This window comes from Pyrus communis, chromosome 10 (genome assembly GCF_041283825.1).
Source record: "Pyrus communis isolate YQ-2024b chromosome 10, ASM4128382v1, whole genome shotgun sequence".
Classification (NCBI taxonomy): domain Eukaryota; kingdom Viridiplantae; phylum Streptophyta; class Magnoliopsida; order Rosales; family Rosaceae; genus Pyrus; species Pyrus communis.
This window is the reverse complement of record NC_142574.1, coordinates 1,023,114-1,094,423: the sequence shown is the minus strand read 5'-3', so window position 1 is coordinate 1,094,423 and position 71,310 is coordinate 1,023,114. Positions and strand designations below refer to the sequence as shown.

At 36.8% G+C, this 71,310-nt stretch overlaps 7 protein-coding genes, 1 non-coding gene and 1 pseudogene across 11 annotated transcripts in view; 4 read left to right on the top strand and 5 right to left on the bottom strand.

Moving 5' to 3' along the window:
- Positions 1–2,213, bottom strand: part of LOC137727859 (TMV resistance protein N-like) — a 6,868-nt gene extending 4,655 nt beyond the window's left edge. The window contains exons 1-5 of one of the 3 annotated variants that reach the window (XM_088677735.1): positions 2,093–2,213; positions 1,393–1,738; positions 1,192–1,257; positions 559–699; positions 1–33 (exon numbers count right to left, since the gene is read on the bottom strand). The exon at positions 1–33 is cut by the window's left edge and continues 655 nt beyond it. The gene's annotated coding sequence lies outside the window, so the exon portion shown is untranslated. The remainder of the gene's footprint in view (positions 34–558; positions 700–1,191; positions 1,258–1,392; positions 1,739–2,092) is intronic. The other 2 variants (XM_088677737.1, XM_088677736.1) reach the window with 2 other exon arrangements.
- Positions 2,214–18,515: 16,302 nt separating this feature from the next.
- On the top strand, positions 18,516–22,242 carry LOC137729885 (protein trichome berefringence-like 7; annotated as a pseudogene). The gene is made up of 4 exons (XR_015952178.1): positions 18,516–18,589; positions 19,036–19,550; positions 20,816–20,974; positions 21,259–22,242. The product of XR_015952178.1 is annotated as a protein trichome berefringence-like 7 (transcript).
- On the top strand, positions 18,677–18,888 carry LOC148693320 (small nucleolar RNA U3). Its single transcript, XR_015952812.1, has one exon. It is a non-coding gene; the product is annotated as a small nucleolar RNA U3 (small nucleolar RNA).
- Positions 22,243–23,717: 1,475 nt separating the features above from the next.
- LOC148693319 (uncharacterized) lies at positions 23,718–24,422 on the top strand. The gene is made up of 2 exons (XM_088677565.1): positions 23,718–23,852; positions 23,970–24,422. Exons 1-2 carry the CDS (start codon positions 23,718–23,720, stop codon positions 24,420–24,422), a joined length of 588 nt encoding a protein of 195 aa, XP_088533691.1.
- Positions 24,423–39,432: 15,010 nt separating this feature from the next.
- LOC137727542 (uncharacterized) lies at positions 39,433–40,620 on the top strand. Its single transcript, XM_068466390.2, has one exon. It carries the CDS (start codon positions 39,501–39,503, stop codon positions 40,452–40,454), a length of 954 nt encoding a protein of 317 aa, XP_068322491.2. The 5' UTR covers positions 39,433–39,500; the 3' UTR covers positions 40,455–40,620.
- Positions 40,621–46,437: 5,817 nt separating this feature from the next.
- On the bottom strand, positions 46,438–47,936 carry FTM1 (Plant stearoyl-acyl-carrier-protein desaturase family protein). The gene is made up of 2 exons (XM_068468941.2): positions 47,288–47,936; positions 46,438–47,076 (listed from the first exon to the last, which is right to left on the bottom strand). Exons 1-2 carry the CDS (start codon positions 47,906–47,908, stop codon positions 46,510–46,512), a joined length of 1,188 nt encoding a protein of 395 aa, XP_068325042.2. The 5' UTR covers positions 47,909–47,936; the 3' UTR covers positions 46,438–46,509.
- A 5,677-nt stretch (positions 47,937–53,613) lies between these two features.
- On the bottom strand, positions 53,614–55,789 carry LOC137729659 (uncharacterized). Its single transcript, XM_068468659.2, has 3 exons — positions 55,234–55,789; positions 54,517–54,610; positions 53,614–53,982 (listed from the first exon to the last, which is right to left on the bottom strand). The coding sequence occupies exons 1-3, from the start codon at positions 55,482–55,484 to the stop codon at positions 53,926–53,928; spliced, it is 402 nt and encodes a 133-aa protein (XP_068324760.1). The 5' UTR covers positions 55,485–55,789; the 3' UTR covers positions 53,614–53,925.
- A 3,194-nt stretch (positions 55,790–58,983) lies between these two features.
- Positions 58,984–62,286, bottom strand: ADH1 (alcohol dehydrogenase 1). The gene is made up of 10 exons (XM_068466467.2): positions 62,126–62,286; positions 61,412–61,548; positions 61,130–61,176; positions 60,685–61,010; positions 60,489–60,571; positions 60,323–60,398; positions 60,154–60,215; positions 59,901–59,996; positions 59,632–59,793; positions 58,984–59,450 (listed from the first exon to the last, which is right to left on the bottom strand). Exons 1-10 carry the CDS (start codon positions 62,157–62,159, stop codon positions 59,334–59,336), a joined length of 1,140 nt encoding a protein of 379 aa, XP_068322568.2. The 5' UTR covers positions 62,160–62,286; the 3' UTR covers positions 58,984–59,333.
- A 7,339-nt stretch (positions 62,287–69,625) lies between these two features.
- PIN6 (Auxin efflux carrier family protein) overlaps positions 69,626–71,310 on the bottom strand; it is a 7,072-nt gene continuing 5,387 nt past the window's right edge. Inside the window, exons 6-7 of the mRNA XM_068469024.2 lie at positions 70,992–71,068; positions 69,626–70,056 (exon numbers count right to left, since the gene is read on the bottom strand). Coding sequence (XP_068325125.1) covers positions 69,987–70,056; positions 70,992–71,068 — 147 coding nt within the window. The 3' untranslated portion in view covers positions 69,626–69,986. The remainder of the gene's footprint in view (positions 70,057–70,991; positions 71,069–71,310) is intronic.

Sequence of the window (71,310 nt, the reverse complement as noted above, 5' to 3'; positions counted from 1 at the left end):
AACCCAACAACCATTTGCAGATATAAAGGTCCCCTGTTATACCAACACAAATTCGATTAATAAATTGGACTAATCTATATCTTAGAGTTTGTCAATGTGTGTTAGTCTTCTGTGTCTAAATTTATAGCATCACTATTTCGATTAATAAATTGTCTGCATAGTGAGTCTGATAAAATGATATATTAAACATGTCACCTAATTAAGTAGCTATATTAAACTTTGAGTAAAGAAAAATGTTCAAGCAAACCATTATCTGTAAAAACAGTTCAAAAGCCAGGAATCGATAACCCATTAAGGAAAAATGATAAGGAAAGCGATTGGGAATAAAAACTTGTTTCATTTGTAACTGATCAGACCTTATACATTTAGTGTATTAGTATTATGTAACTGAAAACACAATCGAAATTCATCAACGTTCAAACTTAAACAATCATAACCTCAAACAACCAAAGTCTAAGGAACAAAATCTGATCCTCATAGTACATAATTCATCTCTCTCTATGCGTAAAACATTTAGAAAAATAAAATGCCAGTTATTAGAATGGAAAGTTGAAGTACCCGGGCAAGTTTTTCTTTTTATCCGAAGATCATCTCCACTTTCCCGCATTCAAAATATCACCACCAGTGCACTTATATAAGGGAAAAAAACAAGTGCATCCAATCATCAAAGTTTACATAAATTTGTCACAAATCCATGCACTGATGTTCAAAATCAAAGCAGTTAAGAGTCAGTGTACACATCAACAATTGAATGTTACAGATGGAATGCAAAATCACGTGGAATGAAATCATCAAATCCCAGAGGAAAAAACTTTTCAAAGCATTCTTGTGAAATCAAAATCCAACAACCATTTGATTATTAGTTCAACGCAAATCATCCGACTTTTTCTTAATTTTTTGAATTTCTTGACAATGTTTCCTTCTTGATTATATATCTCTATCAATAGAAAAATGAAAAACAAACAAACAGTTAGGGGTTCAGAAATTTAACATATATCACTAATCAGTCCCACAATCTTTTCTGTGAACCCTTGCATTGCTCTCTGCATTTCCAGAAGTTACATTATGAAATTTTACTGAATAGTAAATAGTTAATACCTCTCAGAAAGCTCCATAAATTCTCCTTGAACAAATTATGCAATATGAGTAAAAGATAAAAATAAAAAATAAAAAAAAGTAAAGAAAATTAACCTTGGAAGACTCCTTGCTTGTTCCGAAGCTGATTCCTGGAACGTATTTGAACCATCAGAAAAAACCCTGCAAACCACACAATGGAAAAAATGAAGTACTTTTTTTTTTTTTCCTAAGATTAGGAGAGAAAAAGGCTGATAGTGGAAAATCCTAAAAAATTAGAAAAATAAAAAGCCAAAATTATAAATCTGGAAAGAGTACCCAAAGATAAGATTTTCTGGGATTAAGATTATCTTCGAATGTACACCAGATTCGCGGTTTTTCAGTGAGAGGACGTTCTCGTTAGTAATTTCTTAAAGTTCTGGGGAAAAATAGAGATGAAAAAAATACCCAGGAGAAGGGGCGGAGGAGATGCTGTCGAACGGAGGAGGAGGAAGGAGGAGGAGCCTGGATGGGGAGATGAGAGCCAGTGTCTTAATGAAATCCAAATTTGTTTTTTTTAAGGAAAAATGGCAATTGCGGAAATAAATTCAAATTATCTAATGAAATTGCACTCTAGCTAAAGCCACAGTGCGGCCGCTACCCAGTTTTAGAACAGGGTAATGTTCTAAAATTTAAGAAAAGAATTTGAAACTATAAATCTTCTCTTGGTAATTACAAGATGCAATTTTTATTCGTAACTGTCATCAGATATTTGGCTTAGTATCAACACATATTTAACAAATCGATTTGATTTTACAGTCTTTGATAACTTAGTTTAAGTTGTTGAATCATATGCAATTATTGAAAAATGAGTTATGCTAACAAAATAAGTATTCAATGAACGAGTGAACAAAAATGAGCAGGAAAAAGAAAATATAAACTTTAAATCTTGTTTTGGTAATTGAAAATGTATATTAAGCAAAAGAGATCAAGGACTTGGAGAATTATCAAACAAAATACAGAATCAACACAAACTTACACAAGTAGAGAGAAGTGACAAATGGCAAGGCAAGAAGCAGATAAATCACACTGAAAATTCTCGCAACGAAGTTGTAGGAATATAAGAAATTCAGATAGGTAGGATACGAAATAAATGGGAGGGAGATGGGTACTTATACTAGTAGTGAAGGTGGTGGGGACCACACGGTTCAGTGTCGGTGATAATGTTGAGTGAATTATTTCTTTGACGAAAAAACGTTAGTATTGTTGAAAAGTCTGAAGGCAATGAATGCCCACACAATATGTTAGCAGAATTCTTCAGCATGGGCAGAAGTTTTCAATGCCCATGCAAAGTGAAAGTTGAATACATAGAGATTGTATAGTCAGACGAAGTGTCGTAAATTTCAAAATGCATTAACTGCATCAGTTTGGAGTTGCTCTATAAATAGAGCACTCCGCATGTTTTCATGTAACAGAAAATATAAGAAGAAGCAAAACAAGAGAAAAATATCAGTAACATCATCTATTCATCTGCCTTTTATTTGTTATCCTCTTGTGCTATAGTTTTAGTGTGGCATTTTACATCTACCTTGCACTTACCATTAAAAAGGTTATTCCTCTAACTTTGACCTTTTTATAACACGTTATCAGCACGAGTCTCTAAATATAATTATTCTCTCATCTCTCTTCGCCGAACGAACGAAAGAAAGAAAAAATGTTTCCTTTAAGGTTTTTACTGTTCATCTTCTTCCTCTGCCTCAACTGTGCCGTATACCCTCGCGACGAACTGTTTGCTCCATGCCTGCTCTTAGTTCTCAATTTAACGGTTACATACATCTTTGATTACTTGTTTGGTGTAGAGATTGATTACTAACCCAGTATTTATTTATGTTAATTTTACTGCAATCCAAGATGGTGCGGTACAATCGCCCATCTTGAACTGCAAATTTATTCTTACTGCAATCCAAGACGGTGCGGTATCATCGCCTATCTTGGACTGCAGATTTAATTTTACTGCAAATTTTAGGTGGAGCGGTATAATCGCCCACCCTACCCTGCATATATAAATTTACCTGTTGTTTAATTTCATTGCAATTTTAGGTGGTGCGGTATAATTGCTCACACTGCTCTGCATATTTAATTTTCCTGTTACTTGAGTGGTGCGAAATAATCGCTCATTCTATATTACATTATTTCAATGAGAATGGTGCGGTACAATCGCCCTCCTCATTCATCCTGAAAATCTCGAGCCAGAAGTTTCGAGTGCTTATCATTTTGGCCTGAAGATCAAAATGAAAAATTTGTAAGAACCAGAAGTTCTAACATCATATTCCTCCAGGAATACATATTATTGCAAGTTCTTACACATCTCATTTTTTTTCAGAAAAGAAAATGGCGAACTTGGCGAAGCTTGAATTTGCTGCCCTGGATATTACCGGGAAGAATTACCTGACCTGGGTACTGGATACCAAGATCCATCTGGAAGCAGGGAATCTTGGAGATACCATCAGGGAAAAGAGCAACTCATCCTCTCAAGATCAAGCAAAGGCCATGATTTTCATTCGCCGCCATCTTGATGAGGCGTTAAAGAGCGAGTACTTAACGGTTGAAGATCTGTTAGCTCTCTGGAATGCCTTGAGAAACAGATACAATCACCAGACAACGGTGATTCTTCCAAGGGCCCGCTATGAGTGGACTCATCTGAGGATCCAAGACTTCAAGTCAGTGGCAGAATACAATTCTGGATTGTTCAGAATTACCTTTCAGATGAAGCTCTATGGGGATATTATTACTGAGGAGCATATGCTGGAAAAGACTCTCAGCATATTTCATGCCTCCAACGTGCTCCTGCAGCAGCAGTATAGAGCGCGAGACTACACTGAGTACAACCAGCTGATATCTGTGCTCTTAGTAGCTGAACAGAATGATGAGCTCCTGATGAAAAACCATCATTCCCGACCTACTGGATCTGCACCATTCCCATAAGTGAATGCTGCTTCCCTCGAAGTGAACGCCACATCCTCTGGTGGTGATAATCATAAACGAGGACGTGGCCACAAGCGAGATCGATGGAATAGGAAAGGCAAGAACCATGGAGTTCAGTTTCACAACCAGGTTCCGAGGCATAATTCAGGCCCGAGCTTCAAAAATGCGAATCGCCACAAAGGCAAAGCTCATATGAACAATGCTCCTAGAAACTCTGAAGGAGCCTGCCATAGGTGTGGTGGCAATGGGCATTGGACGCGTATTTGTCGTACCCCAAAACATCTAGTTGATCTGTATCAAGCCTCCCTCAAGAAGAAGGGTGTCGAGACCAATTTTCTCGACCAGGCTAGACCAATGGATATACCTGATCTAGTGTTTGACTTATCAGGGCAGTTGAACACAACATATCTAGATGTTCCAGACTTTATTGTGGAAAGGGGAAATGAAGTATACCGGTCCGATTGAATCATTGATGTACTTTTATTATGCTGAACTTGTAGTATTTCAGATTCAATAAAAGTGGCATGTAAATTTCTTGTTATAACTTGCTTTTAACTCTGATTCTTACTCAGAGAGCATGGATAAAAACTGTGGTTATTCTCAGAACATGAGAAATGGCGAAGATATTAGTATTGCAGATAGTGGAACCACACATACAATACTTCGTGATCGAAAGTATTTCTCAAGTTTAATACTTACAAGAGTAGGGATAACAACAATATCAGGACCTTCAGATGTAATTGAAGGTTCAGGGCAAGCCCAGATTATGTTACCAAATGGAACAATATTGTCCATACAGAATGCATTGTATGCTACTCGATCTACTTGAAATTTGTTGAGTTTCAAAGACATACGTTTAAATGGATACCACATTGAAACAAAAAAATGCAGAAAATATGGAGTATCTATGCATTACCTCCAATGATACCCAGAAGCGTATATTAGAGAAGTTGCATGGTATGTCGAGTGGATTGTATTATACATACATAAGGACAATTGAATCACATACTGTCATGAACCAGAAGTTCATTGATTCAAAAGTTTACATGCTTTGGCATGACCGTCTGGGTCATCCAGGATCTACCATGATGCGTATGATCATTACCAACTCTAATGGACATCAATTAATGAGCAAACACATTGCTGCCTTAAATGATAACCCTTGTAAAGCTTGTTCTCAAGGGAAGTTGGTAATTAGACCATCTCAACTAAAGGTTGATGCTGAATCCCCATCATTTCTGCAAAGAATTCAAGGGGATATTTGTGGGCCTATTCAACCATCATGTGGACCATTTCAATATTTTATGGTTTTGGTTGATGCATCTACTCGATGGTCACATGTTTGTCTCTTGTCTACTCGGAATGTAGCCTTTGCGAGACTCCTTACTCAGATAATTAAGTTACGAGCACAATTCCTAGATTATCCCATTAAGTCAATCCGACTTGATGATGCTGGTGAATTTACGTCTCAAACCTTTGATGATTATTGCATGACATTGGGCATTGATATTGAACACCCTGTTCCTCATGTCCATACTCAAAATGGTTTAGCAGAAGCATTGATCAAGCGACTTCAGTTAATAGCTCGCACTCTGCTTATGAAAACCAAATTACCAGTCTCTGCATGGGGACATGTCATCTTACATGCTGCATCATTGGTTCGATTGAGACATATAGCCAACCATGAATACTCTTCAATACAACTCGTGTTTGGACATCAGCCAAACATTTCTCATTTACGAGTTTTTGGTTGTGCTGTTTATGTGCCTATTGCACCGCCACAACGCACTAAAATGGGACCTCAGCGTAGACTGGGAATTTACGTGGGTTTTGATTCACCATCTATCATTAGATATTTGGAACCCTTGACAGGTGATATGTTTACAGCTCGTTTTGCTGATTGTCACTTTGATGAGACAATTTTCCCGTTGTTAGGGGGAGAAAAGACCGTTCCAAAAGAACGGAAAGAGTTAACATGGGTTGTTCCCACCTTGTCTCATTTTGATCCTCGCAGCATTCAATGTGAAAATGAAGTGAGAAGGATCGTTCATCTTCAAAGCATTGCCAATCAAATGCCAGATGCATTTAATGATGCTATGAAAGTGACAAAATCACATATACCAGCTGCAAATGCACCTGCAAGAATTGATGTCCCTGTTGGACAAAATAAAGTGGCAGCGAATGATTCATCTGGTGCACGCCTGAAGCGTGGTAGACCCCCAGGTTCAAAAGATTCAGCCCCTCGAAAGAGAAAGTCGAGGGTACAACTGAAAATCATTCAGGAAGAGAAAATGAATGATACATCCACAATTCATGATTTTGGACTTCCAGAAAAAAAAAAATGTCCTTGATGAAATATATGTCGCTGAAGAGACAGAAGTACATGAAAGCAAAGAAATCTCTATAAACTATGCATGTACAAATGAATTATGGGATCGGAATGAAATAATCATCGATGATATGTTTGCATTCGCAATAGCCACTGAAATCATCTTAAGTGATGATATTGAGCCCCGCTCTGTTGATGAATGCAAACAGAGACAGGATTGGCCTAAGTGGAAAGATGTCATCCAGGCAGAATTAAATTCCTTGGAAAGGCGGAATGTTTTTGGACCAGTAGTCCAAACTCGCCTAGTGTAAACCCCGTGGGTTACAAATGGGTATTCATAAGGAAACGCAATGAGAAAAACGAGATCGCAAGATACAAAGCACGACTCGTTGCACAAGGTTTTTCTCAAAGACCTGGAATTGATTATGAGGAGACATACTCTCCTGTAATGGACGCAATTACGTTCCGTTACTTAATAAGTTTAGTAGTTTCAGAAAGACTTGACATGCGACTTATGGATGTCATCACTGCGTATTTATATGGAGAATTAGATACTGACATCTATATGAAAGTCCCAAAAGGACTTAAGTTGCCTGAAACAAGTAACAAACCACGAGGTATGCTCTCGATCAAATTAAGGCGATCATTGTATGGGCTGAAACAATCTGGACGAATGTGGTATAATCGTCTCAGTGAGTATTTGATCAAAGAAGGGTATATCAACAATGTTATTTGCCCTTGTGTGTTCATTAAGAAATCCAATTCTGGATTTGCTATAGTGGCAGTATATGTTGATGATATGAATTTAGTTGGAACTCCTGAAGAGCTCAATAAAACTGCTGAATATCTGAAAAGCGAATTTGAAATGAAAGACCTTGGAAAAACGAAATATTGTCTCGGCCTGCAGATTGAGCATTGTGCTAGTGGAATTTTGGTCCACCAATCAGCTTACATTGAAAAAATTCTGAAGCGATTTGGTATGGACAAGGCTTATCCACTAAGCACGCCAATGGTCGTTCGTTCTTTGGACATTAAGAAAGATCCATTTCGTCCAAAAGAAAATGATGAACTGGTCCTTGGTCCAGAAGTACCATATCTGAGTGCAGTAGGTGCTTTGTTGTATTTAGCAGAATGTACTAGACCAGATATAGCTTTTTCAGTTAACTTGTTAGCAAGGTATAGCTCTGCTCCAACAATTCGCCATTGGAAGGGTATCAAAGATGTATTGCGATACCTTCGTGGGACAACAGATATGGGTTTCTTCTACTCAAAGAACTCCACAGATGACCAGGTCCTTGTTGGATATGCAGATGCTGGTTTCCTCTCTGATCCGCATAAAGCCCGTTCACAAACTGGATATGTCTTTAAGAATGGAGATACAGCAATCTCATGGCGCTCAACCAAGCAAACATTAGTTGCTACATCTTCAAATCATTCAGAAATACTTGCTTTACATGAAACAAGTCGTGAATGTTCTTGGTTAAGATCAATGATCCATCATATTCGGAATTCATGCAGTCTAGCTTCGAAGACAGACAACCCAACTGTCATCCATGAAGATAATGCAGCCTGTGTTGCCCAAATGAAGGAAGGATTCATCAAGGGCGATAAGACTAAACACATATCTCCAACGTTTTTCAGTGCTCATGAGCTTCAGAAGGCTAAAGTTATTGAAGTCAGACAAATCCGTTCAAATGAAAATCTGGCAGACTTGTTCACCAAATCTCTACCAAAGTGCACATTTCAGAAGTTAGTGCAAGGCATCAGATTACGTCGACTTACCAAACAGCTAAATTTGGAGAATGCAGAATCAGGGGGAGAAACATATCTGGGGGAGTATCCATGATACATGCTTGTTGTACTCTTTTTCCTTCGCTATGGTTTTTTCCCACTGGGTTTTTCCAAGCAAGGTTTTAACGAGGCAACTCATGTTGATATGTGGGCATCCAAGGGGGAGTGTTGAAAAGTCTGAAGGCAATGAATGCCCACACAGTATGTTAGCAGAATTCTTCAGCATGGGCAGAAGTTTTCAATGCCCATGCAAAGTGAAAGTTGAATACATAGAGATTGTATAGTCACACGAAGTGTCGTAAATTTCAAAATGCATTAACTGCATCAGTTTGGAGTTGCTCTATAAATAGAGCACTCCGCATGTTTTCATGTAACAGAAAATATAAGAAGAAACAAAACAAGAGAGAAATATCAGTAACATCATCTATTCATCTGCCTTTTATTTGTTATCCTCTTGTGCAATAGTTTTAGTGTGGCATTTTACATCTACCTTGCACCTACCATTAAAAAGGTTATTCCTCTAACTTTGACCTTTTTATAACAAGTATGATTACTTATCTAAATAGGAGTAAAATAACTAAAATTTTAGGATGATCTATGGTGAACTATTTAACAGTTAAGATATGTTAAATATCTCATACTCTCCGTTAAAATTCCAAACAATTAATCGTCATGGCCTGTTGAGTTTTGTGGCTCATTTCGATTGAACCGTTTACCTTGAGAGAAGCCAATGTTTTTTTCGATAAATAAAAATGGTTTCAATCACGTGATGACTATGTTAAAGGCAGCAAAGAGCCAGTATTATAAGGCATTGGATACTGAAAGAAGAACAATACTTGACTGCTGAAAACTTGACAGTCATTTCTACTTTCACCGAATTAGAGTTAGATCCATGTCTAATTTATGCTTATAATTTTAATTATTTGGACATTTGTTCAAATTTAATTAGATAAAAGTAGGAATGGCCATTGAAAATTCAGCAGCCAAGTATTGTTAGGAAAAGAAAGGCAACCTATGTCCTTCGGTTCCTAAAAAAGATAGGCAAAAAAATGGAGCAGCATTATAAGGCATTGGATGCTTTTCTTTTGGCTCCCATTAGCAAAGAGAAAAATAAAGGTTTTGGGCAATTAAACATTCAAGATATTGGTGCTAATTTTTTGACTTTTGGGAGAGACGAAATTATGTATTTTCATCTCTTTCATTTTTTTTATTTTTATTTTTAGTGAGAATTATTAGGTGTGTCTAGGATTTGGGGTTTGAGAGTTAAACCTGTATTTGTGATCTCCATTAGCTATTAGTGAAATTTCTTTACCATCTCTGTACTGGATGTAAACTTATGCCAAATCAGTATAAATCTTTGTATCACTTTGAATTGTTTGCTTTGTCCAATTTTTCCGAATTAATTTGTAATTTCACATTTGACGCTTTCAAACAACACTTACTATTAAAAGAATGAGCTAAACCATTTAATCAAATGTGAGAACATCAGCAATTAAACATTGGCATCTAGTATCGAGCCAAAGATAAGTTGGAAGGACCTAACAAGCAGCTCCATCAGCCAACATTTCTACCCAACACCATCACACAAATTAATCTCTCAACAGAAGAAGTTATATATGAGAAAGAATGAATGAATTACATGAAATGAGAATGTCAAAATAATGGTGTAATCAACCTATTACATATTATCATATTATAAAATTTAAATTTTCTTGAAAGAAACAACAAGGAAATCTCCATGTAAGAGCTATTTACTTTTCAATACTCGTTGAAGAGGAAAATGAAGAAAACAAGCTAACACATGGACTTCTAAAGTGAAAGGACAAGTATTTTCCACACAAACGACTCTGATTTCCAATACTCGTTCCAAAGAGAAGGGACACTGGTTTTCAAACAAAAAAAAAAATTGGAAGACTAATCACCGTGAGAAATTTCCAAGAAGCTTCCCGGTTGGGACCTGTTATCTTTCTTGACCTTTTCTCTGCTCACCAAAGTGATTGGATGCAAGACTTGTGACTTCTCTGCAACTTCCCAGCTTTCCCATTTTTCAAGATGAAAATAATTATGTCACCCACTATGAAACCTGAATCTAGGTTTTTTCACACAGGAGCAGTAGAGGGGTAATCCAACACGTAAGGTCATCTCTAACCGAAGGCTGGTCAAATGATTCGTTTTAACCATCTGGCCCTTCAAGATTCTCCAAGATATTAATATTTTAATGAACAGTACAGGCCCATATTTCCCTCCGTCTCCCACCGGAGGCCAGAGGGCCAGATGTCTAGTTTTAGCCCTGTCACAAAAAACCGTTTCCACCCCTACTTATTACATATGCACAATTTAAAAATAAAGAGAATTTTAACGAAAAGTTATCGGTACTGTTTTTTTTAACAAAAAATCATATTTTTACACAAACAATCCTGATACTATTCATTTTACTCTTTATTTTGTCTTTATCGTTAAAACTCGAAATTTTAAAATTATTTTTATTTGTTTTCCTAAAAATGAATTCTAGTTTCCACTTGTCGTACCAACACCTTGGGTTTGCGGTTCAATAGCTGCAATATAAAGGGATGAGCGAAATCACAGTTAAGTAAGAACATAATCAAATTAAACTACAAGTTTACCTGACAAGATTGCTCGTATTGGTTTCATTTGACTGATTTGAATATTTCATCACATAGTGTAAAGATAAAACCCGATTAGAAGGAAGAACAAATACTAATTAATTGAGAACGTCATCAATTAAACATTGACATCCAAAATCGAGCCAAAACTAAGTTGGAAGGAGTTAGCAAGCAGTTCCATCAACCAACATTTCAAATCAACACCATTACACAAGCCATCAAGTAACAAAACAAATTAAACTCTCAACAAAAAACGTTATATGTAAGAAAGAAATAATGAATTACATAAAACGAGAATATCAAAATAACGGTGTAATCAATTTATTAAGTACTGTCGCATCACAAAATTAAGATCTTCATGAAAGAAGCAACAAGAAAATCCTCGTGCAAGAGCTCTCCACTTTCCAACAGGGAAAGCTAAAGGGGACACGTTAACACATGTACTCCCAAATTGAAAGGGCCAAGTCTTTTCCACAAAAAAAAAGTTGAAGATTGACCGCGAGAAATTGTCAGAAAGGTTCCCCGTCAGGACATGTTATCTTTCTTCACCTTCACCTTTGTCTCTTCTCACCAAAGTAATTGGATGCAAGGCTTGTGACTACCATGTAAGTTCCCAACTTTTCCATTTTTTCAAGAGGAAAATAATTATGTCACCCAATGTGGAACTTTTTCTTAGCAAATAATTGTATCTACATTAAAGAAATGGGAAATAAGTAAATCTTACAATGAGTTTATCATAATAATGTAATTCAATTTCGTTTTTTACCATAATTGAATCTAAAACATCTCACTTACAAATGAAAAAAAATACTACTTAACCGTAATACTAAGTAATCACCACTATGAAACTTGAATCTAGGTGTGAAAGTAAAAGGGCTAATCCAACACATAAGGTATTTCGGCAATTGAACAATACTAGGTCAAAAATCAACAAATCAGTTTCCAACCAAAAAGCGCTGAGCAGTGCCAGAAGGGCGATAAGTGTCAGACACCAGGCACCGTATCACGGCCCAACCCGAGATAATAATTTAATTTTTTTTCTCACTCTAAGAGCAACTTTAATTAGGGATGTCAATTCTAATCGTTAAATCTGATAATCGTGGATAACCGCGCGAATGTATTGGATTTGGATATGAAAATTCGGGTATGGTATGGATATGGAAAAACCGTAAACTTTATTCGGGTATGGTTTTGGATATGGTTATAGGGGTCTCCAATCCGTATCCGTCCCCGAATCCGACCCGAATATATATATATATTTGATATATAATATAATTTTATTTAATTTACCGTATTCTCCCTATACTAATTCATTATACATGCATCGAACCCTATACTATTTTTATTATGCACCAAACATCATGCATGAAGCATACCAACAACCTCATCAATTCAATACTCTTATTGTTATACTCAACCAAATTAATTCATTGAATCATTTTATATATCAATTATCAAATATTACAAGTTTATCAGATTCATCTCTCTTCAAGAGTCTCACTGTCAAGAAATTGGTGCATGTTATCATTAACAACTTCAAATATATTGTTAGTTTTTTGTAATTGGATGTTGCTATTTAATGACAGAATTAATATCTACTAAAATTTATAATGCGTCAATTGGATAAATATAATTTTTGTTTTTTTTTTGTTTTTTGACGAAGATGGATATAACCGATAACCGATTGAAAATCCATTACCCAGTGAATATGGTTATGGATAATCCCCGATGGTTAATTTGCGGTTATGCATATGGTTAATTTTCGTGGTTATGGGGATGAATGTAGCATTTCCGTCCCCAAACCGAACCGTTGCCATCCCTAACTCTAATGGTGGGCTAAAAGCCAAATTACCCCCCCAAAATTTCCCCCCAAATCCAATCCAACCAAAGGAGAAAATTTGGGCTAAATGCTAAATGCTAAACCAAGGCCGAATTCCCTCCAAAATTTAGCCCAAAAATCGGAGTGGACTCTACCCAATATTTATCGAAATTTAAATTTTTTTAGATTAAAATATTCATAAAATTAATTTACGATAGTCTACATATTTATTTATTTTTTAAAATTTAATTTAATAAAAAAAATAGCCTAAGTTCATTCTTTAATAATCCTGGGCTAAAACTTTAGGCTAGAACGGTTGGAGCAGAAAAATTATTTTTGGACTAAAAACTAAATTTTCCGGGCTAAAATATTTGGTTTTTAGCCCAACCATTGGAGACGGTCTAATCGCATCACAATTATAGAATAACAAACTTTTATAATCAAAATGCAATAAATAAAATAAAAATGAATTCAGAGCATTTATATAACATTAAAATTTTGAAGAGGAAATCTAGTGATACTAATTATTAACATAAAAATTTACAACTCACAGGCTATACAATAAAAGATTCCTTATTCTTTTATGTAAAACTTGATTATTACATATGAACAGTATAAGAGCATTTTAAATAATACATCAAATTTAAATTTGATGGTAGACATGACAATTTGACATATTATTAATTTTTTTTTTCCATCCGGTATGTCAAAATTTATTGTTTTATTTATTTTTTTTTTAACAAAAAGAGTAAAAGTTGGGTTGTTATTGGTTTAAAAATAATAAAATAATGCTTAAATATACTAGCATTCAAGCTAAGGCTTCAAATTTGACATCTCTTTGTCCATATCAGCTTAGTTTTATTTTCCATGTCATCTTTGACATCTCTGTTAGAGTAAATGGTACGTCATTTGTTACCATTATATGTCTATGTGACATTTTTGACATCTCATTTAGAGATGGTCTGACAATAACTTCTAGTTTCCAATTGGTGTACCAAGACCTTGGGTTTTGTGAGATCCCACATCGACCAACGGAAAAGTGGTGATGTGCCTTATATGTACATACTCCCCTCCCTATAACACTAGACCTTTTGGGAACTCACTGACTCCACATCCCACAAGAACTTCGAAGTTAAGCGAGTTTGGGCGAGATCAGTCCTAGGATGGGTGACCCACTAGAAAGTTGCTCGTGAGTTCCCAGAAACAAAACCGTGAGGGAATGGTGAGCCCAAAGCGGACAATATAGTGCTACGGTAGAGTCGAGACTGGGATGTGACAGAAGGGTATCAGAGCCACTCTGCCGTGTGGTGCGAGTGTGCCGATGAGGACGTCGGGCCCCTAAGAGGGGTGGATTGTGAGATCCCACATCGACCAATGGAGAGGGGTTGATATGCATTATATGTACATACTCCCCTCCCTATAGCTCGAGGCCTTTTGGGAACTCACTGGCTCTATATCCCATAAGAACTCCGAAGTTAAGTGAGTTTGGGCGAGAGCAGTCCTAGGATGGGTGACCCACTGAGAAGTTTCTCGTGAGTTCCTAGAAACAAAACCGTAAGGAAATGGTGAGCTCAAAACGGACAATATCATGCTACAACATAATCGAGACTGGGATGTAACATGTTTGTGGTTCAATACCTACAAGATATATAATAGGGTGAACGAAACTATAGTTCAATAGGAACATAAACCTCATCATGATTAACCAAACTAAATTAAGTAACACATAATCATAGATTTCAAGCATAAGAAATTCAAAACAATGGTTCCATGCATGAATGTTCCCTTATTCCCAAGGAAATCCGTTACCCATGTAATACCATTATCAAAATGAAAGGACAAGGATTTTCCACAATAAAAGTGACTGGTTGCAAGACTTTGGATTAAGTTTCCAACTTTTATTAACAGAAAAGATATTCATGTCTCTTTGTTTTTTTCTTTTTTCTTTTTTCTTTTTTTTTTCTAAAAAGGAAAAGAAAATATGGTTGACATATTCTCAGCATAATGCATTATGATTTATGAGTTTTTTTTCCCTTTCGAGTCTGCGTTTACTTCTCTCCCTCCAATACCATAAAAATAAGTTTCAAATAAAAGTCGTTCCTTATGACAACCTTCATGAGGCTTAGGCCTGGTTTTGTACTGAGGTGATTCTGAAAAAAACTGGTACAAAAAAAAGCTGGGAGCTGTTTTTGTGTTTGGTAAACATTCAGCTTCAGCTTTTTTTCACAGTTTTGGGTGAAAAAAGCCAAAAACAAAAAGCTGCAAAACCCAGCTTTGAAAAACCGGCTTTTTTTCACATATATTTTACATAAAAGTTTACCAAACACTATAATACTGTTTTTTTTTTTTCAAAAGCACTTTTATAAAAAAGTTTACCAAACACTCTGCTACTTTATTTCACAGCTGCTTATTCTCATAGCACAGCAGAAGCAATTTTTTTTCAAAGTACATCAATACCAAACCAGCCCTTAGAATCTTCACGAGGCAAATAAAATATTCAAAAATGTTCTGACACGTGAGATCTATTTTCGGGTTTTAAATTTCAAAGAAATCTATTTTGACAACTACTTTCAGTTTTTGGTTTTTTTTTTTTTTTTAAATGAAAACTAAAAACTAAAAACTAGTTTCTTGAGCTTTCAAAATTTGTATTTTCAGTTTTTATTTTAAGTGAAAACCATCAAGGAACACCATGACACAAGCCATCAAGGAACAAAACCAATAAAATTTCAACTGAAAACGTCATATGTGGAAAAGAACAATTAATTACATGAAACGAGTGTGATATCTCGTCCCCAAAATTAGTATTTTATTTTATTTTTGACGTATTACGGAGATTTAATTGAAGTTAGTTCGTTAATTCTTCGATTTTGAGAAAAACGAAGTGAGGGGTACTTTAGTCATTATTCATTTTTCGACCTTTTAGGTTAACTCTTGAGTTTTTTAAGTAGAGCTTGATTCCACGAGCGCATGGGCGTAAACGGATCTTAATTCCGAATTAGAACAGAAAAGTTACGAGCCTCAGAAGTTGTGAGGTCTTTTAGACATGTGGACCCAAAAGCCCAGAAAACCCACCTAATTGACCTTCGCGACCCACGACTTTCTGATGCTGATTCTGGCCAACTCCGATGGCATTTTTTAACGCCACCACCATCATCATGAAGCTCTCACACTTCCCTCTACAAAACCCAACCAAGAACCACCTTGATAAACCATCATATGTGGTGGAGTGAAGCCACGAAATCCGACGAGTCAAAATCATGTCCGCCCATCCTTTTCATTTTTCCGGTGAATCAGCAAAGCTGTGGCCGATGCCACAACTTAAAACTTGTAGCCCATCATCCTAGGAGTAAATCCAGACTAAACTTGACCCCGTTGGACCACCGTAGGCGACGAATCGACTCCGGGAAGCTTTAGGCACCCGTCGGCTTTATTGGAAATATTGATCCTCTTCCATCCACTTTCGAGCCATTTTCCCACCAAACCATGGCGAGTTAGCTGCTGAAAAAGGTACCATTCTCTTTTTCTCATCGAAAAGTATGATTTTCGTTTTTGAATCACTTGCTTTAGTTGAGTATTGAAGAAGTTATGAACGTTTAAAGTTTGCCTAGTTTTCGAAGAGTTTTCCAGTTTTCCCTCAGACCAGTCAATTTTGAGGCTATTTTCTGACCATCTTCGGCAACCATTGGGCTTCCAAATAGGTATAATCTTATTCTACACTTTCCTATCTTCATTTTGATATATTATGGGTTGAATTTGGTTAAGAAACAATTGAGTTACGAAGCTTTGAAAATTGCCCAAACTTCCGGCCAAGAGCTTTGGGACACTTAAGGGAGTTTTTAACGGAATGACCAAAATGATGGATGGTGGACAATCTCAGGGACCACTTCTATTCATTTGAAATCTCAGGGACCAAAGTGAGGAGTTAAGCAAATTTCAGGGACCATTTTGGCTAAAAAGCCTTAGGTAAATCCGATAAACCATCAATCTCTGAAATCTTCACTCTTCATCCATACAAGTGCTTATGGAGACATTATATGATTTTCTTCTATATATTACTAAAGCTATAAAATTGTGATTCTCAAACACTCGTAAATATAATGCATGTTATGCAGTTTAACTGGGGAATGTACAAATACTAAAAGTGATATATTAGAACCACTAAAGTACATGCAGGTATATTGTAATCCGATTAACCATCATTCTCCAAAATCTTCACTCTCCATGCATACAAGTGCTGCTTATGGAGACATTGTATGATATACAAGTCTACAACTCTTGATTTTGTTTTATATAAGGTTTTTATCATAAACGGTCCCTGAGATTGACCAAACTCATCATTTTGGTCCCTCATATTCAAAATCAATCAATGTCGTCCCTGATATTCACTACCTCACATAAATTTAGTCATTCCGTTAAGATTCCATCAACTATTATGTTAGTTTGTATGTGGGACCCACAAATCCAATCAAATGGTGACACGTGGATTACACAAAATAAGGGGTTTTATCACAAATGGTCTCTGACATTGATCTAACTCCTCATTTTGCTCCCTAAGTTTCAAAAATCGATAAATTTGGTCTCTGACTTTCACTAATGCGTATCAATTTATTCCCTCCATTAATGTGGTCGCACTAATCCAATTATATAGCTCAACGTGGATTAACTATAAGAAACTTTTTTTTTTTTTTAAGAGTGAACCAAAAGAAGAGTATTCCGCACTTATTTTTCTTGCATCCCACAAACCCCAATTGGAAAAAAAATTCAATCTAAATTTGATAAAATCAAATTCAATTCAAATTTGACAGGTTTTAGGATTATAACCAACTAGAGAAAATGAAGAGTAAGTTCATGAGGCCAAGTACTTTAGTGGTGTCATGGTGCCTTCCTTTTCCTTTTGAGCATGCCCTGATGAAGACGATGATGATTTTTTTCTTTCTTTTAGTTTTGGTTTTTAGTTTCTTATTTTACTTTTAGTTTTAAATCTTAAAAAAAAAATAGTTTCTTATAGTTAATCCATGTGGTGCCATATGATTGGATTAGTGGGAAAAAAAATATTGATGAAACTTTAACGAAATGATTAAATTGATGTGTGGTATTGAGAGTCAGGGACTAAATTTATTGATTTTTGAAACTCAGGGACTAAAATGAGGAGTTGAATCAATGTCAGGGACCATTTGCGATAATAACCCTTGTTTTGTGTAATCCATGTGTCACCATTTCATTGGATTTGTGGATCCCACATATAAACTAACATAATAGTTGACGGAATCTTAACGGAAGGACCAAATTGATGTGCGGTAGTGAGGGACCAAAATGATGAATTTGATCAATATCAGAGATCATTTGTGAAAAAGACCCTTCTATATATCACTGAAGCTATAAAAATTTCAGAAATGCCACAACATCATTAAAAAAAATGTATGAATCTCTAAACACAAGAAACTGTTGATGATACATCCTTCATCATAGTAGATAAATCTGATTAACCATGTATGAAATCTTATTCTTCGTGCATACCAGTGCTTATGGAGACATTATATAATATATAAGTCTAAAACACATGATTTTCTTCTATATATTACTTAAGCTGTAAAAATTTCAATAATGCAACAACATGATTAAAAAAAATGCATGAATCACTAAATTTTAATTTTATATTATAAATTTTAAAAACAATTATTTTCATAATTTTTTTATTATTTTTCAAAAACCTTGCACGACGAATATCAATATTTTGTCTCTTAAACCGTATTTACTTATTTTATATTTTATATTGTTAAATTAAATTTTTATTTTTATTTATTTATTTTTTTTTTTCGCGACGAATCACATTTAATCGTCTAAAGACACGACTCTGCTGTATTTATTTATTTATTTTAAAGAGACGGCTCTGATGTATAAATTAAATTTACACATGGCAGTTTCGGGGCCCCAAAGTATTGAAAAGCAAATGAACAAAAAAGAGGGAGAAAGCGAGTTCTTTTGCTGGTATGCCAAACACTGCGCTTTTGTCCCACATCGACAGTTTCCAGAATGATGAAGCTGTTCATATACTTAGACAACGGAGGATGGATCACGACCTTACTTGAACAGGATCTGTTCTATAGGATCGTACCTCTGTATCCTTGATTTCTAAGGAGACAGGAACCTCAACCTGGCGGATGAATCATGACCGTACAATCAGAGCGTGATTAATAGCTAGTGGTTCCTCGCTTCCATTAAGCGGCAGATGATCGTTCTCAGCCAGTTTCACTGTCTGGGGTGGTCGCACGGTTGTCTGACAGGTTAACCCTTCTTTTTTCATATACGTTTTTGTTCACTTTCACTGCAAAGCTGCTTCTAGCAGGAGCTGCCAACACCAGAAAGTGTTTTTCTGCAAAACCCCAGTTGGTGAATCTGTAAGATTGCTGTTTACTTTGCTCATTTTCTTGAAGTTGGATTCGAGATGAAAGTTACCCTTTGTACAATGCTTCACAATGTTCATTTACAGAAATTGGATTTAATTGCTTTGCTAATGGGCGTAAAGATGGGGTTATGCTAAGTGGAGGCGGAAGCCAAAGAATTGTGATATTCCTAGATTTAATGTGTTCTTGAAAAACTTCGTGGAAAGCGAGTTGTTTTTGTTGGAGACTCGTTAAGTGGGAGTCTTTGATATGTTTACCATGACAGGGGTGGAGGATAAGAAGAGTGTTTATGAAGGGAATGGGAATAAAATCACTAAGCAAATTAGATTCTTATCGGTACGGTTTAGTTCATTTGACCTCAGAATTGATTTCTATCGGTCAGTTTTCCTAGTGCAGCCTGCTACAGTTCCAATCCGATCACGAAAGAGGGTTAAGTCAACGCTCAGAGTTGACAAGTTGGATGTCACTAGCCAAGAATGGATTGATTCTGATATTTTGATATTCAATTCAGGGCACTGGTGGACACCAAGTAAACTTTGTGACATGTGAGTTACATTAGTCTCTGAGCATTGTCCAATTTTCAGTTATTCTTGTAAAATGCTTTCTGACATCGAAAACCCATCTACAAATTTGCTTCATGATTCTATATTTATCGGATGTAGTTTTTCTTGTTTTTCATTACATTCAGTTCCTTGATCTGCGTTGTCTAATTTTCAATTATTCTTGTAAAATGCTTTCTGATGTCGAAAACATCTACAAATTTGCTTCATGATTCTATATTTATCGAATGCATTTTTTTTCTTTTTTTTTGTTACATTCAGTTCCTTGATCCTCTTGTCATCGCATAGTGTTCTCTAGCTTATAGAGTTACTCCATGGTTATATATTTATATGATACATTTAACTTTAATCCCCACCTACTCCAACATTTAGTTTCAGAATTGTCACCATAAACTGCTTTATGCCATGCATTCATACTCCATGCTTCGTAGTATAGATGTTCACTAATGCATACAGTGGATTCCAACTTATTTAATATTTATGGTATGCATGCTGCTTATTGTGAATAAATGGTTTAAAGGCTTCTGCATGTTAACACCTCTTCAGAAGGTCTAATTTCCCAATGAGAGAGAAAATCCCTTAGTACTGATGTGGCCAAGGTCTTGGTTGATGTTTGTTGATGCAAACGCCATGGCAGTTGTGATTATTGTATTGTGGAGGAAATATGCTTGTACGGGACTAGTAAATTTCAACTTCAGATATTGTAACACATGTAGTTTGGATATTTATGCTTATGTTTTAGCTTAAAAAACTTTCACCAGTTGGGGAAAGGGGCCTGGAATTGTAATCAAACACATATCAGATCATAAATAATGACAGGTAGAAAGCAGAATTGCCGGTTATATTAACATCTGACTTTAGATCTTCTTAGTTAAAGTACTTACCAGTTGCTACCACCAAAATATTGTTGCCTTAGTGCACAGTTTAGACCAAAAGAAAATATACAATTCACAAAAGAATTGTGCAGCCTGTAGTAGTGTTTTGCAGATGGATTCTCTTTTTCTCACTCCACTTCGCCTTCTCACGTTCTTGTGATTGTTTGTGTGAGTGGATATGTACTTGCACCTGCAACTTTTTTTTCAACATATCATCGGCTTCACAATCAGCTTTCGTGGAGTTTTCAGTGATTAAACTTGAGATGAAATTGAGAAAGTGACTTCCAGAAAAGGATTTTGAGATCACTTCTAGAATTTTTTTTATTTTCAAACAGAGACCCAAAAATATGCAAGTTTTAACAGTTTTTTAGACAGGGGCTGCTATTTTCAAGTGGGTAAATCACTGAGGCTCGGAATGCCAATTACCGCTGGCTTCAGGACAGCTTTAAACACTTGGGCATCTTTGGTTGAGACCATGGTCAACACAAATAGGACAAGTGTATTCTTCAGGACTTTTGAGTCATCGCATTGGAGGTGCGTTATTTATTTAGTTTGTTATGATACTTTCTGACTGTAGCTTTTAAGGATGCTGGAGTTCAATTGCATGTAGCTCTAAATAATTTAGTTAACGGTCAATCGTGGAAATGCACGTTCGATTGGCTAATCTGAAGTAATCCATAAAGTTGTACTATTTTCTTCTTTGTAGAAGCTAAATCTTTTAAATTGTGATCTATGTTTAATTGTTCATTCTTGTTCCTGAGTTGAGATACAAATAAGCTGATGTAATTGACTGCTGGTAATTCTTGTATATGTACCAGTGGCTGAAACCGCAATTCTTGCAAAGTGACTCAACATCCTTGGTCAAGCTCATGGGGAAAGGACCAAAACACAATTTCAGACATCATTATAAAGATTGTGAGGAAAATGAAGGTTCTATTGACTATCCTACACGTTACACCTATGGTATCATTCCGAAGCAATGGGCATGTGGGTATTTGGAGCAATAATCCATCAGTGCCTGATTGTAGCCATTGGTGCCTACCTGGCGTACCTGATATGTGGAACGAAATTCTCTTGAACCTGCTGCCCATGAATCAGGTTTCCCTTACATGAAGTATAGAGTCGCTAATATGCTTCCTTCTTTTGCAGCTTGCATCAACAAGTACCTCCTACTTTCACTCTTTTATGGAGCATCATATCAAAAAAATGAGAGGTCCTGGCATCCTGCCCCGTAAGTTGAACTTTACCTCTCAGAAAATTCTTCCACCTTGTTTGTCGTTTTGTGTACTATCGTTTCCCCTGGGGTAGTTAGTACAGGTTATAACAAGTTATTGGAAAGTGCATTTGTGAAAGCATTTTTTTTTCCAAAGCGAAATACAAGTTTCTACAATTGGCCAAAATCAATTAAAGTTTGGGATGAACTGATGAAGGCAAGTTGCAGAGACTTGTAAAATTGGTCTTCCAGACGCGTTTTAAGTTGGGGAAATTCTACGTGTGCCAGAAGTGGATTTGCAGTTGTGGCAACTCCAAGGAAGGATGCCTTGCTTAATCACTTGTTTTGCTTACATCTTTGAACACAACTTGTACGTTTCATTTGATTGTTGTATACTTTTATAATTGTGCAGAAGGGCCACATGGTACTCCCTATAGATATACGGGAAATAGTTGACTCACTTTTATGGTGTTATCCAAGCCTCCTAGATTATATGCATTCACGAGGGAGCACTGGAATGAAAAAATTGTATATGATGATAATACCATGTGACATATTGAAGTAGTTTTACGAGTTAGCCGTATTACAACTTGATGTCCGAATGAGGAGATATTTTCTTTTGCAAACAATGCATAGTTTCAGTGGCATCTTTGGTCTAATAAATGATTGCTACATGTTCAAAAAGTATATCAACCATTCAATAGATATTTGTCACGTGTCGTCTCTAGTTACAAATATTCATCACCAGGTCCATTCAATCGTGTGAATGGATGTCCTTGTGATCTTTCCTTCCCATCTTTTATCTTGAAAAAAAAAATATTGAAGACCAAGAACCACACGGAGAGCAGCTAGAAATCTGTCTGTATGCTTGAAGTAGTTTGAAATCGAGCCGGACTGCAACCAAATAGTTTGGTTCTATTTCGGAGCAAGCTTTAAAATTGCATTGAATCGAACTATCAAAAACTGAATTTTTTTTGTTTTAATTTTGATTTTGGTTTCACTCTAAAATCTCACCAAATCAAATCGTGCCGACCTTTATGAGCGAAAGCTCTAGAGTACACAATTTCAAGAGCAGAGGAAACCGTGTAAGACTGGTTTCACCAAGCAACGACTACCTAGCGCCACTTGGCAGTGGAAAGATAACCGCTCTTGTTTTATTTGTATTTTTGCTTAATTTTAATATTTTGCACATGGTGATGAAATATCTCTTTATTCACGAAAGTGGAATTATTGATTGAAATGTTGGAACTTTTAATGTTCTTAGACCCCATGTTCGTTTACGTGCTAAACATTAGTACTTGGAGTTGAATTTTAATTTGTCAACTGAAGATCGTAACACTTGAATGAGTGAAGCAAAAATGATAAATATTAGGGTTAATCTATGGTAAACAATGTACTGGTACACTTTAATCAAACTACGTTTTTGTAATGTAATCATGTCTACGCCTATCAATGTTGTATCTTGACAGTATAATATGACATAATGTTCATGTATAACATTACACTTAACAATATAATAATGATAACATCCACACATACGTAAAATCCGACCTTGTTATTGCAGTAGTAACGATGTCAATATGTATTATTAAATACTATAACCTTACTATTATTTATAATTTTATACTCTAAATTTTGATGATTATAGTATAACCTTACATTTCTTGTAATTCTATACGTTCAATGTTAACATCATGTTATAATACCATTAAATGTGAAGGTAGGAAACCTAAAAGTGAAAAACGATAATAGGTAAACATATAGTCGTCCAATAATAATCATTTACGTCTATACCATATCGTTGAAGGTACTAAGCCGTGTCCACCGCCATTCCTTCCAGATCGATCACTTAATCCAGTCTTTGAGATCTGGTATGAAAAGGATTAGAATCTTTTGATTTGGTTGAATTCTACACTTTCGAAAGATGTCATTCCCTTTACTATTGGTGTCTCTTTTGCTCGAGATCTTTGGATCAAGCTTGAATAGCGTTTTGGTGGAGTTTCAGATGCTCACATCCATCAACTCCGGTCTCGTCTTCAAGCCATTAAAAAATGTGCTCAATCTATGGCGGATTATCTTCAACAACTCAAAGAAATCTCTGACTCTCTTTCTTCTGCCAAAGTCCCTATCTCTAATCGAGATCTAATTGCGGTTACTTTCGTTGGATTACCTGATGGATTCAAATCCTTCATTGATTCTGTCATGTTAGGTCTCTTTTCCACGTCTCTGGATGAGTTACATGGTCTTTTTCTCACCAAAGAGCTTTCAATGTCTCGTCGCAATAAGTTCTCTTCTTCCAATACTGAGTCTTTTTAGGCGTTTTCTGCTCAGTCTCAACCGCCTCTTCTTCCCACTCCACCACCTCAAGCTTATGTTGCACAACCTCAACAATCTTTTCGATTCAACTCTCATTGTGGAATGACCACCAATCGGGGCAATCACTATCATAATCCTGGTCGGTATAATCATAATCGTGGACATCGAGGGAATTATCGAGGTCAATCCTCCAATCGTGGTCATCAACAAGGGGTTCGTAACTCTTCATTCTACAGTACTCATGTTCCTTGTCAAATTTGTGGCTCCACCGGTCATGAAGCTATTGACCGCTTCAATCGCATGAATCCTGACATCTCTGGGAAGATTCCTCCTGCTAAACTTGGAGCAATGTTTACATGCTACACCTCCAAGCTTTCTCCAGCTTGGCTATTGGATTCTGGCGCCATATCTCACATCCCTAATGACATTGCCAATGATGCGAGATTTACTTGACACTCAAATTAAACCCTCGTTTGACAATTGTAGTAGAATGGATAAGTGAGGGATCGTTCTAGACCGGGGATTAGGAGGGCTTGCTAAAACCTTCTAAATTGACTTAAAAACATAAAAACTAAATTAAAATACTCTTAACAAGACTACTAGGACTCAGAATGGCTTTGAAAAACTCAAATTGTCTAAAACAATCAAATTGACTCAAATAGAAGCTAGAACTTGATTTAGACGAATTTGCAAGTGTTTATGACTCCAAAAGCTTAAAGAGACAAAAATAAAACAAATACGAATGATTAAGACTTAACAAAATAGGGGGGAAATTGTGGTTGGACGATATTAAATTAAATGGACAGAATATAATTAAAGGCAAAATGTAAATATGAATGTGATAAAAATATGGATGATGGAATAGCCAAGGGGTTCTTCTCCACACATGTTACACTTGCAAAACAAAATTGATTCTCAGTTGGTCTTTCGATAAGTTGTGAAACTCAATGCTCCAAGTTAATTAGATCCACTTAGATTAACTTTCAGATTTCCCTAAATTCGTTGGATTGAATGGAATACGCATTACAACCAAATTATTCTTAATCAAAGTCCCTAACTATGGAATACGCATGATAGAGACATTCAACAAAGATCATTAAGTTCAACGGAAATCATAAACATCGACGAGGCATTCGTTACTATGGAATACGCATGAAACTTATGCCAAGAATTCATTTAACGCGATTGTTTATAAGCAACCTCCACTACTTGTGAATATAAGTTCATAGCGATTAGGTGAAATTCACTTATATTCTAGCGTCATATTTATGCATGAAAATTAAGCTTGCAATCTCAATGAACATACATAAATAAGTTATCAATCAAACAGTTAAACGAATTGAATCCACAACTTATGAAATTCCAACCAAACGTAATCAATTCAAATTGCAAATATAAACATAGTTTCGAATCACCCCCTAGCTAAAGGGGGTTTAGTTCCTCATAACTTTGAAATTAAAGAAACACCTAAACATTCCAACAACTCAAACGTGAATTGTATGAACGTTTAGGCACTCTTTTCTTCCCTTCTCATACGTACAAAACAAAGAGAATTAAATTTAAACTTTGAAATCAAAGAAACACCTAAACATTCCAACAACTCAAACTTGAATTGTATGAACGTTTAAGCACTCTTTTCTTCCTCGTTGTTGTAGCACAAGGTCTAAGGTGAGCTTTGGGGATTATGTGAAGTGTTTTGGAGGGATGGGAAGTGGTTGGATAGTGGCTGCAATGAAGGAGAAAAACTGCACAGAAAATGGAAGGGGAATTGCGGCAATGGATGTGTATTTGTGTTGTGTGAAGTGTTGTGAATGGAAATATGAGATATGAATTGAATGAATGAATGCAAGGGTATTTATAGGAGTAGTGGAGGGAACATATGGTTGTTTGTTTAAGATGCAAGTGGCTAATTAATGATGGAAAAGTATGTGATTTAAAGGATGCAAAGTGAATGAATCATGAATCATTGTGGATGAAAGGTGGAAGTGCATGTGTTGATGACTAGGTTAGTGGGTGGAAATCTGAAAATGGCATATAGGAATGGGAGCTCACGGTTTGAATGTGTAAAGTGTGTGTGAATGCATGTGAAGATGCAATAAATAATGCATGTAGGGTTAGGAAATAATGAAGAAATGCATGTGAGATGTTTGGAAAGGAAATGGGAACCCATGGCAATGAAGTTGTTTTGTGTTGTGAATTATGATGAATGCATGTGAGTTAAAGAGGGAGAATGTGGTGAAATGATGAAGTAGGAAGGTGGAAATGCATGTGAGATGTTTGGAAAGGAATAAAGAATGAATGGTGGAAATGTGAGTGAATGATGTGCATGTGTGAGAATGCATGTGGAATTAAGAGGAGTATGGAAGTGAAATAAATGAATGATATGTTAAGTGATAAGTGAATGATATGTGGTGAGTGATAAGTGAATGGTTTGATAAGTGATAAATGAATTAGTTTAAAGGGCTAGGGTTTAAGTACATAGAATGGGCCTAAAATAGGTTGGTTTGTATGGCATAATGTGTTTGATTGGGCTAGAGCCATTGTTTTGTGTCTTCAAGTGCATACAAGGCCTTCAAATTCGTCCATCCTCTTGGCTCCATGGATAAGCTATCCAATCCATGCCCAAAAATGCTCCAAATGGCCTCAAAATGCACTTTCTTGCTCCCTAGGCCCTTAGAACCTGAAAACACACAAAAGAAGCATAAAGGACTAAAATAACGAGAGAAACATAACGTAAATGCACGAGAACAAGCCATTTAAGTCGCATGAATATGCTCCTATCAAATACCCCCACACTTAGCTTTTGCTAGTCCTCGAGCAAAACAGAATAAAAACAAATAAACAAAACGACACTAAACACGTAAAACACAACCTAAACCTTCCAACAACCGTCTTAGGGATTTCCAATGCACATGACAAGTTAAAAATCATCATTCTCACAGATTTTAGTCATCTTCACATTTAAGTACATTCTTAATCATAGTCACCATATACTAGTTCACAATTAAGCATTTAAAACCATGTTTTGAATGTAGTAACATGCCTTAGAGAATTTGCTCAATTCCTTTCAAGATATGCACTCAATTTTTACTCAGATTTTCTAACTACACACCCTAATCTAGTCATATGTGAGAAGATTGATGTAAACATGAAAACGACACTCACATATATGTATCACAAAGAACGCAAATTCTGGAGTTAATAATCAATTTTAGATATGATCTCATGAATGGAATGCTACTACTTAGACGCGAGAACCAGTGACACCATAAGCTCATACCAAGTTCAAACTCCACAAATTGAAATACACAACACTCAAGATAGAAGTCAAGGGTTGTAACGGGGCTTGGGGTATGTGGATAAAGAAGGGATATGGAAAACAAAGGTTCTTAAAGAAATAGTGAGCAAAGCATTTTAATCAACTTAGAATTCACTTTTGAATGAAAACTCAACTTTTGAACAAAAAGGGAGAATTTAGACAATTTACGCCCAGAATTGGTGTTTTGGAACCTTTCTTCAATCACTTATTCTTTTCTCTTTTTTTTTTTTTTTTTTTTTTTTTTTTTCTTTTGAATCTCAAAACAAAAACACTTAAACATTCTCTCCCCCACACTTATTTTCTTTCATAATGTAACTCAAAAGGAATTCAATTAAGTCATGCTCACTATCTTTTAAGAACAAGGGTAAGGACGGTCATATTCTAGGTTAGGTGAAGATAAAGTGGGTAAACAAAGAACATGGGTTAACATGGCTCAACGGGGGTAAAACTTACAACATATACGAAATATGGGAAGCGAGGCTATTTGGCTATGGTGGCAACTACACAACTTCATCTTGATATATGTTATGCAAATCAATAACATGCTTTGAATGAAATGGGCATGAGTTCTAGCATTTGGAACTATATGATGAAACGCCTTCTAAGTAGTAACCAAGCAAAGAATAATGAGATCATGCAACGATTTTAGAAAACAAGAAATCACAGATTATACTCTCCAAAGAACGTTATAGGCTCAAGTCTCTCAGGGTTGTAGCATTTGTTTGAGTTCCTTCCTTCAGGCATGTTACAAAAACTAAATTTTCTTTTATGATTGCATGTGAAGTTATACATTATAACCATAACCAAGCATATACCAAGAGTAAATCAAACTTTTCTCTATGTTAATAACTCTTTTTAACAGTCATGCAATTACAAACCAAATCCTTATCATTGTGTTGGAAGGTATCCTAAGACACAAACACACACACAAAAACAACTTTAAAATAACTCTTTTTGGGTTTTTCAAAACAATTTTTCAAATTTTTATGGGATTTTCGAATTTTTAAGACAAAACACACTAAAACAGTTTTAAAACAGTGAGAAACAACATGTGAAGTGATAGGTGATAAAATCCAACGAATTTGCATCAAATATACTTAGTTACCCCCCCCACACTTAAATCAAACATTGTCCTCAATGTTTTAAGCATAGATTCACACAAAGCATAAGTAAATACACAAAAAGCACTTAAACATACTAAACATGGCATAATGTAATTAACAAAGAGAAGAGTTTAGAGACGCAAATCTGGTTATAGAGTGTAAATTCCATCTTCTCTTTGTTGATTGCATTGAGGCTTGATCTTGATGATTCCACAGGCTTACTCTTGAACTGGTTTCTGCCCATCGTTGATTTTCCTTTGTGCTACTTCTTGAACTGGGCAGCAGGATGGTTCTTTTGGTCTCCCCCGAAGGTCTGAGCTTATCCCTTTTATCTGTTTCTTTGTTCAATCTTTCCAATTCGTATTGAAAAGGGTTGGAGGATAACTCAGCCTATGTTTGTCTCCACATGCTTCAATGTATCATTTGCACTTGCCTTACTCGCTCCCCTTTGCAGAAGTGGTCCCTTCTCCGGAAGTGTATCAACCGTTGAAGATGACTACTCGAGAGCAACGCTAGGTAAGCAATCAGGAATAGATTCCAGACAGTTGGCTCCAGAACGGAAGACTGACTCCAAGTGCCGGCTGATTACTTGTTTTACTTTGCCATGCGAGTAAGAACAAGGACAAAGAAAAAGACAGGGAAAGAGCATGATATGAGATACTTTTGCTTTTGACCTTGATGATATGAGATACCTTTGCTTTTGAAGAAGCGGTGAATGAATCAGCACATGTATTTGTTGTGCTGTTTCCTCCTGGGTCATATGTACTCCAGGCATCTGGTATCATCTTTGGGGAAGAAGAAAGAATTGAGTCTTTCGAAAGGCTTTGCTGGGAGTACGCCCTCAGAGGTGAGGGAGAGTTGGGCATTTTTCTTCAGGTTTGCCCTGCCATAAAAGACGAAGGTCGACATATATAGAGATAATATCAAGTGGTGGTACTTGTTACCTTTGTCGACAAACGTTTTGATCCCGCAAATCTGGCTTTTTGAAATAGTGGCGCCTCTTCGATCTCTGAACACGCCTCTTCGATTTCTGAGCAGGCGCCCCTTCGATTTCTGAACGACGCCCCTTCGCTTTCTGAACGACACGTGGTAGTGCAGATGCGGCTCTTTTTGACAGAGCTGCACGCGTCTTCCGAAAAGCAGAGAAAGCGTCGCCAAACTTTGCGCTTGTCGGCTAAAGATGTGTAGTTGTGATGATGGCCTCCACGTGTTGTCTGAAAAGAAGAAATCTTTTGACAAAGTTGAACGCGCCTTCTGAAAAGCCGAGAAAGCGTCGCCTTGGCTTTTTTATTGAGCTATCGATCACCACAACAAGCACACTCTGCAGATTTCCCATTCTTGAAAATCGACTCCGGCCCTTTGAAATTTAACTCCATCCCTTTTCTTTGAACACTTTTGAAAAAATGGCAAACTCATCGAACCTTAGCTTGGAATTGAGCCTTAGCAGTGATACGGGCGCGCCGCGTCAAGGTAACGTATGGCGCCCTTCTTTCTTTTCTTCTAACGGTCCTCTTTCAGGTGAAGACTCTGTGATGCAGGACGCCACAACAGCTACAATAGTAGCTAGGAACCTCCTCACTCCAAAAGATAGTAGGCTGCTGTCAGGACGGTCCGATGAGTTGGCCGTTCAAGAGTCCCTCGCACTTAGTGTTCAGTGTGCGAGTTCTGTGTCCAACATGGGCCAACGCCTGCTTGCCCGCTCCCGTCAGGTGGAATCATTGATGGCAGAGGTGGAAAGTCTCAAGCAGGAGATCCAGCAGCTGAAGTATGAGAATAGAAGTTTGCACGTGCTTGCAAACAACTATTCGACGGGCATGAAGAGGAAGCTTGATGAGCTGCAAGAGTCTGAAGGTCGGATTCACAGTGACCGTCAAAGGTTCTCGTCTTTCCTCCAGAGGCACCTTTTTCCTGGCTCATCCAGCGCTTGGCCAAGTATTGAGGCCTGGAATGCTCTATCTTCGATGCCTCCCGCTCCGATGCCTTCTGTTCCTACGCCTTCCGCTCCGATGCCTTCTGTTCCTACGCCTTCCGTTCCTACGCCTTCCGCTTCAAGAGTAAAGCCACGTAGTGGGGCCTCAAGCAAACAACCTTTATGAAGCATCATCTTTCTTTGTTTAGCACTGCCTATCAATAAATCAAACATTTTCTCAATGTTACAATCATAGACTCACACAATTAATAAACAAACAAACAATAACAACTAAACAACCTAACAAGGCAGAAACGAAATAGCAACAAAGAAAAGAATTTTTTTTTTTTTTTTTTTTTTTTTTTTTTTTTTTTAATTTTTATCAAATTTTCGGAGTTTTATACCAAGACACTATAAAACACACTAAAACACTCTAAAAACGCTTAAAACAGCAAGAAACCACATTCTAAGTGAAAGGTGAATAAATCCCACGAAATTCATGCAAATACAAATTGTTTACCCCCCCACACTTAAATCAAACTTTGTCCTCAATGTTTTAAGCAGAAAGTCACAACAGAGCAAGCAAATAAACAAATACGAGAAAGAAAGCAAAGTAAAGGCAGTAAAGAAAAAGAAAGGAATAAAAATAAGTCTCTTAAAGGGGTTTCCAAGTTCTTCTCTATTCGGATGCATGGGTTGCCTCCCACGAAGCGCTTTCTTTTACGTCTTGCAGCCGGACGGTACCTCCGTTTAAGCTTGACTAGGTTCCACGGCATGGAGGGGTACCTCCTCCACGACATGCTCCTCAAACATCTCGTAATAGGGCTTCAATCGATGCCCATTCACTTTGAATTCTTGCTGCGTCCTTGAACTTTTGATTTGCACTGCACCATGAGGGAAAACATTAGTAACAACAAACGGGCCAATCCATTTAGAACGCAACTTACCAGGAAACAAACGTAGGCGAGAGTTGAAAAGTAACACTTTCTGCCCAACTGTGAAGGTCTTGGTTCGAATCATTTTATCATGGAATGCTTTGGTCTTGGCTTTGTACATTCGGGCATTCTCATAGGCTTCATTCCGAATCTCCTCAAGTTCATTCAATTGGAGCTTCCTATGAACTCCCGCTGCATCTATGTCCATGTTGAAAGTCTTCACGGCCCAATGTGCCTTGTGCTCTAACTCTACGGGCAAATGACATGGCTTACCATAGACGAGCCGAAAAGGTGACATCCCAATGGGTGTTTTGTATGCCGTACGATATGCCCACAGTGCATCATCTAAACGTAAGCTCCAATCCCTCCTTGTTGGTCCAACGGTCTTCTCCAAAATTTGTTTGATTTCTCGGTTAGACACCTCGGCTTGGCCATTTGTTTGAGGATGGTAAGGTGTGGAGACCTTATGGTTGACATGGTACTTTCTTAGCAACGCCTCAATGGTCCGATTGCAAAAGTGAGACCCTCCATCACTTATGATTACTCTCGGCATTCCAAACCTAGCAAAAATGTTAGTTTTCACGAAATCTGCAACCACCTTAGAATCGTTAGTACGGGTGGCTTTTGCTTCCACCCATTTAGAAACATAATCAACGGCAAGCAAGATATAAGTGAAACCATAAGATGGAGGGAAAGGGCCCATGAAATCAATGCCCCAAACATCAAAAATTTCAACATTAAAGACAGGGGTTTGCGGCATTTGGTCCTTGGTACCTATGTTACCCATTCGTTGGCAACGATCACAAGACATACAAAAGGTTCTAGCATCCCTAAATATAGTCGGCCAATAAAAACCACACTCTAAAACCTTGAGGGCAGTGCGTTGTGTGCCAAAATGACCACCACATGCATATGTGTGACAAAAGCTTAGAATTGAGTGAAATTCAGAATCATGCACACATCTACGTATAATTTGATCTGAGCAATACTTCCACAAATAAGGGTCATCCCAAACATAGAAACGTGCATCATTTTTAAGCTTATCCGTTGGATTCTTCTTCTTCAAGAATTTGATATTGAAATCCGGGATAAGAAAGGAAGCGAGAATGTAGTGGCTGACCATTTAAGCCGAATGATCCATGAGGAGCATGAACATGCCGTACCTATCCCTGAAACTTTTCCCGATGAGCAGCTGCTTTCCATTGAGGTAAGTGAACCATGGTATGCAGATTTAGTGACTTAAAAACATAAAAACTAAATTAAAATACTCTTAACAAGACTACTAGGACTCAGAATGGCTTTGAAAAACTCAAATTGTCTAAAACAATCAAATTGACTCAAATAGAAGCTAGAACTTGATTTAGACGAATTTGCAAGTGTTTATGACTCCAAAAGCTTAAAGAGACAAAAATAAAACAAATACGAATGATTAAGACTTAACAAAATAGGGGGGGAAATTGTGGTTGGACGATATTAAATTAAATGGACAGAATATAATTAAAGGCAAAATGTAAATATGAATGTGATAAAAATATGGATGATGGAATAGCCAAGGGGTTTTTCTCCACACATGTTACACTTGCAAAACAAAATTGATTCTCAGTTGGTCTTTCGATAAGTTGTGAAACTCAATGCTCCAAGTTAATTAGATCCACTTAGATTAACTTTCAGATTTCCCTAAATTCGTTGGATTGAATGGAATACGCATTACAACCAAATTATTCTTAATCAAAGTCCCTAACTATGGAATACGCATGATAGAGACATTCAACAAAGATCATTAAGTTCAACGGAAATCATAAACATCGACGAGGCATTCGTTACTATGGAATACGCATGAAACTTATGCCAAGAATTCATTTAACGCGATTGTTTATAAGCAACCTCCACTACTTGTGAATATAAGTTCATAGCGATTAGGTGAAATTCACTTATATTCTAGCGTCATATTTATGCATGAAAATTAAGCTTGCAATCTCAATGAACATACATAAATAAGTTATCAATCAAACAGTTAAACGAATTGAATCCACAACTTATGAAATTCCAACCAAACGTAATCAATTCAAATTGCAAATATAAACATAGTTTCGAATCACCCCCTAGCTAAAGGGGGTTTAGTTCCTCATAACTTTGAAATTAAAGAAACACCTAAACATTCCAACAACTCAAACGTGAATTGTATGAACGTTTAGGCACTCTTTTCTTCCCTTCTCATACGTACAAAACAAAGAGAATTAAATTTAAACTTTGAAATCAAAGAAACACCTAAACATTCCAACAACTCAAACTTGAATTGTATGAACGTTTAAGCACTCTTTTCTTCCTCGTTGTTGTAGCACAAGGTCTAAGGTGAGCTTTGGGGATTATGTGAAGTGTTTTGGAGGGATGGGAAGTGGTTGGATAGTGGCTGCAATGAAGGAGAAAAACTGCACAGAAAATGGAAGGGGAATTGCGGCAATGGATGTGTATTTGTGTTGTGTGAAGTGTTGTGAATGGAAATATGAGATATGAATTGAATGAATGAATGCAAGGGTATTTATAGGAGTAGTGGAGGGAACATATGGTTGTTTGTTTAAGATGCAAGTGGCTAATTAATGATGGAAAAGTATGTGATTTAAAGGATGCAAAGTGAATGAATCATGAATCATTGTGGATGAAAGGTGGAAGTGCATGTGTTGATGACTAGGTTAGTGGGTGGAAATCTGAAAATGGCATATAGGAATGGGAGCTCACGGTTTGAATGTGTAAAGTGTGTGTGAATGCATGTGAAGATGCAATAAATAATGCATGTAGGGTTAGGAAATAATGAAGAAATGCATGTGAGATGTTTGGAAAGGAAATGGGAACCCATGGCAATGAAGTTGTTTTGTGTTGTGAATTATGATGAATGCATGTGAGTTAAAGAGGGAGAATGTGGTGAAATGATGAAGTAGGAAGGTGGAAATGCATGTGAGATGTTTGGAAAGGAATAAAGAATGAATGGTGGAAATGTGAGTGAATGATGTGCATGTGTGAGAATGCATGTGGAATTAAGAGGAGTATGGAAGTGAAATAAATGAATGATATGTTAAGTGATAAGTGAATGATATGTGGTGAGTGATAAGTGAATGGTTTGATAAGTGATAAATGAATTAGTTTAAAGGGCTAGGGTTTAAGTACATAGAATGGGCCTAAAATAGGTTGGTTTGTATGGCATAATGTGTTTGATTGGGCTAGAGCCATTGTTTTGTGTCTTCAAGTGCATACAAGGCCTTCAAATTCGTCCATCCTCTTGGCTCCATGGATAAGCTATCCAATCCATGCCCAAAAATGCTCCAAATGGCCTCAAAATGCACTTTCTTGCTCCCTAGGCCCTTAGAACCTGAAAACACACAAAAGAAGCATAAAGGACTAAAATAACGAGAGAAACATAACGTAAATGCACGAGAACAAGCCATTTAAGTCGCATGAATATGCTCCTATCAGCCAACATCTCTTCACCAACACCGTACACTAGCGAGGACAAATTTTATGTCGGTGATGGTAAAGGTCTATTTATACATCATATTGGCTCTTCTTCTTTGCATTCTTCTAATGATAAATTTAAGTTGAGTAATGTGCTTCACGTTCCTCAAATGAAACACAATCTGTTATCTGCATACCAATGTCTCAAAGATAAATATTGTGCCTTAACACTTGACTCTGATGGATCTGTTGTAAAGGATCGTACTACGGGGATGACGCTTTTGCAGGGTCCAGTTAAAGATGGTTTTTATCCTCTGCAAAATTGTTCTTCCATTGGTCAATCTTTTGGATCCTCCTATGCTCTTGTCAGTGCTCAAGGTTCAGTCACACTCTGGCATAGCCAGCTAGGACACCCTTCCTCATCTATATTTCGTAAAATAATCTCTAGTAATAAGTTTGCTATTAAAGGTACAACCTATGTTGACTTCTTTTGCTCTAAATGTGCTATTGCTAAAAACCATAAACTGCCATTTGGTTCATCAACTACATCCACCTCTAAGTCTCTTGAGCTCTTACATTGTGATCTGTGGGGACCAGCTCATGTCACTTCAGTGAGTGGTTTTCGATATTATTTTCTCATAGTTGATGAATTTAGCAAATACAGTTGGTGTTTTCCTTTAAAGACTAAATCAGATGTGTATTCTACTTTTGTAACCTTCAAAGCTTATGTTGAGAATATTGTTGGCAATAAAATCAAGATCCTTCATACAGATTCTGGAGGTGAATTTACCAATTTATAGTTTAAATCTTTTCTCCATACTTATGGTATTGTACAACAACTTAGTTGTCCACACACACCAGAACAAAATGGTTGTGTGGAGAGGAAACATAGGCATCTTATTGAGACAACTCAGACCTTATTAGTTGAATCTAGTGTTCCTCATTCCTATTGGGTTGAAGCTTTTACCACTGCCATTTATCTTATCAATAGGCTGCCTCTATCAGGAAATACTCAATCACCTTGGGAGTTATTGTTTAATAAGTATCCAGATTATTCTAAACTTAAGGTTTTTTGTTGCAGTTGTTATCCATGGTTAAGACCCTACATCTCATATAAGCTTGATGGAAAAAGTAAGAGATGTGTCTTATTGGGCTATAGTTTACAACACAAAGGTTATAGGTGTTTGGATTTGGACACTAATCGGGTTTATATCTCCAGGCATGTTACATTTGAAGAGGGTACTTTTCCATTTAAAGTTGTTCCACCTATTCCACCATCTGTTGATCACTCTCTTTCTCCATCTCCATCTATTGATCTTCAATTTTCAATGCCTACATCTATATCCACTACACATGTGCCTCTATCACTATCCTTCACACCTTCTTCACAACCTACCATCTCTCATCAATTTGAGCATTCCTCTCATACTGTGCCTACACACCAACCTATGCATCATTCTGTTTCCAATGTTCATCCCATGGTTACTAGATCCAAAAATGGAATTTATAAACCCAAAGTCTTCACTGCTACCAAACATACACTTCCTTCTTCCAATGATTACATTCCCAATACTTATCTTCAAGCCTCTAAGTCTGAACATTGGAGATTGGCAATGCAAAATGAATTCAGTGCCCTTTTATCTACTGGCACCTAGACACTTGTTCCATCCTCATTCTCTCAAAATGTAGTTGGTTGCAAGTGGGCCTTTCGAATTAAAAAGAATCCTGATGGATTTATTGAAAGATATAAAGCAAGGCTTATTGCTAAGGGGTTTCACCAAAAGGAAAGTCTTGACTACAAAGAAACCTTTAGTCCAGTTACAAAGCTAGTTACTATCAGGCTTTTGTTATCCTTTGCTGTCCAATTCAACTGGTTTCTCAATCAACAGGACATAAGTAATGCATTTCTACATGGTAACTTAAAGGAGGATGTTTTCATGGTTCAACCTCCTGGTTTTCAAGATTCCAGCAACCCTCATCATGTGTGTAAGCTCAAAAAATCTCTTTATGGACTTAAACAAGCTCCAAAAGCTTGGTTTGACAAGTTATTTCAAGCTCTCAAATCTTTGGGATTTAGTCAATCATCATCTGATGCTTCTTTATTTGTTCTTCATGCTCCAACTCTGGTTATAGTACTTGTCTACGTTGATGATATTCTGGTCAGTGGCCCTAATGCTAACATCTCCAGTTAATTTATAGCAAAGTTAAGCACTCTATTTCCTGTCAAAGATCTGGGCCCATTGCACTACTTTATGGGTCTAGAAGTTCATAGAACCAAAGATGCTATGCTTCTTTATCAAAGCAAGTATTTGCTTGATCTGTTACTGTTTGGGCCCAAAATAATATTGTTGGGCCGAGTGTAGGTTTGTGCTCGGCCCAAAGCCGTGTCAAAAATACTATGGGCTGCCTGATGATTTCGGGCCATTTAGCAGGGATGGTCGAGTCCTATCGCAAGAAGAAGTAGTTCAGATAAGCAAAGAAGGTCGAGGAAGTCCTGGTGCAATTAGGATTCTCGACCAGCAATGAATAAAGCCCTGAAGGGGGGTGAGTTCAAAGTCCTAATGGGAGTAGGGTTGTTCGAAGCAAAGTTGGAACGAAACAAGGATTCCCAATCTAGATAGGAGTTTAATTCGATCTCAAGGAGTTGGTGTTATAAATACAAGAAATCATGCAACAATTGGGACCTTCAATTCAACACACAATTACCCTGCGCAAAACCTCTCAAACATCTTGAGATTTTTTTTATTTTCTTTTTTCCGCCGACACATCTTCAGCTTGGATAAACAGCACTGTGAAGGCAACCGGCGAACACCTTCAGTTTGGATAAACAGTATTGTTGCCGTAGAATCAGCCGACCGAGGAGCACCTTCAGTTTGGATAAACAGCACTGCGTTGAGGCCGGCTGGTTACCTATCCAAGTCTCGACCGAGAAGGGTTTTCGAATCCTTGTTGGCGGAGGTCATCTTATTAGCCTTCTAGGTGAAGTAAGGTGTTACGAGCTACGACATTCGGCGTATTGGACGCCGAGTGATTTTATGATTGGATACTCGCAAGTGAGTTTCAGAGTTCAGCATTCTGACGACCGAACCACATTCACCATCAAGACATACATCACCTTTGAATACTTGTGTCCGTACAATCTGGTGTCGATTCGACGTGCTTATACTCTTACGAATATAATCACGGTGACCGAATCGGGCACTGACGATTTGTGAACTTCGCAGAACTAGTAGCCTTGTCTTTAAGCTCTAGAACCCAAAGACCGAGAGTGTTCCTTCCTCGATCGCAGTCGCAAGATAGAGAAGTCAGCAAAGCATCCAACTCAACATCAACAAATTTTACTCCTCGACTGACGAGTTGGCACGCCCCGCATTCAACCGAATGACGTAATTAGCTTATTAGTTACTCGGCCTGCGCGCCGCGTAGGTTTTGTAATTTTTAGAGTCAACAGTAACAAAAAACAAACATGACTGGTGCAAAACCCTGTTGCACTCCTCTTAGTTCTACCAAGTTAGATCATAGTGGGGAATTACTTGTCAATCCCACTGAATACATATCATTTGTAGGTGCTCTCCAATACTTAACTTGGACAAGACTTGATATTTCCTTTGCTATGAATCAAATCTGTCAGTTTATGCATGCACCTACTGTTCTCCATATGCAAGCAGCTAAACGTATATTGAGATATCTCAAAGGGACTACAACTCATGGTTTCTTGTTTAAGAAAGGTTCATTGCATCTGTCAGCCTACTCTGATGCAGATTGGGCTGGTTGTTCTTACGACAGAAGGTCCACCAGTGGTTCATGTGTTTTTCTGGGCACCAACTTAGTTAGCTGGAGTGCCAAGAAGCAATCAACAATAGGTCGTTCATCTGCTGAGGCTGAGTACAGATCCTTAGCTCAAACTGCTGCAGAGGTAACTTGGATTTGCAAGGTGCTCAAAGACTTTGGTTTTCCTCTATCTCACAAACCCACTCTCTGGTGTGATAATCTCTCAGCTATATCTCTTGCATCCAATCCTATATTTCATGTGCGAACTAAGCATGTAGAGATCGATTATCATTATATTCGTGAGTTAGTACTTGCCAATCTGGTTGCAGTTAAGTATGTGTGCAGTCAGGATCAAATTGCCGATATTCATACCAAAGCCTTATCTAAATACAGGTTCCAGTTTCTGCAGTCCAAGCTTTCTCTTGGAATTCTTGATTCTTCCAAGTTTAGCTTAAGGTGTAAAGATGAAGATGTTATATCATAACTTGAGTTGGTTATTAGTTTGTTACTCATGTAATTAGTTTAGTATATGTGACTAGTTTAGATAGCTTAATGTGAATGATCAAAAGGCTATATATATGTAATTGTATTATTCACTTTTCAATTAATGAAAAATTACAGTTTTCTTAATTCTTAAGAAAACCATTTTCCCTTTCTTTTCTCTCTCTCTTACAAGAACACAGAGTTTCTACATCTTCACCATTATTACGCAATGTTAAAAAATAAACTTTGACACATGTAGAATTTCCCTAAATTTTGATGCGATTGAAAAATGAGAAGAAGAAAAAAAAAAACAGACGTAATATATAATTATATATACACTCATCAGACACAAAATCCCAATTCTTAGAATGGGAAGTGTTTTCCAATGCAAACAAACCCCTTTCCTTCCCAGCTCCAAATCTTAGAATGAGAGTTAAGATACTTAATTAAAAATTACTTTTAATTTAGTATAAACTTGCTATAGATGGGCATTCAGATTCACCACCTTCTCCACAACAATTCAATTTTCGTCTACCACATTACAGACTTAATTTACAATATAAGATGGCCAATCCAAATACAACTCCACCACCAACTTCAGCAGCAAAGCCGCCAAGTTACTCAACCCCACCACCACCGTCCCCGGGGGCAAAGCCTCCAAGTCACTCAACCCCACCGCCAACTCCATCAGCAAAACCACCAAGTCAATCAACCCCACCACCACCTCTGGCTGCGAAGCCACCACGTCCGTCAATCCCACCGCCACCTCCGTCAACAAAGCCGCCACGTCCATCAATCCCACCACCACCACCACCTCCGGCTGCGAAGCCACCACCTCCGTCAATCCCACCGCCACCTCCGTCAGCAAAGCCGCCACGTCCATCAATCCCACCACCACCACCCCCGGGGGCAAAACCTCCAAGCCCCTCAACCCCACCGCCACCACCATATCAACCATTTAGGCCACCGCCCCCACCTCATGTACACCCTCCGCCACCGCAGCTGCCACCACCGTCCCCATCACCGGACAATAATCCCACCGTCATAGTCATTGTGTTCATCTCATTCGGTTCTGTTTTCTTCCTTGCATTCCTTGCAGTTTCCCTGCTTTGTTTCATCAAGAGGAGAAAGAAGAAGACAATCCAAGAAACCAACTTCATTCACATTGACAAACACCGGAAGATGAAGGAAGCAATTGTAGAAGGTCCCAACGGACCGCAAGCCGTGGTGTTGTCGGTCGAGGATGATGTCCACGTGGACGAGGAGATAAGGAAGAATGAGACAATTGCTCACGAGAGGTTGCATGGAGAAGTAAAGAGTTCAGATGTCCAGTCGGATACTGAAATCATTAACGTCGGCGAACATCGGAACGTGAAGGAAGACATAGAAGGTCCGCATGGATCGAAAGCTGTGGTGTTAACAGTCAAAGACGATGTTCATATCGATGAAATAATAAGGAAGAACGAGAAGGTTGGTAAAGGTTTGCATGGCAATGCAGAGGCAGTGAAAATTGATTAGCCTTCAACGAGTTCAAATATTGGTCAGCAGTAATAATCTTGTATGAACATTTGATGAAGTCGTGATTTAACTAATATAACTAATAAAAAATCATCAATAAAAACTGATATATGTATCTAAATGTGACTGTTCTTTTATAAGATGGATCGGTAAGATTATTTACATATGTCAAATGCGTTGTTTAATGTTATTAATTTGGGTGGACAAAACCCCATCTTCGCTTGCTCACGTTCTCAACAAGAACGCACTGCCTGCCCTCCACTGAAATAAAGGAAGCTATGGTTATGTGGGGTGACGACGATCTCTGCTACTTGTAGCGTCGTCTTTATGCAGTGCCCCTGTTGTATGTTTGCTGGTAGTTTGGTTGTTAGCCTTAGTATGAACAGATATAGTTTAATTAATTTTTATATTTCGGTGTGAACAAAGCTCACTCCTGAGACAGTTTCAATAATGGAAAGAGAGACGGAGTTTATATTATCCAGATAAGAAAATAGTTTTGAATGAAATCGTTGTTAAGGTTTGTCTACTGACTTTCCCGATATAAATGGGTTGGTAGCTAGAAGCTTGGTCGTTTCCTTAGGTCTATTCTGTTAGGACCATCTGCCCTTCTCACCTAGACAAACACGAGCACAAGAGATGTCAAATCCAGATTTGCATTCCCGTAAGTGGAGACTCGGTGGTGATATTATTTGATTTGAAGACTGTTGAGTTATTCATATCATAATGATGTCACTTACTACCATAACAATGTTACTCTCCCATATTTTTCATATTACATATGTAGTTTATATCATATCTCTAATACCGGTAGAACCAACTTGTATTAGTGGGTCCTACTTATATTTGAAAGTTAATATAAATGTAGTATAAAAAATATGACAAAAAACATAACTCACTATATTGCTCAACACATTCAAAACTCAGCAGACTCCAAATATATTATTACAACATGATTACAAAATAAGTAATGTTAGAGAGACTACTTATTTATATAAGGATAATATAAGGGAGATCAAAATTTTAAACCAAATATGAAAACCAAATAATGTGTTACCAATTAAAAACAAGCACGTTAATACATTTAATTAATAATTCAATCATCTACAATTACACTATTTGGTTTAAAAAATTTGGCCTTCCTAACATTACTCTTATACAATATTAGGGTACTATTTTATGTAATCAAATGATACATTCATACAATCAAGAATAAATGAGATCAGGATAGTCCTCAGATTTCGAGGGCCATGTGCGAAAGTGAATTAGAGGCACCCAAAACTGCAAACTTAATTTTTTTTTATTTTCAGTTATACTTTCTATAAATTGTAATAGCAACAAAAATTATTACTACTCAACTGATGGAAAGTTGGATCATTGTTTTTTTCTTAATTACTTAGAGGTTTAAGGTTCGAATTTTTATGTTATTTTTTTGTGGAATTTTTATATTATTTTTGTGAAAATTTATGCATTTAATAATAGTAAAGTAGAAATGATGGAGGAACCCATTCCCAAGCGCATATAGAGAAGCCTTACACTTGTGCTAACAGTTGATTTTGTTACTTTTTACACATATTGCTATATATACGTATATTCTTGTAAAATTGAAAAATCAAGGACCCTTCCGATTTTGGAGGTCTATGCGGTGGCACCACTTGCACACCTTCAAAAGCCGACCTTGAATGAGATAAAGGGCTCGTTTGGATGTGCTTTTAAAATGGCTAAAAGCTCTTTTAGAGAAAATGTTTTTCGGTTCCAAAAACACTTTAAGTGCTTTCTGCAAGAAGCATCAGTTATGTGCTTCTTTTGGGAAACACTTTTAAGTGTTTTTCTAGGATTTACTTACATTTTTACTAAGAATTGGTTCCAAAAACATTTTCACCAAAAACGTTTTCAATCATTTTAAAAATACATTCAAACGAGCTCAAATTCGCTAATTAATGTAACATGTACACATCACTTCAACGTCAAAAAGTACCAAATGTAATATTTGGAAAGAAAAAAACAAAAGAATATATGACCCTGAGAAAGACTACCCCACAAAAGGAAAAAACGAAGCCAAATGTGGATGTTTATGCATTTAATAATGGTAAAGAAGAAATGATGGAGGCAAGCCTTGAACCCATTCCCAAGCGCATATTGAGAAGCCTTACACTTGTGCTCTCCGGATCCACTTTACTATTGTGGGGATATTAGGATTCCCACGTCCTAACCGTTATCGTACATCGTGTGGCCAATTTTCGTCAGGTATTATTTGTGTTTAATTTTAAATAAAAAAAAAGGTCAAATAATTTCTAATCGCACGATGTACGATGAAATGCTAAGATATGAGGATCCCTAGGATCCCCACAATTTGGATCTGGATGGGATCCAACCCTCATTTCCAAGCGCATATAGAGAAGCCTCAGACCATCTCCAACCCTTGGCCTAAAACCTAAATTTTTTTAGTCCAAAAATTTAGGTTTTAACCTAGAAATAGCTTTTGTGCTCTAACCCTTCTGACCTAAAATTTTAGCCCCACAAAACCTTTTTATTTTAATTCGTGCCGATGGCACCATCTTCGCTAATAGAAACTCATGCCAAACATAAAGCAACATCTTTCTCAAAGGTCCAATTACGACCTCTAATATGCTGTTTTGCCATCTTGAAAATTTTGGAAATGAAAAGAAATGGTAAAAAGAAAAAATGGAAGAATTGTAGGAGAAAAGTGAGTTTTGTGTGGGTGTTTGAACAAATACATAAGTATATATAGAGTTTTTGGGTGAATTTTGAGTTAAATTTTTTTTTAATTATTTTAGTTGTTAGATTTAAATTTGGGCCGTTAGATCTTTTTTTTTTTTACTGTTGGATTTGATTATATTCGATGTCAACTGACACACCCCGACCGAGATCAGGGAGTGCTGGCCGTCACACGAAGGTGACGTAGCCATGTGCGCGTGCGGAAGCTATGAAGATAGTAATATAAAAGTATGAATAATTAAAAACTAGCATACAAAGTACTAAAACAAGTGCTAGCGTATGTGAGACACAAATTCAGAGCAAGTCTACAGCAGTCAAAAAGGAAAGATGCGACATAATTACACCCGAAGGTGACCCTACAATGGTGAGTGTCTGTCAGAAATGCCGGGACGCCCTCTGGGAAAAACCACCGAACCTGCTAGACCACTAGAACCTGGAGGGGCGCAAAAACAAAAGCGTGAGTGGGCAAAAACAAAGCTCTTTGAAAACTCTTTAGCAAAACACATTCTAACCCCTCGTCGTAAAACCTGTATACTTCCCAGAAAATGAACATATATACGTATGTATAGATATGCCAATCATGCTCTATAATATATCATTCATGCTCGAGAATATGCCACATCAGAATCTCATAATAAATGTAAATGCTCAAGCATAACTCATCTCAATAACATATAATCTAGCAGCCGGGAGTCACCTAACGTGACCTGTACGGCTGCATCTAGAGCTCCACTCTCAACTCAATAACTGAATCTGCACACGAGTCGGAACCACCTATCGTGGTCTGTACGACAGGCTGGGTGTAATATATATATATGCTATAGTGCTACGATCACGTGAAGCTGTGCGATAAATCGCGGGTCACCTACAAGTCGGAACCACCTAATGTGGTCTGTACGACAGGCTTGCACCTAACTTGGATCCAAGGCGAGCATGCGGTGCTGGTGAACATACACGTGAAGGCTGTGCCCTGGCCTCGGGCGGGAGCACTAACACCGGGGGTGCAGATTATGAGCTCTCTAACATCTCAAACTACTACTGCATAACAACATGAATACCACTTACCTGGCACTTACCTGTGCGTCCACATCACCAAATACACATATATATATGTATGCCACTACTAATACATGCGATGATGCGTAAACGACATTCATATGATGTATGGCATAAAACAAATAACCTTTTCTATTTAATTTCTGGGAATATAAATGTATATAGGTATATACGGAAAACAAAAGCCCACTCACTGGTAATTAGAAGGGTCGTAGCCCCCCTGCCTCGAGTGTGTACGCTCGTCCTCGGGATACGTATCACCTATACGCGAAATAGCTACGAAAACGTTAATTTAAAAGCACATAACCAACTTCTTGTAATAACTTCTCATACATTGCTCAAATTGGACAAATGAATATACCAACGTGATCTACACAACCTCAGGATCACACCCATATTTTTAAAATAATTTTTGGACCCCGCACGCGCCCCCACGCGCCTGAATAGGCACGGACCTACGCGCCCCCCACGCGCGGCCACGTGCCATGCACACTGACGGCGTCAACTGACACCGTCAGGAATATTTCGTTAAACTGACGGAATATTCCGTTAAATCTAACTGACGCCGTCACTGCCGTTAGGAATATTCCGTTAGACTTAACGGAATATTCCCCTTTCTTCTCCGGCGAGACTCCGGCGCCGGCGACGGCGCCGGAAAACTGGGAAAAATTCAAACTTAGTTTTCTCCTTCGTTTTTCAACCATTTTTCACGATCTTTATACCAAAATGAAGCTTAGGACTAGTAGAATCACGTTAGACCACTTTTACAAGCTAAAACTCACTAGATCATACCTGCAACAACAATCCAAGTTCGGCCAACTTTGAACAGGACGATCCCGACGTCCAAACTCGTCCAACGAAATACTCCCAAGCTCCTGGGAACCTCACAAACACAACTACAAGCTTAGAATCTACTAAAACAAGCTAGATTAGGTTTGCATGAACAGTGCTCAAATCGGCCATGGTGATATCGACGTGAAAATGATAGTTTTCTTACCTGAAAATGGTACCTCTGAACTCCTCTCAGCCTCACGAGCACGAGGGTGGTCTTGGTTTCTTGATTGGTGAAGGTTTGAGTATGTTTGTATGTGTGTCCGTGTGTTGAATGAAGAAGAAGAAGAAGAAGAACTCGGGGAGAGAGAGAGAGACAGAGAAAGACAGAGAGTGAGGGAAAGAGGGAGGGAATCCCGGGAGAAAAGAGAGTGTATGAGTGTGTGTGGTCCCACAACCCACACAACACAACACTAATGTGATAAAAACGAACTAGGGGGTAAAATTGTAATTTCATATATACGTTTCGTTATTTCCGGGACGGGATGTCACATCAACCGTTAGATTCAATAAATTTAAAAAATTAAAATTAAACATTACATCAATTAAATATGAACTGTTGGATACCAACAACCCATTTGAATGTATGCTATTAGATTACATAAAAGAGTCGTTAGGCTCATCAATGAAATGGAGTAGGATTATCTCCCTTCCTCTCACATTCTCTTATTTTGTATTTCTCTTGCTATAAAAAATTAATAAGATGTTGATGTAGTTTAACCATGACCATTCAAATAGGAGAGGAGGAATGAGGAGAGAAAAAAAGAGAGGAGAGAATCCTAGTCCCAATGAAATAGGCAAGTGGGGTATAAGCGCGTGTGGGTGGGTCCGCAAACTGCAGCACATGACCAATTTCTGGGCTAAATCCTGGCCGATTTCTAGCTTTTTTTTTTTTATTTTTTTATTTTTAAGTTTTAGGCCCAAATTAGAAATCTTTTTTTTTTATTTTTTTATTTTTAGGTTTTAGGTTTTAGGCCCAAATTAGAACTAGGGTTGGATTGGAATGGATTTTTTTTTGGGGGGGGGGGGGGGGGTGGGATTGAAGGGAAATTATAGATTTTAGGCTATGAGTTGGAGTTGGTTTTTTGATTTTATTATCTTTTACACGTATTGCTATATATACATATATTCTTGTAAAATTTAAAAATCGGGGACCTTTCCAATTTTGGGGGCCTGTACGGTCGCACTTGCACACCTTCAAAAGCCGGCCTTGAATGAGATAAATTTATTAATTAATGTAACATGCACACATCATTTCAACGGAGAAATTTTTAATTGCGTCAAAAAGTACCAAATGTAATATTTAGAAAGGGAAAAAAAAAAAGAATATGCGACCCTAAGAAAGACTGCCCCACAAAAAGAAAAAACGAAACCAAATTATTTGTTGTGATTACATCCCATTTCTAGTAACATTAGTTTATTGATGAAATGATTACAAGGCCAACTCTTTATTAAAGATCCAGCTAAACTTAACCGCCTGCGGCGCCATCTTCCGTGCTTGCTCATCCGCCCGTTCCTGAAGCCTTCTAATTCTCGGTGCCAGCCCACACACGAAATCCTGTGCTCGAGCAACTTCTGCCGCCAATCCCTCCAGCTTCTCCAACTTCCACCGTCCGATCAAAAACTCCAAGATATCCGCGTAATCGTCCGCCGTGTACACGCCGATCCGCTGGGCCACCGCCGCGAAGTGCTCGAATATCTTCGGGTCTTCCCCATCGTACATAAGGTGCGCCGGCATCGTGATCTTCTTCCGCATCATGTCGCCGATCGCCACCATTGCTCCGTTGGGGTCCACTTCGAGGAGCTTCTCAATGATCTTGGCGTAGGCCATCTCGTGGCGCCTTTCGTCGGATGCAATGGTGCCGCAAATGCGCGCGAGCACTGGATCGCCGCCCTCTTTGGCGAGCCGAGCTGTGTTGCCGTGCGATACGAACGTGGCTCGCTCTTGGAACGACGTGTACACGAACCCCAAGTAGGGATTGTTCTCTGTCCCTGGATTCTAAAATTTAACCCAAAAAAAAAAAAAAAAATTTATTTTGCATAATCATAATTGCATTAGACAATTAATTAAAAAAAATATACACATAAATGCTAAATAATAAATTAAAAAAAAATAAGAAAAATACGATTAATAATTTTTACCCAAAAAAAAAAAATTTGAAAATAATAATAATATTGTATAATAAAATCATGTATGTAATCGGACTCACCATGCCGGCTGCAATGAGATGTTGCACGGTTCTGTCGATCTTGAGCATATCGACCCGACCCGACAAGTAAAGATATGTGCGGAGCAGATCCCCATGTCTGTTCTCCTCAGCCGTCCAAGACCGATTCCATCGAGCCCACGCGCTCGGGCTAGAACCAGTCTCATCCTTCACTCCGTCTAGCCCATTTACCATGGTTTGATAAGTGGGCAACGCGTCCTCAGTAATCATGTCCCCCACGAGCGCCACAAAGTACTCGTCAGGGAGCTCGCTGGTTCGATCACGGAGGGCTCGAACCTGATCCAGAAACTCTTCTTCCGGAAGTGATGAGTCGGGCAAGAAGGTGCTAGGTTGCCAACACTGATCCACCGGTTTTAGGAAAGGGAGGACGTGTTGCTCGGCCCAACCCTCTAGCGACTTGAACAGCTCAACTTTTTCAGGCGGCAGTGAGTGGGCCTTCTGCAGAGTTAGAGGTGGCGGGGAAGTTGTGGCCACGGCGGAGACTCTGGGTGTTGATCGGAATTTGATGGTGGGGTTTGGTGGAGTGAGGCGGTGGTGGGTTGGGGTGTGGCCAAGTGGAGGCCTTGCAAGAGTGTTGGTGTCAATGTAGAGCGAGGTCTGCATGGCTCGAATTTGTTTCTTTTGCACTGCCTTTGTCACTCAGTTTGCAGAGGCTTATATTTATAAGGAGTTGTATTACTAAATTACCCTTTGTTTTCAATCTAATTACTGTAATGCGACTTTGTTCTATGTTGTCGACAAACGATATCTTTGTTCGGACTAGGTAAGCAATTTGAAAAATGTGACACATTATTCTAATTATAACTGGAAATCTTTTATAAAATTGAAAATTGTTTGTTTATTTATCGAGTACATAATATTCTGCTTTATTATTATAAATTACGAAAAATAAGAATTTTGAACGTGCCGTCAATGCTATGGAGGAGCAAATTGTTTTTAGCCAACTTTTTTACCTTCTTATCAACAATTTATGTACCTTTGTAGTCTCATTCCGGTCATGACATTGCTTGCTTGGTGCCGAAAAGAAAAGTTTGTGTTTTAATTACGCAAAGCAAGGTTTTAGAAGCAAAAATAGGGAAAGGGCAATAATGTCAATTTAAGAATTTAGGGAAACTGTTGGTTTTGAAAACCGAGGGGTGCAGTGGTTTTGAGAGGAGGGGAGAAATGGAAAGCTGATTTCTGTGGGTTTGAAATGGTAATCGACAGCTATCGCATTACTCGTCTTTGGTAACATCGAAATTAAAATCCCAATTATCTACTAATTATCCATTAATTAAGTTTTTAAATCTCATTTTACTTGGACGAGTGTGTTTGGTTGGTCGGTCAACAGAGATTCAACAATACTTAACTAAGAAAGTAAATACCCCCAGTTGGTCTTTGCTATAATGAATCTCTCCAAATCTTGGAGAAATACTTCATTGTGACCGAAACACACGTAGTACATCATGTATTTTTATATATGTAGTGAGAAATTTTTATCTTTTAATTTATTAACTTTTTAACACACATATCCTACCATTTGTATAGTAACACGGGATGATACGTTTTAATCACACTGAAAAATCTCTCCAAATCTTTTGTGTACTAATTAATTGTGCGGAATAACAAATGACTTTTTGTATAACACTTGCATTAATAAATCTTGCTAACAAAGGCATCACATTTAGTGTAGAAATGTTCAATTTAATGGGATTAATTTGATTCATACGATAAACTCTTTTATACATGCATCACAAGCTTGTGCCTTAAGGATTAAGATTACCTAAAGAGTAAGAAACCTAAGTTATATATAATTACGATACTTAAGTAACAATGAATTGTAATTAGGGTTTGATTCTATCATGCTCCCTCACACTTGGCGGCACAAAAAATACAAGTTTGGCCCGAATCAGTTGGACGACAATGTTTATGACGTTCTTTTGTGAGAATTCAGGAGGTTGATCAATAGATGGTGAATACCCATTTGAATAGGCTAACGAACAAAATAATAGTCTAACTCGATGTGTTTAGTTCGAGCATGGAACACTGGATTAGTAACTCTTGACACTGACATTATCACAACACATAATAATTGTTGTTGAAGTGCATGGCCAAGGCACTCATATACAAATATGGATCAAGGCACGATACTCAGATTTTGCTCTGGAGCTTGGTGGAGTTCCATGAGACAAGATTTAGCCCAAGATAAATAAGAAAGTCCAAAGTAGAACAACGTATTCGGACCAAAGCCTTAATTTAGCCTGAATTCTTTGCCAACAAATACTGAAGAGGACCAAAATCCTTAATTTAGCCTGAGTGAGATGGGGCCAGTGGATGAGTGATGCACCTCAACGCCCAACAAATAATGAAGATGACAGAAATCCTTAACTTCAAATTATTTACCAAACACATCAATAAATGATGCCATAACAGGAGGACAATTACCGGTAAGGATAATATCATCAACATATAAAAAAGAGGATTAAGAAAATAGTACCATATGCATAAACAGAAAAGGAGTGGGTGAACAAACTATGTTTGAAGCTGTGACAAATGACAAACTGATTGAGGTACATGGAGCTTGCTTAAGACCATAAAGCCCCTCAGTTTGCACAAAGTCTGGTGGTTGAACCATGTAGACCTCCTCTTGTAGGTAGTCATAAAGGAAAACATTATTGATATTAATTTGACGAAAAGATCATCCATTGGTGACAACAAGACAAAGAACAATACGAATGGTTGCTGGTTTGATCACAAGGTTGACTGTCTCATCATATTCAAAGCCATGTTATCAGTGAAAGCCATTGGCAACAAGGCGGAATTTGTAGTGCTTAATTATTCCATCAAAGTTACCTTTGATACGAAAGACCCACTTGTAGCCAATAGGACAATAACGTGGGAGGGGGGGGGCACTAGAGGCCATGTCTAATTTTGCAGAAGAGCATTTAAATCCTTTGGATGCCTAAAAATGTGTTTGGTAAAAAAAAAAAAAAAAAGTGCTTTTTAAAAAAACTGTTGTCAATGAAAGTAAAAAAGCAGAAGCAGGGTCTATCATGCTTCTAAAAAAAACGTTTTTTTTTTCTTTTCAAAACATAGTAATCAATGCTCATTTAATAAACTTTTCAAATGGCAAGTATACCCCCACATGTTTTACAAAATTACAATCTTTGTCCTTACATTATTGTCTTTGATAATTATTATATCATATTAAATACTATATTATTTTTAGTCATTTAACATATTCAAGGCAATTTATATAAAAATTTACCAAATACTTGGGCATTGTTTTTTTTTATATATATTTTTTAAATCACTTTTACAAAAAAATGTTCTTTATTTTACAACAATTTATTTTCACGGCACAACAATTTATTTTCACGGCACAGCAGAAACAGTTTTTTTTTAAAAAGCATGGTAATACCAAACTAATCCTAAGTGAAGCATGTGGGTTCAATTTCATCAGAGGAGGCAAAGGTAGAGTAGGCGGCAAGGATCGGGTATATAATGGTGTCTTCAGTTTGATATGCCTGAATGCAAGCAGGTCACCATTGGGTGATGTGGTTTAGGGTTTATGGTTATCGGTAGCGGGCGGTGTTGTTAGTGCTTTATTTAGATTAATTTGGAGTTAATTACTACATTTTGTAATTTATTTGTATTAGGATGTGTATTGATAAAAAAAAAATATAATTTAACAAGATTTTAATACATTCTATACGTTTGTCTTCCTAATCGCATTGGCTTCACCCATTTATTCAATTATTATTTTATTCTTATATCAAAGGCCAATTGGTGGTGTGACTTCAAGTTAATTGGACTACAAGTTAAAGAGGTGACATGGGCCTTGTCATTAACCACAGATGAGGGACTTCAAATTAAGCGGTGAGAGTGGATGCAAGTAGAGTGAAAGTAGGAGAAAGTAGAGAGAAAGATGGGAAAGTACTTTGCAAATTCTACTTCCAATTCGTGTGGTTTTGAGTACAAGGAGATGGATTGAGCATTCTTGATTTTAATTTAGCTTTTATGCAATTTATTTTCCATAGAATTACAATGAAGGTTTTTGTCATGCGGTTCTAAACTCTTAGCTAAGGCTAAGAGGAATTCCTAATTATGATTACTTTAGCTATTTGATTGTTTCATTCATGGATTTCAGATTGTTAATTAATTTTCATTCACTAGTGGAATTGCAATTTTGATATTTGGTTCTTTGAGCTTGACCATAGCCCAGGATTTTGATATTGAAATTATTTGCATATGAATTTATTTCTGACCATGAATTGGATTCTATCGATGCTTTGTGAATGAGAATCACGAACTTATATTTTGATCTGACCGTAGACGAATATTGGTTCGTGTGACTTCCTAGAAGATTAGTTATTTGTTTGACGTGACCAAGTTGATAAGTGGTTAATTTATTTCTCACTGTGCCTAATTGGATTTCTACTTGTTTGTGTATACCAGACCATGGATATATAGACTGTAGGAATAGTTGAGTTTAAGCCTAACTACAATAAAATTCAGATCTCTTTGAGAAATTATTGGCATTTGTACCTAACCACATACATATGACCGGAAGTTTTCATTAATTTGATAATTCAATATGGGTTGACAATTGGATACTAGGTATGACAATTAGTGGTGGAATCAAAGCCTTAGTGTTTTCTTACATTTGTTTTCAATCACATTTTTGTTTAATCACTGTTAACTTTAATTCTTCTTCAACATAAATCCAATCTTTGTTCCAATTTGTTAAGTAATAGTTATTGGATTCAGTTGGTAATTCAACCCCAGTGGATTTGATCTGGTATTTACATATTTCTACTACAACTGATTCGTGCACTTGTAAGTAAATTTAGTTTGAATTAATCTATTTATTAGGTTAGCTTAAATTCACATCAATGCTAGCGGCAGCAGAGGTTGAATTTCAACAACAACGAAAAAGTAGAGAAGTAAACAACAAACCTTTTTTCAGCAAAAGTTGGCGACAATGAATACAAAATCATTCGAAACCACAACAAAAATACCAATCCAAAACTGGAACCAACCCTCGCATTTTTTTCCCCAAAAATTCCTAATCCATTTAAATCCAACAATCAACAATGCACATGACTCGACCTTGTTATTTTCTAACTATCCACAAATCCAGCCACATGCCTGTGGCAGGCACGCTGCAAACACACACAAGGAAAAAACAAAGTTTATACTTGCGGCGCACATTCTTCGTCCAGTTCATGGACATCATGGTTTCTGTTTTCATTAGCGCCATGTTAGCATACCACAACCTCCCTTATCACGAATTATATAAAAAGCTTTTCATATAACATTGCACACACATACACACACAGATATATATAGAGAGAAAGAGAGAGTGAGAGAGAGAAGCAGCCTCTTATCACGAATTGTAATCCACTGTGCATAACACTGTGCGAGCAAGACACAATGACCGGCAAAACGCACTCCCTTAAATGTTCCATCCTAAAATGTCAGGGAATTGCATAACAGCTTAGATGGATTTTGCCTACGCACAACAAGCACATTCAAGTTTTTCACTCTGTTTTTGTAGACCTCAATTGGTTTTTCTGCTTAGCCCGAAAAACTTTTGAGATTGAGAGAGAGAACCAAGAAATTCAAGTCAAGAAAAGAAAAAAAAAAAAAACAAAAAAAACCCTTAAGCATCCTTCCAAATGAAATCACACAAAGCAAAGAAATAATGAATAAAAGCACAACTCCCCTCTCAAGTTTTGAGATATCCACCAAAATGAATCCACACAAAATTAAATTCAAGAAAAAAAACCACAAATTCCAGTGAACCAAATAAGAAACACAAACAGAATCATCAAGAAGCAGAGGCAGGAAACCATACCCAAAACAACAATTGTAGTTCCTAGGAAATTTCAGAACTGTTAACGCAGGACAGCAAAAAAAGAATCCGCTTTTAGCCCCCAAATCCACAACAACACTGCAACTCACCGCAAATCCAAATCGTGAGTGTTTCCTCCAAATCGACAAAAATCCAAAAACAAAAACCCAAAAACAGTTATTTAAAATATACCTTGCCTGAGTAAAAGCCCTTGCGCAGCTGTCTGGAAACATGCCGCCCGCAAACTAGGCTAAAAATCAGCCAAAATTCCGAACAGAAACAGGAAATCCCAGACCAAAAAAAAAAAAAAGACGAACACGGATTGTATTCCCCCGACCACAACTTTGGAAGGCCCGGAAACCAATTGATCAGTTTCCACAAAAAACCTTAGGTTTAAACAGATGCACAATGACCCTCAATGACAAATCGTAGAGAAAATCAAATCCCTTAAACAAAACCACGCAGTCTTTGTGCAAAAGAAACAACGATCACCAAAGAGAAACACAGGATTAGAAGTAAGGAGCAAAACAAAAATAGCAAAACCCAAATCAAGAAAGACAACAAAGGAAGAAAACCCTAAGGAGCTAAGAAGACTGTCAAAGTCAACGGAATAACGATGGGGACGCATGGAAAACAGGTGTAAAAATGTCTCTTCACTGCACCAACCAAGCAAGATAGACGGAAACAAATGAGAGTTGCAAGGACAAATCAGTCTGGACACTATAGATAAATAGTAATCCAAAAACTGGGTTTTAGTATATATAACTAGAAGAAGCTTCGGCCATTAGGTACTTGCTTTCATCAATCCGCGCTCCTTCACAAAAGATTGTTGCGCTTTGTCCTTCAAGTAGTCAATGTTTTGTGAGAAGTAAAACTTAGTGCACGTGGTTCAATGAAAAATTTCTTGCAGAATGGTACCCACTTTCTTGCAAATTCAGATGTCTCGGCAAGAGATTCAAAAGTAAGCATGGCAGCACTAGGGCTGGTTCAGTATGGGATACCGAACCGAAACCCTTGTCCCAATTTCCAAACCGAAGTTTTCGGGAATCCCAATTTCGGAAATCCCGAAATAGTTTCGGGATTTCGGGACAAATCGGGATTCCCAAAATATTTTTGGGATGTTTTTTTTCACCACACTAATGAAACTTAAGATGGCAGTTTGCTCAGATAGTTCAATACCAGAATAAAGAGTTACCATTTTCTTTCAACTCTATTAGCATTTTCAATTTGAAAAGGATTGGAGGTCATTTGTTCAAATGAGGGTAAAAATGTAACTGAATAAAAATTCTATATTATCATGAGGTCAATGAAATAATAGCATGTCAAGGTTGGCATATAAATGCAAATTAATACATTGACTGTATTGCCACAATACCTCCAGTTCTTGCTTGCGTGCTTCCTCTTTTCTTGCTTCTGACCTAGCACTTCTTTGTACTTCAAATATCAAAGCAACTGTTGCAAGTTGCAACCTGTGTATATATTTTCAGTAAGAAATAAATACTTAGGAAAAATAACAACAAAACAACTTAGGAAAGATATATGATCTAGCATTGCAATTAAAGATTCCTTGACCTAATGATGTGCAATTATGTGGGTATTTGACAGTTCATCAGTTCAACACCTTCATATATACTATATGAACACGGTTTTACATGATTTGAATACCATGAACAGTAATTAAGCTAGTGGTTCAGCACTCATATAGTAATTAGTATTAAAAAACACATCTATATGAACACGGTCAATCAAGTTGCTTTCAGCTTTGAAAAAAATGGTAATCATTTGAATAGCTCCGATCATTGGACAATAATTATGTTCCAATGCTAAATGTACACAAATTTCAAGCTTTTGAATACAAAATGTATAGAGAGAATTATTGCACCTGCACATAGATGATAGAAATACAGTGAGATCATCAATTTGCAAAACCCGAAATCAATATAAACTTAACCGCAAAAATTATGCCCACATTTCGACAGGTTTCAACAACCTCCATATCACTTCCAATTGCTCCTAATTTCACAAACCCTAATCTAGATTTCACAAACCCTAATCTAAATTTCACAAACCCTAAATTAATTCCCAAATTTACCTGATTTGGGGGAGAATCGGTGCACAATGCACTGGAATCTGGATGAAAAAGTCGAGAGAGATCAGAGATGTGAGCGGCGCCGGTGGCCGTGGCTGTCTCTGTGCCGTGAAGGAACAGTGAGGGTCTGAGGGATGAGAAGTCGAGAGAGAGATCAGAGACGGAAAGGTTGTCTGAGGTGAGGTCGAGGAGGGTGGTGAGGACCGTGATGCACTGAGGTTGTCTGACTGTGAGGTGAGGTCGAGAGTCGCCATAGTCGAGACAGAGAGAGACACAGAGTGATTGAGCTGAGTTAGGGTTTGAACTTTGATTTGTATTCAACGGTTGAGATTAAATCTCAATCAAATCCAACAGCTGTTACAATTTCAAATATATATTTAAAATTAAATAATTATATTTTGTTTATCTCAGTTCGATATTAGGTACCAAAAATTTCGAGATTCTCAGTTTGGTATTTTTTCAGTTCAATTTGGTTTGAAATATTCAGTATTTTTTTCCACCCCTAGGCAGCACCATCGTCAGACACATAGCAGGAAACTTTATCCACGGGGCAGTTTACAGCAAGGATGAAGCAAAGAAGATTTTAAGGCAGATCCCTTGGCAAAGAGAGCTTGCTGCATATCTATGAAACTAGATACTTCTCTTCGTATTAAAAAATTAAAAAAAATTTAAAAAATTAAAAACCTCTATTAAAAATAGGAAAGAAAAAAAAACCTAATTGAGAAATTTTGTTTTTGGATTTAATTTCTAACGAACTTCATCATAAGGGTTTAAATCTGAATTTTTTTATTTCATGAGCTATCTCCGAGTATCATATCACCACGAGAACCGTTTATCAAATTTGGTATCGAATTTGGTATCTATGAGATTAGAACCTAAAACCTTTCACTTTCAAATGAATAAAAATAGGGTAAAGTACAAAAAATTACCTCAACTATTGGGGTCACAACAGTTTCATACCTCATCTTTTAAAATTGACAATGTCATACCGCATCTTACGAATTTGTGACAATGTCATACCTCCGTCAATTTTTCTGTTTCTGTTAAGTGCTGACGTGGCAAGAGACTAGGACCACTTTTTATTAAAAATATAATAAAATATTATTAAAAACTAAAAAATATATATTTAATATTTTTTAAATACTAAAATAATAAATAAAAAAAAAAAAAAAAAAAAAAAAAAAACCCTAAGTCGTCCCTTCCCTCCCCCTCTCTCTCTTCCCCCATCTTCATCTTCTTCTGCTTAATCTTTAACACAAAAAAAATAAAATTTGAAAACCCAACCCCACCCGCCCCCCAGGAGGAGGAAGAACCGAAGAAGAAGAAGGAGGAAAAAAAAAAAAATTGATAACCCAACCCAACCCCCCCCCCCCCCCAAGGAGAAGGAGGAAGAACCAAAGAAGAAGAAGAAGGAGGAAGAAGAGAAGGAGGAAGAAAAAAAAAAATGAAAACCCAACCCCACCCGCGCCCCCCCCCCCCCCCCAAGAAGAAGAAGAAGAAGAAGAAGAAGAAGAAGAAGAAGGACGAGGAAGAAGAGGACGAGGTAAAAAAAAAAAGAGTTTGAAAACCCTACCCAGGAGAAGGAGGAAGAAGAGGAGTAAAAAAAAAAACCAGAAGAAGAAGGAGAGGGAAAGGGGATGCCCTACCCCTAGGAAATTTTTTTTGTTTTGTTTTTTTATTCTTAATTTTTTTAATATTTAATTATTAAAAATATATTTAATTATTTTTTAATCCAGCTGGATTAGTGAGTGGTTCCTGTCTCTTGCCACGTCAACACTTAACAGAAAAACTAAGAGAAAAATTGATGGAGGTATGACATTGTCACAAATTCGTAAGATGCGATATGACATTGTCAATTTTAAAAGATGAGGTATGAAACTGATGTGACCCCAATAGTTGAGGTAGTTTTTTGTACTTTACCCATAAAAATACTATCAGATCGTAATACTCACTAGCAATAATAAGAAAAGAGCAATAATGTCATTTTAAGAATTTAGGGAAACTGTTGGTTTTGAAAACCCAGGGGCACAGTGGTTTTGATAGAGGAGGTGGATTGTCTGCCCTCCCATTTCCATACTCTCCTTATGCCCTTATGTTTGTGTAGTCACGGTTAAGCCACGTCAACATTTTATATTCCTATGACTTTTTGTTTTATTATTTCTATAAAAAATTAATATAAAATGTTAACGTAGCTTAACCGTGACCACACATCACAAGAGGGCATGGAGAGAGTATGGAAATAGGAGGGCAGACAATCCACCTCCTTTGATAGAAGGGGAGAAATGGAAAGCTAATTTTTGTGGGAAAAGGATCCTTGCCGATCATTTTCCTGGGAATTCTAGGGATCTCGTGATCATGACTGTTTATTGTACATCGTGTGGTCAGAAATTATTTCAAACTTTAAAATTTAAAATTAAATATAAATATTATTTAACGAAAACTGATCGCATACGATGAACAGTCACGATTACGGAATCCCTAAGATCTCCAGGAAAATGATCCATTTCTGTGTGTTTGAAATGGATGTAAAACACCTAGCAAATGAAACTAGTTACGAACAATTATAAAACAAACTATTATTAAGAATATGGATAGAAAACACCTTGAAAATAAACTTGAATTGTCGAATTCTCCAAAGTAGTGCTTGCATTCTTCTCCTCTGCCTTTAATGGTTAAATAGTCTTATTTATAATACTACAAAATAAAATCCTACCTAGAAAATGTCTTCTAAAAACTAGGAAACATGATAAAATAAGATAGTTAGGAAATAAAATGTTTCATATTTAAACTGAAATTCGGACTGCAAAGAAAATCCATCTTTTGACCAACCAAATCAACTCCGATTTGGTCCCAAAATGTCTCTTTTTAAAGCTTGAGACATCCCTAACAAATCCTTAGAAGGAATCTTCCTCAAGATATGCCATATTGACCCTTAAAATATCTAAAACGTCCAAAAACGTCAATCTAGGAAAACTCTACATTGGGCCCTTATTTCATTGCCATGGTCAACTAGCATGGTAAAAAAATTTGGAATTTTGACACAATCATCTTGAAAGACTCGCAAACATCCTCCAATTTAAACCACTCCAAAATTCATCCGTTTGATCACGTTTTACTCCTGATGAAGTCGAATGTCCTACATTAAAAATATATAACAAAATATCAAAATCCTATCAAAATAACTAATAAATTATAACTAAAATTAGGGTGAAATATATAGTATAATATGGACTCGTAAGAGGCAATGGTAAAGTAGGCGGCGAGGATCACTTATATAATGGGGTCTTCAGTTTGATTATGCCTAAAGCAAACAGGTCACCATTGGGTGATGTGGTTTAGGGTTTATGGTTTTGGGTAGCGGGGCGGTGCCAGGGAGCATCCGGTGCTGGTGTTGAGGTAGCAGGAGGTGGCAGGGAGGTGGCAGGGAGGTTGGTGCTGGCGGCAGCAGAGGTTGAATTTCAATCTCAATATTAGGGCACTCATCTAAAATGTAAATGATAAACCTCACTTATTTTACAAAATGACAGTCTTTGTCCTCCCTTCACTGTACATTCCTTCCCAGTTCCCATCTCATCGTTCGCCTTCCATCCACCACCCCTCGTCCCCTAGCCAGCACGCCACGACCACCCCCTCGGGCCAAGCCCCTCCATAACCCTTTCGTGTCAGTGTAAATTTTGTAAAACAATTTGTTTATCAAAATAATGTATGTAGTGAGAGTTCAGTTTCTTTTTGTCAAACTATCCTCAACTGTCATTATACACACTCAAAGCACTTCTATATCAAAATTTACCACACTGAGTTTTTACATTAAAAGTGCTTTTAAAATTATTGTTTACCAAACCCTTAATTGTTTTATCTCACAACTAATAATTCTTACAACACAGCAGAAGCAATTTATTTTTAAAAGCACAGCAATACCGTAAGTTGCTTCTCCTCTCCAAATTTGCAAAAACCCTCAAACCCATAACAAAACTTATTGAATACACATCAGATAGATATAAATTCCCTCCATTCTGCAGGCAGATGATGCACCACCTAATGGACTATTGCTCTGCTTTGATGATCCATAACCAAACTAGTTTTGCATAACTAGTTTTTTTTCTCTAATTCTCCATGCAGATGATGCACCTAATGGACTGTCCAGAAAGCATCAAGTCGAACGCTTTGTTGATCTCAGCGAATGGGACCGAATGAGTGATGAATTTCTCCACTTCCAGCCCCTGCAAGATCAAACAAGTTCAGTCTTACCACATTGCCATTTTCAAAACTAACTAAAATAGTTGTGCAGCAAATTCACAAGGAATATCCAACTTAAAATGCTTAGGCCTTTAGGCAAAGGACTTGATACTTAAATACGAAAAACTAGGGTGGTTCGCGGACTTGGTTGTAAAAGAAACATACCTTGTTCATGTACTTCTCCACGACACCTGGTAGATCGGTGCGGGGCTTGTAGTTGCCATAGAAGGTACCCTTAAGAGTCCTCTCGTTCAAGAAATTCATTGGATGGGTTTTGAATGCATCATCTTTGTTTGGCACACCAACAAGTACAGCGAGACCCCAACCCTAAATTTAGAAAGAAAAAGTATGATTTTAGATTCTGAAAGCAATGTTATTGCATATTCTAGCATCTTAGCTAATTGAACAACAAAAAGTGGTTTAGAATTACTTACATCATGAACACATTCAAATGCAGAGATCATAGCCTGGATGCTTCCGGTGCACTCAACACTCCTATCAACTCCGCCGTTGGTCATCTCAGCAATCACCTTTTAATCAAAGTCAAATGTTAGTCGCTAAGAGCTGATAATCACTAACACTAAATGGAGTGTTAAAAATAAGAGAAGCACCAAATGGGGGAAACGGAAATGCTTTGCTCTAATCAATCGGACACAAACATATATCAAAGAGATTTCTATAACTAACCTCTTGCACAGGTTTGTTATGATCTTTCGGATTCACGAATTCATTCACCCCAAACTTCTTGGCTGCCATAAAGTATAGAAATTATTTAGTGAATGACATCTCAACCAGACATGAAGACGCGTAACTAAGTCCTTAATCGTTAAATAGATGTATAATCATATTGACTGACCTTCCTCAAAGCGACTGGCATTCAAATCAACACCAATGATCCTTGAACAGCCCGAAACCCTTGCACCTTCAGCAGCCTAAAATGAAAAAAGATGAACAAGAAAATCATTACAATACTCCAAACTATCCAAAAGAGCCATAACAGAGGAGCAATAAGAATGACTTACAGCAAGACCAACAGCTCCCAATCCAAAGATGGCAATAGATGAACCCTTTTTCGGTTTTGCAACATTCACAGTGGCACCAAAACCTTCAAATACACAAACAGAAACAACAATTGATTGCTCCAGAAAGAAAAGTTGAAAAATCCCTAATTTCTGATTCTAAGTTTTTAACTATTAAAATGGGAGAAGTCTTTCGAACCTGTGCATATTCCGCAACTAAGAACACAAACTTTGTCAAGGGGAGCAGCCGGGTTGATCTTAGCAACTGAGCCAACGTGACAAACAGTGTATTCACTGAAGGTAGAAGTACCTACAAAGTGATAAATTGGTTTTCCATCCTTGGAGAACCTGGACTGGCCATCATTGATCATGGTACCCCTATCAGTATTGATCCTCAGCAGATCACACATGTTGCTTTCCTCTGACTTACAGTGCGCGCACTCCTTGCACTCCCCAGTGAACACAGGGAGGACGTGGTCACCCGGCTGGAGTTCAGTTACGCCCTCGCCTACGCTTTCCACAATTCTAAACACAAAATGTTAAGCAAACAAAATTTAGAACAGTAAACAAACTGTGTAAAATGGAAGCAAATACTAAGTTAATTACAAATTATGTAGCATTAATATTCATAGATGTGTACATACCCTCCAGCTTCATGACCGAAAATGCGAGGAAACAGCGGTTGTTGTCCCTGTCACACAACATATATGTTTCAATTCCAACAGCTGACATTCTAAGCACGAAAATGCCATGTATACGATTTATCATCACATTAGATTTAGCACTCAAAATCATGCTTAACTTCACTAATCAATTGCAAGTTATGGACTAAGTACTATAAACATATGAAGAATCATGCTTAATGATGTAGTTATCGATACGCAGATATTAAAGTAGAAAATGGCATTCGAAGTTGAAGTTTTTACTTTGGCTTCCCAGAAGTAGACATCGGTGTGGCAAAGAGAGGTGAAGAGGATCTTCAAGCGAACTTCATGCTTCTGCGGTGGTGCCACCTCCACTTCCTCAATTGACAGTGGCTTCCCCGCTTCCCATGCCACCGCGGCTGCAACCGACAAATCCCAATGCGATTAGCAACAAATACATCGATGAAATCAGTATTTTTACCACAATTACCGTCAACAAGATCAAGATTTTCAAAATGTAATGAAAGCTACAATTTATGGAAAAATAGAGACAAAAATTCATTACAGCAGATTATTCAGTCCGCTGCCAAGTTAATTTCTTTTTAATCAATTTCCAAATTTTCGAAACTAAAATTTAACTTCTCATGAAATCCACGAAAACCTAATCCTCATCCTCATCATCACCAATTATAAACAATATTTAAAACAAAATAGAAAATCCCAAGCATCTTTATATTAAAAAAGAAAAATAAACCAGCAGTAGGATCATGTAAAAAGATAAAAGAAAAAAAATTGATCACTCCAAAAGGAAAGAGAATCCAAGTCAAACAAAAGAGTTCAACAAGAAACATGATCAAGCATGATCAGAGTGATGAACATGACAATCTATCAAAGTGGTAAATCAATCGATCAATTACTGATGCAAAACGCCACGATAACCTGACGAGTTGTAATCAAACAATTAACCTAAGGAGAGAGAAAATGGTCGATGCTCACCTTTGCATCTGATAACCTGACCAGCTGTAGACATTATGGAGGATGAGCTTCTTTTTTCTTGTGATGTTTGATGTATTTTTGCTATAAGTAGTATAATTGATGACGTTCAAAAGACGGTGGTTTTGGTTTTGGAAACAGGAGAAAGTGAAAGCAAACTATTTATAGCGGTGACAGAATAAAACAAACCACTACTAGTAAACGTACGAAAATACCATTTTCCACCATAGTTTATTACTTGCAGCCCAAACTAACTACTCGGTGATCAATTTCTGTGTGCGCATATAAGAAAGCATCCAAGTTAGATAGAAAAATCATTTATTTAATTTTACCAAAATAAAAAATGTATTTATTTAAACTATATTTTATAAATTATATGATAATATTATTGATAATATTATTAAATTATTGATTAACGTGTTTATTTTATATTGATGACACATTAGATAATTTATAAATTTAATTTAAAATTTTAATTTACTTGATTACTTGAATAATAAATCATAAGAGATGTGTGGATATCAAACTCTAATCATAAAACAACTTTTGAATTTTTGAATTTTTTTTTTTGAATTTTTTATTGCTTGCAAACTCTAGTTTTGTAAAACCAAAACCGCCAATGGATTTGGACCACGACCGTTTCTGCTTTTTAGTACCATCGGCGCCTTTGTTTCCGCCGGATTTGCGACGTGGCTAACATTGGAAGGCACGTGGTGGCATAGTGATATTGTTATCAGCGGCCATATTACCGCTTTATGCGTGCTCAAATCGGAAAATCATCTCCGAATTTCTTACATTAAATTCATCTAATCAATCAATCTAAATTCTTGAAATTTGGTCAAATGACTATAAAAAGGAGGTTATTTTAAAAGTTATAATAACTTTAGTCATTGGATCAAATTTTAAAGATTCCGATTAGATGATTTAGTGGATTTGGGCTGTAGCATATATAAAAAAAACAGATATATACCGCAATGATAGCTTTTAGGCCTCGTTTAGCATGTCGTATAAGACCATTGGATATTACTAATAATACCGGTAAGTTTGGTATTAAATAAGCACCGAATTATTTAATTCGGCCCCACCATTTTAATACCCCTCCCACCCGCTTCATTATCCCCTCCGCAACCTTGGTATTATTAGTCGGACTCCTGCCAAAGAAAAATCACACTCGCCTTTCTTAGACTTATCCTACCATCTGATCTTGAGGGTTGCAACCTTCGATTAACACCAAGCAGATACGAACAAAGATCCAGAGGTAGTAGATCGAACGATCCACACCAAGCAGATACAAACAGAGAACTGGAGGTAGCAGATCGAACCTAAGTGGGCACCGTGACCTGCGTTCTTGGGCGTTGCAACCTCCGTTTCTGGGCATTGTGACCTCCGTTCCTGGGCATTGTGACCTCCATTTATAGGCATCGCGATTCGAATATCTATGTTTGTGGCTTAATTGCTAATTGATTTTGTTGGTGTGTGGGGATTAAATTCAAAATTGGGAGAGATTTCATGTGGATAAATGGTGTAATCAGCTGCTGGGTTTTCAAAGAATGTATTTCTGACGTGGACTAAGGTCTCAATGGATACGAGGAAGCCAGCGGTGGGATATGACGAAGCCAATGGTGGCGGTGCCACTAACTGGGTTCTTTTTGCATTTGACAACTTTGTTTTTTTTTTATTTTTTTTTTTTTTTTATTTTTTTATCCTATTCTTTTTCTTTTCCATTAATCATCAAACCGGGTTCTTTTTGCATTTGACAACTTTATTTTTTGTTTTTTATTCTTTTTCTTTTTCATTAATGATTAATTATTTTCTTTAAAAAAAAAAATAGTTATAAGTTATCTTATTCGGTACAATACAAACACAATACAAATAATATGACTATTAGTCTGATACTACATCAAATGTCCGACTAATTAGTCAGTACTAGCTGATGACAAATTATTCTATCCGAATGAAATAGTCAATACAGTCAAAGCTGTCAAACGAGGCCTTAATGTTAATAGAAATAGAGATGTGTAAGCTTTGTTTAAGTATCTTTATTTTGTTGACAAAATCTTACATCAGAGTATACTCATACGGTTCCTCTCCGGATCCCTTTCCACCAAATCCATCTAGTTCGGGATCCGAGTCATTGAAATTTGATCCAACGACTACAAACAATGGGCCATTTTAAAAGTTATAATAACTGTAGCCATTGAATCAAAATCCAACAGCCTGAATCCTGAACTAGGTGAATTTGGTAGAAAGGGATCCTCTCCCTACTATATAAGCTGTTCTAATAGCGTGGGGGCCAATCAATTTACTGTTGTATTTAGTTTTGGCATGGTTACTGACCACCCAAGATATTCTAATTACTAGTGTCAAGTGTAAAATTAAAATTAAAAAAAAAAAAAAAAAAAAAAAAACAATTTGTCTCGTCTTGCTTTAAACACGTACAAGACAGGCTCTAATCTCTGGGCTTCTTATTCTTTGGTTTTGGGCTTCACAATACTGTATAATAAGCCCAAAATATAATAACGAAAAAAGAGATTATTTGAAAGCAGAATCCAAGAACTTCTAGTGGAATTAATACAACATGTGAAAATCTCAGTCTATGTAAGTCAAAAATAAAATTTCAGAGTGTATTTTTGCTCATCACCATTGAGTGTGGTGTATGCTCATTATCTCATTTTTTTTACCGTTATATGAGTTTGAATTTCGAGATTCATGTAATGAATAGACACAAATTTGAAAATTCAAACTTATTTAACGGTGATAAATAAGGTGGTAATCACACTACACTAAATAGTGGTGAGCAAAAATGCTCCCAAAATTTCATACTTATAATAGAGAATAAACAACTAGACTATAATGAAAGTGGATAACCCCAGCTATGTTTAGGTATAAACCTCACACTAATTACCTTAGAATTAATTTCTATTCTACACTTTTTTTTTCAGTTTCGAATTTAGCTTCAACCATAGACACATGATATGAAAATACACAAATTTAGATTTGATTGACTCAAACTAAATAAAACTTGAATTTGTGTAAACTATTCGAAACTAATTGAGGTAAGAATGAAGTCGCACCATAAGATTTTTCACCATAAAGATTAATTTGTAAAATTTAATTCTAAAATTATAGCTTAAAAAACTCAACATGCAAAAACAAATTTGATCGAAACGCCATAAGGAGAATTCATTAATCAATCAACATATGCATCAAGAAAATGAATTTATTAGGAGAGTAATAAATAAATAATAATAGAAATCAAACTCTTGCAAAGTAAGATCATTATTAGAGCCCCATTTTATACACTCCAGCTCATTTAGCTCTTGCATCTTTGGGTTAAGCATCAGATCCCAACATCTCATAAATGTTATATGACTCTTGAATATATTTTTTCTTCAAATTGACATGTTTGGACTAGTCCATCATAAAAAAAAAAATTTGCATGTGTAAGTAAAAAGGTATCTGATGATGTGGACATTATAGCAAAAACCCTTGAAACGCTTCCAACATTCATTGAAAGGTTCTCCATAATGTTGTGCAAAGTTGAACAGTTGGGCCCTAAACCCTTAAGATTGTCTTTTGAGTAGAGAAAAACTTCCTCAAAAATTCTTAGCTACGACATCCCAAGTGGTGAGCAAACCAGGTGCTAAAGCCATTAGCTAATCCTTAACTTTATTGTTAAATAGGTGCAGGAAAAAATCCTCATATTTAGGTTTGCTTTGCTCACTCCTGGCAAAGATTCTTTAATATGAGCTAACAAATCTTTGTTAGGTAAACCATAAAAAGAATGAAGCATGTGAAAATGTAAAGATTTGAGATCATAGCTTCCAGCTCTAGTGGGCAGTAAGATGCACGAAGGTGAATCTAGTATAACCGATCGAGCATAATCTTCCAAAACTCAATTATCTTGTTATTGTTTGCCATGTCTTCTTCTTGGTCAGAATTAGAGTAGAAGAGTTTTCGTCCTCTTCCTTTCGGTTAATTTAAGCACTAGGTGACCTCTACACTTGCTAATCTAGAAGAGTTTTCGTCCTCTTCCTTTCGGTTAATTTGAGCACTAGGTGACACAAGGGTCTCAATAATGTTGCCTTTTATCCATTCAAGTCTTTGGCTTATCTTAGCAAGTTTATTTGGCATATACTACTTGGGAAAATAAGGGTGTCGAACCGCAGGGACTAATTGGACCTTTGTAAATTACTAGCTTTGAGAGAACCCTAACTAAACAATGAAAGTAACAAATTGAATATGATTTTTGTGTTGTAAAGGAAAATAACTTAAAATGAAAGAAAATAATACGAATGATATATTGATTTGGAATCAATGAGGATGGGACCAGGGATTTCGAATTCACACATTACACGACCAATTCCATGTTTATCAAGTTAAGCCATATTCAACTACCACCCTGTTTCCAAAGTTAATTTGTTTTACATATATATGATTAGCCATATGATGTGTGATTTTGATCAAATTCTCCTAATCTGCAAACTAATTGGGATGTGAAAATTCAATTCCAAATTAAGAGTCAATAGCATGCAAGAAAACTCAAATAATGAAAGAAAATACACAACATGATGTTTGCATAGCATTCTTTTCACTCATTCACATGTCCACCAAGATTAAGCATGACGTGTACCATAACCTTCATCAAATAATCTGTAGGCAGCCCTAACGTTTATCAAGCATTAAGATAAACAAACAAATTAAACAATAGATTATGTGAATGAAACAAGAAACATATTGATGAATTGAACACTTTATCTATAACATGGATCAATTTTGCAAGGCTATATCGAAATCCCACAAAAATTGAAATAAAAATACAAAAACATGAGTGAAGTAATTCAAGAGAGAAAACCCTTGAAGCAATTATGATGTTGAACTTTTTTAAGAACAACCTTTTGAGATGAGTGTGAACGGTGGAAGTGTATGGAACGGCTAGTCCTTTGAGTGTGAATGAAAAATGAGAAAGATGGATGGCTGGAGTTGTGAAATTCGTCCAAAATGAAAGGTGTATGTAAAGGTGGTTGAAATGCAAGTTCTTATGTGGTAAAAAGAGGCTGTAGCAAATTGTAAGGATATTCCAACAACTGATTTTTTTATTTGAATATTTTTTTCATTTGACATCTCCAAATTAGAGTAGAAATCTCATTCATCTGTCATTCTGCTCTTGGTTTTCTTAGAAAGCTAGATTCATCTAGAGTTATCTCTAAACCTTATTTGGATTTCAAATCAACACCAATCTTCACCTCTCCACATGTGATTCTCTCTCAAACTCCCATAATGCCAATTTTTACTTCTTTTGCCCTCAAATGAATCCTAGAATACAAGAAATTGTACACAAACACAAAATAGAGTAAAACGTAAAAAAAAATTAGAAATGGATGGTATACATGCATGAAATGTATGAGCTATAAGTGGTGGTGGTGGTTGTTCGTGATGACACATTGGTGGCTAAAAATCAGCGCAGTGGTGGTTGCGATGAAGCTGAAGACGAAGGAGAAGTAGAGATTGGATATCAAATCCCTCCACCAATCGACAATTTGATGATTTAAAGGTAGAGATAAGAGAAGATCCGCAACAATACGAATTGGTTCTAGTGAGGCTACATGCTGTCGAAAAAGGCATTTAGCCGTCCAAAAAGTTTTTCTGGGGGAAAAAAGCCCCCTCTAGTCGTTGGAAATTCTTCCATTATTATTTTTTTGCGATCAACTGTCAAAATTACTTTATTTTCGACGCACATCACTCATTGTTACTAGTTATCTTTCTGTTAGAATAAATATTCTAAACGGCAAACTTATTTCATTTTTGACATGTCAATATAGTTGCGAATGCGTACCTATATGATTGTCGAAAATACTTTCCCAACGACAACATATATTTTTTGTGATTATATATTTTCAACCAATACTTGCCATTAAAATTCTATTTCCAAAAATAAATTACTATTTATGAAGGCATTGTTGTCACAACCACCATTTAGCGACCACGAGGCCCTCAGAAATACAAATATATGGTTGAAAAAGAAAATTAATCTTTCAAACATACAATTATTATCTAAAAAATGATTAATATTACCCTTAATAAAACAACACTAACGGTAAAACATGTAAAAAACCAATGTAATATATTAGAAAAATGAGGTACTTACAATCCAGAGAATAATCACTAATGTAATAAATTAAGAACAATCCTCAAAGATGTCCTCTAACACTAGTTCTCAAAGTCCACTTCAACCCTCCTGCAGACGAGTAGGTACGTTTTCCTTAAAATGTATGTCCCATCTATGTGTATGTTGATATTCACAGAAATCTAATCTGTGACCTTCTAAAATTTGTTGGGAATCACATGGTTAAGATTGTGAGGATTGAACACAATATAAATACTATTTGTATCAAATTAAATGTATCAGAAATATAAGACATAATACCTGTCACCTTTGATGTCAAGTTTCATGACATGTCCTTCCTCTTTTTATTCCTAACTGTACATAGACACTAAAGCAACCAAAACCCACGAAAACAACAGCATAACATTGTATATAATTGTTTGTGTAAAGCAAAGTGCATGACCGACACTTAAAACCCATGATAACAAGAGCACAACAAAAAGAAGAAATCTAGTTACATACAGAGAATTGGAACCGCACCAATATGACAGTAATCATAGAAAGTCAAATTGCTGGCGTCATTCAGAGATTGTAGTGGGTTCCGGGTTTTGGCTGCGTTTGCAGTCACCGTCTTCGGCGGAATCGACAATATTGAGATGTTGTTCATGGCATCAATATTTAAGAAATGTTGTTGATATGAAGTCGCTATTTAATGTAAGTGTTGCTAATATAACATTGATACTATGTTGTGTTGAGAATGAGTTCCATGAACATTGAAACTTGACATGAACTTATAAAAAGTTGAGCTATATTTTTTTCAAGTTGTTCCTACCACTCCGTGAATAGCGTCATTACATTGTTCCCATCACTCCGTGAATAGCGTTTGTATCTTACACACCTTGTTTTGATTTGCACAGTCTGATATATTTCAATCAAAGAATGCCCAGAACCCCGCAATTTCCCCCACATTATAAAAGTGATTGGATTTCCCCTACATTCAAATCCCCTACATTCAAGAATGCCAGCTTTTGGAAAGGGATCATCTCCGGATCTCTTCCATTAAATCCACCAAATCTACTAATTTAGACCCTTAAAATTTGATTTAACAGTAAAAAATAAGGGCCACTTTAAAAGTTATAATAACTTTAACCGTTAAATCAAATTTCAAAAATTCGGATTAATGAATTTGATGAAAGGGATCAGGAGAGCATCCCTTCCCGCCAGCTTTCTATGACAAGGATAATTAATGAATCATGCATGCTTTCTCTCCACGACAAACTTCGTCTGCAAGATAAAACTCCTTGGTTTCACATAAAACTTCTTAGCAGAAAGCACGAAACTATTTTGTAATGATTGCTGTAAATATTAAAGGGATAAAAAAAATAGAAGAAAAATAGTAGGAGCAACATGATTTTGCCTTTTTTCTTTCTTGAGTCAAAATACATGGTTGTGGAAACTTTACCCATCCCCAAGAAGAAAGATAAGTCTACTAACTTCATCATAAGCCATGATATCCTTCTTCCTTTCGGCTACCACTAGTCCATGTACTAATATGACACCAGACCCCTCAGGTCATTAGTAGAGCCCTGAAAACATCTTCATAATTTGTCACATTCTAATCTTCTCATAACACTGTGGAGTTTGGTCCTTAGACAATTAGAGGACATAATGTATTTAAGAACACAGTTAGCTTTGGATACTCCATTTTGCTTTAATCCACTGAAAATGCAGGCCCTTCATAATCTTCTTTCTCCTCAGTTAATATAAGCCTAGAAGTATGTAGTAGAGGAGCGTCACTGGTAAGGAAACTAACATACCAAAGATAACCCTGCAAAATAGCATTATAAGTTATTTATCCAAGCATGCAGTAAATACAAAGATAGGTAGATACACACACACACACACAGATATATATATATATATTAATATTGTAGTTAGGGTTTTTGCACACGAACAAAATAAGTATTTTGCAGCTTCCTTCCTCCCCCACCCCCTCCCTCCTCTCCCTCCCTTCCCTCCCTCTAAATTGACTTGTGCACTATGGTGTGTGTGCCTGTGATTTGCTCTTCCAATGAAAAGAAGTCACTTTCAGAAGCCAATTGGGCAAATCAATTTTTTCAGTTGCACATCATCTATGATCTGTCCTACTACTCCCTCCACATTTATTAAACTTTATTTCTTCACACTCAAACACTTTAAAGGGTCGCCAATAAATTTCACGCGTGAGCGATTATTGGATGTGTTGATTGAGAAAACTAGGAGTGTCATTTAACTTTGTAACTATAATTAACAAAGCTGCTACCATTTGCCATGATCATCTCCTGATGAATAAATTAAACCGGTAGGGAAGTGTGAATAAATTAAACAGGCCGATAGGGAAGTGATGAAAACTAGAAGATTGTTGATTTTCATGCTTTAGCTTACTTTCTTCTTTAGTCTATTCTTATGTTTGAAGGTTAGGGTACACAATGAAAACTAGCAAAAGCCTAGTCTCATTTCCCCAACAATAATTACTTCAAGATTTTCCATAGCACTCAAATATTTTATTTTCCTTCCCTCTTTTTGGGCTTAAGCAGCACCTTTATAAACTTCATACCAAGTTTCCATTTTTCCCTGATTTTTTCTCTTCATATGCATTCATTTTTTAATTTTTATTTTGTTCAAACTCATATAAAAGGAATTGTTATTAGTATTCTCGAATAGTGATCGTAATGAAATTATTGATCAATATGCTTTAAAGTTCGTCTATTAAAATTTACTTACCCTGTGCTTAAAATGTCTGGATGCAAACCGTACTCCCTTGCAAAGACAAATGGTACTATTCCTTGTGGAAGCGCTGCCTGGTAAATCATCAATTCAACATTTCAAACCCTTATAAAATCATTATTTAAGAAAAAACAAAAAACAAAAGATGACTAGCTAGATTATTTAAAAAACAAAAAACAAAAATGACTAGCTAGATTATTTATATATGCATGCATACATATACGATATATATATATGCAGGGACTATTTATGGAGCTCACTCATGTATATATATGTGTATTACACAGGTTCTTTAAGAAAACAGTACCTGGACTAT

Excerpts from the sequence above, each read along its gene's own strand:
- LOC148693319 (XM_088677565.1), top strand. The coding sequence starts at position 23,718 with ATGGCGGATTATCTTCAACAACTCAAAGAAATCTCTGACTCTCTTTCT. Across the intron at positions 23,853-23,969 it reads TCAAATCCTTCATTGATTCT|GCGTTTTCTGCTCAGTCTCA; the intron begins GTCATGTTAGGT and ends GAGTCTTTTTAG.
- LOC137727542 (XM_068466390.2), top strand. The coding sequence starts at position 39,501 with ATGGCCAATCCAAATACAACTCCACCACCAACTTCAGCAGCAAAGCCG.
- FTM1 (XM_068468941.2), bottom strand. The coding sequence starts at position 47,908 with ATGCAGACCTCGCTCTACATTGACACCAACACTCTTGCAAGGCCTCCA. Across the intron at positions 47,077-47,287 it reads ATCTCATTGCAGCCGGCATG|AATCCAGGGACAGAGAACAA; the intron begins GTGAGTCCGATT and ends GTTAAATTTTAG.
- LOC137729659 (XM_068468659.2), bottom strand. The coding sequence starts at position 55,484 with ATGGCGACTCTCGACCTCACCTCACAGTCAGACAACCTCAGTGCATCA. Across the intron at positions 54,611-55,233 it reads CCGATTCTCCCCCAAATCAG|GTTGCAACTTGCAACAGTTG; the intron begins GTAAATTTGGGA and ends ATATATACACAG. Across the intron at positions 53,983-54,516 it reads CACGCAAGCAAGAACTGGAG|GACAAAGCGCAACAATCTTT; the intron begins GTATTGTGGCAA and ends GACTACTTGAAG.
- ADH1 (XM_068466467.2), bottom strand. The coding sequence starts at position 62,159 with ATGTCTACAGCTGGTCAGGTTATCAGATGCAAAG. Across the intron at positions 61,011-61,129 it reads TTCGGTCATGAAGCTGGAGG|AATTGTGGAAAGCGTAGGCG; the intron begins GTATGTACACAT and ends TTTTGTGTTTAG. Across the intron at positions 59,997-60,153 it reads ATAACAAACCTGTGCAAGAG|GTGATTGCTGAGATGACCAA; the intron begins GTTAGTTATAGA and ends TTTGATTAAAAG.